This window comes from Rhododendron vialii, chromosome 12a, assembly GCF_030253575.1.
Source record: "Rhododendron vialii isolate Sample 1 chromosome 12a, ASM3025357v1".
Classification (NCBI taxonomy): domain Eukaryota; kingdom Viridiplantae; phylum Streptophyta; class Magnoliopsida; order Ericales; family Ericaceae; genus Rhododendron; species Rhododendron vialii.
In genome coordinates, this window is record NC_080568.1 from 25,761,467 (window position 1) to 25,818,768 (window position 57,302).

Genomic DNA, 57,302 nt, shown 5'->3' on the forward strand with positions numbered 1-57,302 from the left:
GAACTATATTAATCCAAATCACAAAACTCAAAACCAATACCATGTTGCATTCATAGAATCCAATTTGAACATGCATAAAAAATCTAAAATTTATATAGAGTCAAATCTGATACACTACGTAGGGGAAAAAAAAGGTGTTCAACATAGATCTTATTGTCTTGAAATTTGTCTCTCCATCTGCCTCCCAAGAGTTTTTGTACCAACGCATATCTACTTCATCCAAAAAGCACAATTAGAAACATGAATAACAGCCTAAAAAAATAATTAATGAGCAAGAATTTCTTCTTGTAAAAGTAAAATGATGACTAATAATAGTTACCTTAATTCTATATCTTGTTTATTCGTCTCTCCACACCATCATGGTACGATCATGGCCTTTGTAGATGTACTTGTGAATATACTTAACAGATTTTATTCCAGGACAAACTTCCACATTGATATGAGAATTATATTTTCTCGAAAGGTATGTATTGTATGACACCACATCCCTTTTATCAATTCGATGACCCCTTACAATACAGAGGGAGTAAAGTAATAATGGCATTGGTAGGCATACCTCATGCATAAAAATACGATTAACTTCTTACTCATCATGAATCACCACAATTACATTTTTTTCTTGAAGACACGTAACCTTTGTACTGAAAAAATAAAACAAAGCAAATATGAATCAAATATATAAAATCAGATTAAGCAATGCAATTGAGTAAACAGTTCTTACATTTTCTGCAAGTTACCGTCGAGCTGCATAAGAAAATGACGAATTCACCGAATGCATAGGAAACAATTAATTTGATTATTACGACCAAGGTATAAAATGAAACGGTTCAACTCACATGGCCATAGACGCTTAGATTGTCCATGATTAGTTAAGTCCCAAGAAGTTATCTGAAATTTGAAAGAGAGTAATAGTCAAAAGTTATCATGGGAATAACAACAGAAAGCATTTTAAAGATATATATAGACTCCCATAATATTAAATGATGGACAAAAAAAAAGGAACACAAAACTCTAGTTTGCGATGTGTTTGGTTAACATCATAATATTTTCATCGATGCATATATGATAATGTTTAAAAGAGTGTAAATAACAACACATGTTCTAATGAAACGAAGTTTAAAAAAATGAGAAAAAAGGTTTACAATTACTCCATTTGTTAATCTTGCAAAAAAATGTTGTTTTGACAACTATCAAGGGAAAAAAGAATAGCTTGTTGCCGTTCAAAAAAAAAAGAATAGGGCGTTAATTAGTTTTGCACTCTTTCTTTTCCTATGTCAAAAAAAAAAAAAAAAATGAAAGGTTTGAAGTAGCAAACATTTGATCTTACTGTTAAAAAAAAAACGTTTGAAAACCACTCTAATTTTTAGCATTAATTTCCTGAATCACAGGGATCCATTCTTACCCGGAAATGTGGCTGTAAGCATAATTTTTCAATTAATATGATAATCAATAGAAGTTTAAATGTCAATATTTGGTAAATATGGTAAAAAATTAAATCCCTGAATCACAGGGAATCAATCTCATGCATCCTTTTAAATGTGGTAAAAAATTAAATTCCTGAATCACAGAGAATCAATCTCAGGGATCTTTTTTTTTTTTTTTTTTGATTAGCCGGTTACCAAAATGTGATGATGATAACCCTTGAACAACCAACAGTCTAGATTTATAGAGGGGACATTTTGGTCCGTTGGTTGTATTTTGGATTCAAACCCAGTCCTCCCTTATCGATTTTGTAAAGAATGATGAAGGAGTCAGCATGCATGTTCCAAACGACAAATAAAATTGGCCATGAACCTAATTAAAGCGTTTATAAGTTTAACAACAAAATCATTGTGAGTGCTCTATATGAAAAAGGATAGCAATCCAAAAAAAATTTGCAGTACCTCGAATTTAAGCTCAACGCAAGAATTCTCTAAATATATTTATTGTGATCTTTCCTGTAGTAAAATAATAGAAAGTAAGAAGATGGTAGAATAAATAACAAAAGAAAGTAAGAAGATGGTAGAATAAACAACAAAGTTAGAATTAACGCAAAAGACCCATGCAAGGTTGTCAAAAAAAAAAAAATATCGCACACTCATATTTTTTCTTCCAATTTTCGACAAAAGAAACCCAATATGAAAATTGAACTTGCATGAGAAATGAAAAAAATCCTTTGATGTTTGAATCCCTTGCAATAAAACTAAAAAAAATTAGTCAAGAAACTCCTAATTTACGGCAAAAGAAACCCAATATGAGTAAAACTCGTCCTTGAAAAAAATCAAACTTGCATGAGAACTAAAAAAATCAAACTTATATCACTATCGGTAATGGTTGTTCAGGAAGTTGTTTTTGGCAAAAAAAACCCAATATGATTAAAAATCGTTCAAGAAAGAAATCGAATTTTAGTGAGTACTAAAAAAAATCGAACTTACCTCACTATAGGTAATGGTCGTTCAGAAGTTGGAGGACATGGAAAATCTATGCATGTGACAAACAAACCCAAAAAATGTGAACTTCTAAATAGAAGGTATCAGTTGCACACAGTAGGTTGGTCTTCTAAGAAACGGGGACTTCTAAAACGTAGTGATAAGTTTAAATCTTCTAAAATTTAAATCTTATGTGATAAGGAAATCACAGGGAACCAATCACTCACATATTCCTAAATAGAAGGTATATTCCTTTTAGGTCGTGGACTTCTTATATATTTTACCTAATGCCTAAATAGGAGGCAGAAATGACTCCTTATATACAGTTTTGTCTATATCCCAAGTGATATGTACGTAATTCTCCTTTTAAAAAGGCTAAATCAATTACCTATGGATTCCTTTTCAATTATCGATCTATGGATTTAAAATAGACTAAATCAATTCCATATATGTACGTATTCTCCTTTTTAGTTTATAATCGATCCCATAAATCATGGGATTTCAAATGTTTGGAGATACATACAAATTGAATTTTAATTAGAAGGGCCAAATGTTTTCTTTTTAATCGGAAGGAGTATTTTAGGTTTCATTTCATTAATTCTTTTCAAATATGTCGCTGGCTATACTACCCGTATATACGAATTCAAAAACTAATTACGTTTAAAAAATATGTACCAATCTAATGGTCCAAAATATACGGATTCAAGGGATGAAATATTTACCCACCAAATTAAAGATTTAATAACTAAAAGAATTCGTTGAAAGATTTAACAAAAATCTACTGTAATTAAGCAATTGTCTTGGCCAATTAGCTTTTGCCACTAATTAAGCAATTACGGTGGTGTTCCAACAAAACAAAAGGAAGGTTTTGGAAAAAGGAAGATAATTTCAAGCCAAAAAATTATCTGTATACGCAAATAATTTTTCTAACAATATGGATCTTGTTTGATAGATTTCATTGAGATCTTTTATACGGTGCAAGAAAAATCAAAAAATTATTTTTCATTTTCATTATATTTTAGTTTGAAAATTGAAGAAAAAGAAGTTTTAAAAAAGGAAGGTTATCTGGAACACCCCCATGTTTACTCTCCAATTCTCTTCCAAAATAGAAAATAGAAGGGGAATGTGTGATTAGAAAATGGTCAAAAAAAGTTATCAATTTACGGACATGCCATTTTGTAGAATGGAGGGTAGAGATTTATGCAGGAGGAAGAGATAAATCTGGAGCGTTGGTTATCTTTTGGATTCAAACACAGCTCTGTTTTATTATATAGATATATGAAGGATTGACTATCAAGTATCATCAGTATGCTGGTAATATTTATTTATTTTTATTCGTAAATCTTAATCTTTTTTTATCGAGACTTAGGGAAGAAATGAGTGCTTACGGGAATCGAACCATGTGCACGTGCATGAGAGTATAAGGGAGACACCAATTCCACTTCGCTCCACTTGCCATATGCTGGTATTAAGAGGGGCCGAACCTCATTTATTTTATTTAGAAAATCTAATCGTCTAAGATGTATCATCCAACAACAATATTTACTTTACTTTTAGGGCGGGATCCCATATTAGCGTGTAATAATAATGACACTTACGGGAGATGATCACTTTACAGCATTGATCACCTCTCCAATGCCATACACTACACATTGTTATCTTTTGCGTCTTGCAAATTAGAGACGTTGTATGGATGCATCACATGTATATTAATTCGAAAGATGTCGATCACAATGAAAAAGTAACTCAGATATCAACATCTCATACACACTTTCTATTAGGAAAATCCAAAAGTTTCATTTTTTTGGGACTCAGCAAATGACGTGCGCTATTAGCTAAATATTGTCATTTGTCCTTTTGAAAATTTGAGTTTAGTTATTCATTTTAAGGAGCATACTCTCAAGAAGACAAAAAAAAAAACCATGATCAAAATTTTATAAAAAAAATAACTAAAGTCAAAAGAAGTTCAAAAAATAATATCCTTAATTTGTCTTCTTTAATCTGTTTTTCTCCAAATTCGATTACTATAGGTACCTATTAACTTTCGGCGATAGGATGGTTACTCAAATATTTTACTAACAACAAAGTATACGCCAAAACACAATGGATAGTTAGTTTAAGATGAGTTCACATCATATATTTTTGTTTTCAAGTATACGCCAAAACACTTTGTTTCGTTTCCATCTCAGAAATGTTCTCTTCAAAATTTTGGACTATTTTGTCATTCATATTTTCCCGTTTATGGTAATTTTTTAATCAAATTTTCTACTTATTTTCTACTTTCCGGATGTATATAGCATATTCCTATTCAAAAATTCGTTAAAATTTTCAAGATATTGACTAAATATGAAAAAAAGAAATTTATAAAATATTTTCGTCTTAAAACTAACAACCAAACAAATGCGTAGGGTGCGTTTGGTAACTTTTGCAGGAAAACTTAAGTTTAGTGGTTCATTTGTCGAGAAAAGACCCTTATGAGAAACTTCTTTATTTTTCATGGCTAAAAGTAACTTTGAGAGCTAACACATACCCAAAAATTAGGGGTGGCAAATTGAACCCAGACCCATTAACAAACCCAGACCCATCAACTAGAAAATAAACCCAACCCAACCCATTTATTAGTTGGGTAAGAATGGGTTCAAACCCAGCTAACCCATTATTAGTTGGGTCATAATTGGGCATTAATTGGGTCAACTTAAATGACCCAATGGGTAATGAAAGTAACCTACCAAATTCCATCTCTTAATTGATCTCTTTTGCAATTAAGAAGTGGAAGAGTATGGCCTCCCTCTCTCTCTCCCACCCTCCCCACCCCAGGAGCTCTCTCTCCCCGCCCCCTCCCCCCCCCCCCCCCCCCCACTCTTCTCTATCTCTCTCTCTCCCCGCCCCCACCCCAATCTCCAGGAGCATGGCCTTCTCTCTCTTTTATTCAATTGTTTTGTGCTAAATTACACGCGTCCAAAAATATTTTGAATGGTCCGAATTAAAAATCAATTATGACCGGTAATAATTATTTTGACCAGTCAAAATTGAAAACACATCTCATCCATTAATTACGTGAATGGACCCGTGAAATTGTGCTTCGCCGTGAATAAATTTCTCTCATGGTAGTCCCGCAAAGGGTTTGGATTAAAAAATTGACTTATTTTTTTGTCCTTATTCAAATTTTTTTTTGCATTTTTTTTGTTTTGTGACTTATTAATTTGTTTTGATGAGAGGAATCGGAAAAGTAAAAAAATTTGATCGAAACTTATAATTTTCTGAATAAAGACAAAAAAAAATCAATAAGACAAAAAATTACTTATTCTCGTCTTTTTGAAAAAATTTATGAGTTTCGATCATAATTTTTTTTTACTTTTCTAATTTTTCGATCATAATTTTTAGTATATATGTAATTGGGTTAATGAGCGGGTCGGGTTTTTTTGATAAGTGCACAAAATTTTATTAGGCTCAAACCAAGAAACAAAGTATAAGGGATAGAATCCCCTTACAAGAAACAACAAAACAGGTAGCCATACTTAACAGCTCTAAACAAGAAAACAAAATCAAAGAACACCCTATAAAAAAAAAAAAAAAACTATACAGATTGCATGATCCTATGAGGCAAGCTCCATATCTCACAAATACTTCGATTTTGCAAGGATTGTTTTACATTCCTTCTGGAGCTAAGGAAAGCACGAATCCCATTGGCTATATCTGTTGCCACCTGAGTATGATCCTTCATTTTTGCACAGAAAATACGAGAGTTTCTTTCCTGCCAAAGACCATAAACAGTAGCTGCCAATGTACTCTTCAAACTAACAAATCTGAAAGTATCCCAAGATACATTGCCCTGCAACCAATCAAGGACATCTCCCATATTATTAGGAATGCCAGCCACTCTATTCTTTGACACAAAGTACTGCCAAACACGTGTAGAATATGAACAATCAAAGAACAAGTGATGATGTGATTCCTCCTCATCCTGGCAGAGGCAGCAAAGAGCATCCAAAGCCATACCCCAGTTTCTCAATCTGTCCTTAGTACTCAGTCTGTGAAGAGCTGCCAACCAAAGTATAAAAGACCATCTAGGGACATTATGACTACCCCAAATAACCTTGAATCGAGGCTGAATAGGAAATTTCTCCCGAATAGCTTCCCAAGCAGACTTAATAGTGAAAATACCACTAGGATGAGGCACCCAAATTACTGAATCCACCATCTCAGGGTGTGGAACCAAATTCTGAGGAGTGTGAGAGACGATGGTCTGAATAAGGTGGTTTCTTAATCTAGGCCATCTCCAAGCCCCATTTTCCACTATTGAAGCCACCTTAGCCCTTAAAGATCTGCCAACATTATGCACCACTCTATCCCCAAATCGATCATATAAGGGACCAAGAGGGTGCCAATTATCCCACCACAAGAAGGTCCTTTCTCCATTACCAATCTGATATTTAATGAGGGATTGACCCAACCTTCTAAGGCCAAGCAGCTTTCTCATAGTCCAAGAGGCATCACACGGAACCTCCATAGCCCAAAGACACTGATCTTTAATGATGTATGTGTGCACCCATTTGATCCATAAAGTGTCTGCCTTCATACACAGAGCCCAAAGATGTTTAAGCATGGCAGCCCTATTCCAAACTTTGATCCCCTTGAAACCTAACCCACCTTCCTCCGTAGGACAGCAAAGATGAGTCCATTTTACTTTAGCACCAGAGTGTTTGAGTTCAGGACCAGACCAAAGAAAGGCCATTAAGGTACATTCAATATCCTTAATCACTTTACCAGGAAGGATAAAAATGGTGCTCCAATAGACTTGAATACTAAACAAGACAGATTGAATAAGAAGGGCTCTACCTCCATAGGATAAGGTAGCGTTGGACCAACACACAATTCTATGAAGAATTTTCTCTTTCAAGATAGCACAATCTTCTGACCTTAGAGAAGTAGAAATTAAAGGGACACCAAGATATTTAACAGGGAATTTTCCCTCGGGAAAGGGAAGAATATTTTGCATTTGTATCTTCAACTGATCAGCAACATTCCCATAGAACACAACACTTTTATTGGAATTAGGCTTCAATCCAGAAAAGGAGTGGAAATCAACCAAAACAGAATTAATGAGGCTGATAGAATCATGATCCACACCACTAAGGATGAAGAGGTCATCAGCAAATGCAAGGTGACAAATGTTCAAAGCACTGCACTTAGGATGGAAAGTAAAGGCGCCCTGTTGAATTCTGAACTTAAGGATAGCTGCAAAAGCTTCCATGACAATCAAGAACAAGTAGGGGGAGATGGGGTCACCCTGTCTCAAACCCCTTTGTCCAGCAAAGTACCCCTCCATGCTCCCATTAATAACCACAGAATACTTAGCAGAAGATACACATTCTCTAATCCAAGCAACAAACAGAGGAGGAAAATCCATGCAAAGCATAGTATCAAACAGAAACCCCCAGTCCACAGAATCATAGGCTTTCATTAAGTCTATTTTAATGGCACATCTAGGGCTTCCATTAGATCTGTGATAACCTCTAACCAATTCTTGCATAAGGAGAACATTATCAACAATTGATCTCCCTTTGATAAAAGCAGATTGAGCTTGGTCAATGATGAAAGGAAGAACCACTTGCATTCTATTTGCTAAGACTTTGGTAATACATTTATAACTGACATTGCAACAGGAAATAGGTCGATAATCTCTGATAGAAGAAGGGGCACTGACCTTAGGAATCAGAGAAATAGCAGTAGCATTCCATTCCTTGAGAAGTCTACCAGTACCAAAGAAGGAAGCCACAGCACTCGTAAAATCACTACCTACAACAGCCCAGCATTTTTGGAAAAACATGGAATTAAAGCCATCAGGCCCAGGGGCCTTGTCCCCATTGATAGACATAAGGGCAGCTTTAATTTCAGCCCCAATAATTGAAGCAATCAACTGATCCTTGAGGTGAGAAGGAACCTTAGCATGGATAGCTTGATTGAGAGTGGGAACAGCATTAACTTTCCCCCCAAAGGCAGTCCCTAGTAACCCAGTATAATATCCCAAAATTTCATCCTTAATAGCCCCAGAATCAGTTAAAAGATTACCACTACTATCAGTAAGGCTAAGAATATTATTCCTAGCTCTATGGGAACAGAGCTTATGATGGAAGAATTTAGAATTGTGGTCACCAAGAGCAAGCCACGTAACTCTTGACTTCTGTTTCAAGAAAGATTCCTCAGCCATTCTTAACTCCACATATTTATTCAAAGCTACTTTCTCATTAGCACACATCTCAGGGTCATGAGGGAACTTAAAAAATTGGTCTTGAATCAGATCCAAATCATCTTTAGCAGCAGCTACCCTTTTACCAATTTCAGAGTAATCCTTCAGATTAAGGTTTCTAAGAACACCCTTTAATCTTTTCAGTTTAAAGGAGAGGATAAACATAGGTCTGCCATCCACATGCTCTCCCCAAGATTGACTTAACACCCTCATAAAGTCAGGATTTTGAAGCCAGAAATTAAAGAACTTAAAAGACCTCTTTTTCTGAAAATTAGGAAGAACAGTTACAACCATGGAACAGTGATCTGATACCCCTGGAGCCAAAAGAGAAGCTTCACAATTAGGAAAAGAGACAAGCCACTGATTGTTAGAAGTCACTCTATCAATCCTACTCTTATTGTCCCCAGCACCACCTTGTTTATTAGTCCAAGTAAACCAAAAACCCCTAGCAGGCATATCATCATGGGAAATATCTGACAGGCATTGATTGAACTCAGAAGAAGCAGCAACATCAAAACCTACAAGTCTTTCAGAAGTAGCCCTAACTGAGTTGAAATCCCCCATTTGGACCCAAGGCTTAGTACCAATAGACCCAGCAATAGACCTCATATCAGCCCACAACTTCCTTCTATCTATAGGATTATTATGCCCATAAACAATGGATAAAATGAACATAGTATTGCCATCCACAGATGAACATTCAGCCACAATTAACTGATCAGAGGAGAGCAACACAGAACAAGTGAAAGCAGAAGGATCCCAACCCAAAAAAATTCTAGCAACAGGGCCTAAAGAAAAATTATGAACACACTGCCAACGAGGAGGAAAACAACTCATTATAGTAGAAGGGATATTACACAATCTGACTTTAGTTTCAACCACACCCATGATAGTCAACTTATGAGAAAAAATAAGGGACTTAACCTCTTTTTGTTTAAGGGGATTATTAAGACCCCTTATGTTCCAAGCACCGACTTTGAATGTTTAAGAACGATTCTTACCACCCCTCCCCGGACCAGGACCACTAGAAACCTGACTATTATTCACAGGCTTCTTAACTCCTTTACTTCTCCCTCGACCTCTCTTTTTAGGAACAGGAGAAGTAACAATCACATCATGGGTTAGACCATCCACAAATTCCTCCTCAGTAGGCAAACTCTCAAGATCATCCCCAGAATCAACACCCTTTTGACTCACCCCATCCTCCGTTTGTTGGAGGACAGAAAACATATTGGCACCATCCTTAGTACCAGAAGGAGAACCAGCAACAGACTCAGCCCCTACAACTACAGATACACAAGGATCAGCTGAAACAACCTTATCCTTAGCAGAACTTAGGAGAGTAGGACAAACCCCATCCTTAGCAGAAGAAACCCCCATACAAGGAACCTCAATAGAATAAGGAAGGTCCGTCGCAGGAACAACAGAAGGAGCCCCAACAGCGCTAATGGAGGGTTTCACAACCCACACTTGCTGTTTTGGCCCTATATGATCAGTCTTGACCACACAATTCTTATGGCCAAAGACATTACAGGAATTACACTTGAGAGGTTTCCAAGGATACCAAACCCGAATTGTGAAAACAGCCCCAGATGGAAGAGTCAAATCAAATTGCTCAGGCAATGGAGAGGAAGCATCCACTTCCACACAAATTTTAGCAAAATTAATCCTCTTACATGACTCAGTAAGACGATCTGCATATAATGGTCTACCTATGGCACTAGCCACACGGCTTAGCCCTTCTTCAGTCCACAATTCAAGAGGGACATTATAAAAATGTGCCCAAAGAGGGATTTTAGTGAACTGTTCCTTCACAAGATTCATTTGAGGTTGCCACTGTTTAAGCATCAACAACTTACCCCCAAAGTGCCACGGCCCAGACTCAACAACCTGTCTATAAGCCCCAGATTTATCAAAACGAAAAAAGAAGAAACCCTCATCATTAGAAAGGACATCCTTAAGGCCAAATTTTTCCCAAATCCTAGATTTATCAATTCAAGCGGGTCGGGTTTGCTTTAAAATAAATGGGTCAGGTTGGGTATGGGTAATTAGACTCATAGTTAATGGGTCTAAATGGGTCAATGACCCATTAAAGACCCAACCCACTAACAATTTACCCAATTTGACCCAAACCCGCCCGTTTGCCACCCCTACCAAAAATGTATTTTATTTAGGGGAAAAAGCTGAAATAGTCTCTGTAGTTAAGTGTTTGTGTCAACTTAGTCCTTGTAGTTGTAATTTGCTCGATTTACACTCTATACTTTTCATTTTGTTTCAACTTGGTCCAATTACTAACCGCCGTTAGTTCGCCGTTAGTCCTTTTAACAACAAAATCAAAAGGCTCCCTTTTTAGGGGTTAAAATAGTAATTCTCTCATTCCCCTCTTGCCCTAATATTAGGGGTGTGCACGGTTCGGGTGGGTCGGGTTTGCTCCCGAACCCGATAAAATATGTCAGGTAACAAATATTTTGGGCCCGCAAACCGAATCGAAAAGGGGTAAGAACTGTCCGCGAGTCAGATTCTTTACGTCGGGTCGAGTCCGACCAAAAACTGAATTAATTTTTATGAATTGGTCCGGTCAGGTAAGAAACACACCAACCCGGACCCCGAACCAAAATCTGATTTTTAACAGAAAATACACCTGTACTCTTCCGAACCACATGTTCGACCCCACCTGAGACCCTTCGAGTCAAGTCGGGTCGGGTCCGCGGGTGAATGGATTTTTTGCACAGGCCTACCTAATATACCTTTGAACCAAAACACAACTCATTCTTTCATTCTCCATTGATAAGGAGGCACTTGAAAAGAAATTTGGTTATAGTTTTCTGCAAAAAGTTGCCCTCCAATTCCGCATTTTTATGATCAGCCATGAGGCAACATAACCACTGGTATTGTCTACCTGTTCAACTTGTGACTGAGATGTCTTATTTTGCTGCATAGTACTAAAAATACATATAGAACTGTGTCCAAAAGTCACAACAAGATATAAATCTAAAAGTCACAACATGATAAAGAACCATATCTAAAAGTCAGAATATTACATGAACTAATGGGTTGTTCGGCTAAATAAGTCAAGTGGCTTATTTTTTGTCCTTATTCAATTTTTTTTGCATTTGTTAATTTTTTTATCAATTTTCGGAGATTATTGCTTCGTCATGACGAGGGGAACCTAAAAAGTAAAAAATTACCATCGAAATCCATTTTTTAATAAAGACAAAAAAATTGACTTATTGGCTTATTTTTGTCTTTATTGGCTTATTTTTGTCTTTTTTTAAAAGAACTAACGGCGGACTAACGGCAGTTAGCAATTGGACCAAATTGGAACAAAATAGAAAGTACAGAGTGTAAATTGAGTCAATTATAACTACAGGGATCAAGTTGACACAAACACTTAACTACAAAGACTATTTCGGTCTTTTTCCCTTTTATTTAATTCAAAGCCTTAACATGAAGCTTAAAAAATGAAGCTTAAAAAATAAGTAGATGATAACTAAATAAACAAATTTTAAACAACTATGCTTGATTAGTTGCCAATTCAAAAACTTATTGATAAGCTGATGATTAGCAAGTATAAAACAAAACTGAAGACTAATGACAAGATAAATAAATACTTCCAAAAAAAATCAATTACTAATTTTTTCCACAACAATTATCTCAGAAAGCGCCACAGTAGTCGAAATTGTTGTTACTCACGTAAATCTCAAAGTGCCTTTTTAAGAATCTAATTCGTATTTTTTTGGTATTGGAGTCATTTGCTTTTTTTTCTTACCCGCCAATTATTTTGGCCCCATAATAGAGAAAATTTTCCCGCAAAATCCTATGCTTTTGGCTGGATCACTTTTGCAAGAAAGTAAATCTTGCAGGAAAACTTGAGAACATGTTTCCCACTACTTTCTTGGTAACTAAACACTGCAAAAGTTATGGGAAAATTGATTTTCCCATCATTTCCTGACAACTGAACGAGGCCAAAGTAGAAACATGTTTATGTTTTCATAAAAACAAAAACAAGTACTAACATGTTTGGTAATATTTGTGTTTCCAAAATTTTCTTTTTGGAAAAAACACCTTTTTGTTGTTTCCATAATTTACAAGAACTCTAAAAAAATGTATGAAAAACAAAAAAGTAGAAACCTCTTACCGAACAAGTTTTTTGATTAATTTTCAAAAAAATAAAAAAAACCAAAAACTGAAAATAAAAAATTAACAAAATGGAGTATCAAAAGTAACGTTCGGAGAATATCGTGAACTCACGTATATACCGGAACACTTGCGCATATACACTCACATATACATACAGGTATACAGAGAGAGAGAGAGAGAGAGAGAAGCGGAGGGAGAGCGGGCAATGCTGGGAGCGATCGGCTGCGATTCAACCGCCGATCGATTGGTAGCGATAGTTTAGGGCATCCGTGTGTATACGGCCTATGTGTATGTATGGGGAGTGGAGCATTTGTGGACGGTGTTCGTCGCTGGTTCCAACGTCGATCAACAACAACAACAATAACATCATCGTCGTCCTCCTCATCAACAACAACAGCAATATTTGACCATAATAGGGCGAGCGATGAATCTAATCTCCACAACAACGGCAACAATGATAACCGGTTACTAAATGCAAGCGAGGAACTCAAGGTTTTTGATATCTCTGTTTTGAAGCTAATCAAAGTCCCTAAGCGACTCAGCTACATCATGGATCCTCACAAAAAGGTCTCTTTCTCTCTCTAGATATATGTATGATATGTTTGTGTGTCTATGGATCGGGTTTTATTTGGGAATTTGATTTGATTTGATTGAAGTTTTCTAATTGTTTCTTTGCCTTTGATTGGCCGTGTGTGTCGCTTTTAACCGGGTTGAATGGTAAGCGGCAACCAATTGTTAAAGCCTGTCCATTGCCGTTTCCTTTTCTTTTTTTTTTTCCTCCCCTTTTTTTGGTAATCTTGTTGATTTTTGCAGTAGTTATGTTGATTATACATGACTCCAATTTGTACCCGAGCGAATGTTGTTGCGAAGTAGTAATGACCCGGTGGGTCCAGGGTCGCGCTTCAAGGTACCCGAGATCCTCTGTACCGAGAAATTTGGTGTACCTCTGAACTGAGATGTTTTGGGTTGTTAGATTATGTGAGTTTTTATTTTTTTTATTTTTTATGTTTTAAAATTTTTATGTGATCCAATGGTCGAAAATGCACCGGTACAGAGGTACAGAGAATTTCAGTACAGATGATTGATTCTGCTACAAGGATCGATAAATTGCAACTTGTAAACAAATCAAATTGATTGTTGAATTTGAGGAGAAGCAAGCTGCTGAAAATATATTGACAGATCACTAAGACGTTGGTGATCCGCACCCAACTTCACCCTTGTATCGACTTTGGTTAGTTGAATAACTCAATTGAAGAAAGCATGAAGGCTTCCTCAATCGTTGGATAAAACCTTGATGCAGTATTAGTATGCCTTCGGAAGTTCACTGCCAACTATTGATCTTGCGTTGATGAACTGGATGTTTATTCACAGGGAATGCCAAGCTTCAGATGGGGCTGAGTTGACAAATGAACAAGAAATTATGAAGAACAAATAACTTGCATAAATACTTAATGTTATCTATTGGGAGAAATCTTGGCAATGATAGTATTATGGAGCCATTGATTAATACAAAACATCCATTGGAGATTCACTCCTAGTCCAATATTCGATAAAATGGAAAATAGGGGGTAGCCAATTTTGGGTTGATTGGACTCGGGCTGATTTTTTGTGTATTCTCCACCTTCTGGCCCTCATGTTGAGTGGTAAATCATCATCTATATTTGCAATCATCACCACACTTAACCTTTGCATTCTTACAAAGAGGATTTCGATGTTAGATACACAATTAGTACTACATGGAGGAAATTAACAGTAAACAAATTGACTATAGTCTATAAATAAATATAAAGATAATCGTGCAATTCTAGGCTTCATCAACTAATATTTCTGTCTGGCTGCCAGGACAATCTATTGATCTGCTGTAATTCTTTGATAATTGTCTACTTTTTTTTTTTTTGACTTTTTCTTTCTATCCCATTGGGAGTTTGTCATCAATGCTAGCCATTCATCTGCTTACTCAGTTATTTGCTTTCTTAACAATGTTTATATTATTTACTAATCGCTCCTTGATATATGAAATATACTTGGGTCCATTTAGTTGTGTAATGGATGAGGTGGAGTATTAGAGTCTTGACATCCTAAGTGGAATATCATCAGCAAGTTAAACAGATGAGAGATAGATATCTACCTTTTCCTCTTACACTGCCCTCCCAAGTGTATTAAGTGATTTCTTACTCTTTGACGGTTATAAGTCATCTCGGGTGAATCCTTACATGTCATCGTCATGGTAGTTTCTGCTCTTGAGAACCTCTTTTTTTTGTCATTTTGGCCAGAGCATAGGTTCTCTAATGCATTATATGTTTATGATTTTGCATAGTCTTAACACAAGAATATAAGAAATCTTGCAATTTTCTGTACTCTTCTTTTTGGGAATTCTATTCACTCCGCTTGGTTCCCAACTTTGGAAGTAACTTTAACTCTCTTGGCACAGTTTTCAATAAATATCTCTCTATCTTTCTCCACTCATTACCACTCAACTCTCAAAAATAACTTTCTGAGATTTAAACCAAACAAAGTGATTAACTTCTAGTCTTCTACTTCGTCTGTGACATTGATGCTTCATGTCCTTTTTAAGAGTAAGCTAATGTGTCAATTTTACTCAGAGCTCTCTGGACAAAGAATTCTTCACAGAGTATGGGGAAGCAAGCAGATATCAAATTCAGGAAGTTGTTGGCAAAGGAAGTTATGGTGTTGTTGGTTCTGCCATTGATACACACAATGGGGAAAGGGTAGCAATCAAAAAAATCAATGATGTGTTTGAGCATGTCTCTGATGCCACAAGGATCCTCAGAGAAATCAAGCTCCTTCGACTGCTCCGTCATCCGGATGTAGTTGAAATAAAGCATGTCATGCTTCCTCCTTCTCGCAGAGAATTTAGAGACATATATGTTGTATTTGAGTTGATGGAATCTGATCTTCACCAAGTGATTAAAGCAAATGATGATCTTACACCTGAACATTATCAGTTTTTCTTGTATCAGCTTCTTCGTGGCCTAAAATATATACATACTGGTTTGTACTTTTCAGCATTATCATAGCCCCTGTAATCTTCTCCTTTTGCATTCTATGTCCTCTTTGTTTACTGCTATACCCTTTGATTTCTTTCAGCAAATGTGTTCCATCGAGATTTAAAACCAAAAAATATACTTGCTAATGCGGATTGCAAGTTGAAGATTTGTGATTTTGGGCTTGCTCGCGTATCCTTTAATGATGCCCCATCAGCTATTTTCTGGACGGTATGTTATAATACCCTATGGTATTCGCTACTTATGCTTTTTTCCTCTTTTTCCTTATTCTGTAGACTACTTATCTGAAACTTTGGAATTAACTTTTGTTTGCATCTTTTAAATTTGTCAAAGGACTATGTTGCTACCCGATGGTATCGTGCTCCCGAACTCTGTGGCTCTTTTTTCTCCAAAGTAAGCTTACTGTATCATTTAATACCACACGCAATATGTGCTGTTCTCTGAAATTTTATATCCCCATGATTGTAAATTGTAATACCCAATTGACAGCAATGCTATTAAGCCACAGTGCGTGGCACTATGCATACTATTGGAATGTGAGATAGTCTATGCAACTTTTTGTTCAACTTTTCTCCTTTTTTGTCATTTCCCTTCTGAGGGTTTTATTGTCAACTGCAGTTGATTGGTTATTTTTTGTGGAGTGTGTAGTGCTGCTTGTAGAATCTATTCAGTGGCCTCAGTAATCGTTGGATGATGTTAGTTCATTGGATTTTATTATTTATCCTATTTGGAGTTAGTAGAGCCATGTGTAAACATGTAGTTTATCTTTATCGCATGGATAACCATTTGATCTAACATCATCCAAACTCTTGACCACTCTTCTCTACAAGAAGGCATAAGGCGGTTTGATGAAACGCCATCAATAGCATTTTGGGTACGTTGAGGGTGGTGTGGAATGCTACACCCTTGGTTTCTCTAGAGAAAGACCGATGATGCACTGGGTTGCAAAAGCATACACACCAAGCCAGATGCCTTCGTGGGCTACAAGCCTAAAGTATTGCAGCCCTTGTAGCTTTTGCTATTGTCTCAGGTGATGCAGCGCCAGCTGTTGGCAGTTATAAAATAGGAGATATGCCTCTTCGTAATATGCGTCAAAATAATCTTTTAGAGGCCGCAACTCACTTCACGGAGAACCTTGCCGCGTTCCTCACTGTTGCTGTAGTCTCTTACTTCTAATGCTTTGCCCTCATTTTCAGCTTACCTTTCGGTAATGGCACCTTGTTGATGTGAAAACTTTTGTGCCAACCAACTTACAAGGTGACCCATGTAGTGTGATAGTTTAAGGAAGTCCTACCTCATAATACATGTGTATGTGGATTCCTTTGGTGCCAATGAGGTAGTAGCTTAGGTTGCTGCCTCTGTAAGCCCTACGGGAGGTCACTTTAGGTACTGATCTCCATGAGTGTAACTCATTAAGTGGATGGCAGTTTCTGTTTAGTGGATGGAAATATATTTTCCTTCTTAAGAAATCCTCTTCTGAAGAGACTGGGAGCATAATTTCAATGCTTGCTGTGTTTTTTAAATTTACGCATTGCTGCTGGAGAACGTTTAGGGCCATAGCTAGTTGTGTGTGTTTATGAGAAATTATTTTTGCAGATTTTGAGATTCTTACTTTTCAAAATAAGTTTGTATTATTTCCAAAAATTTTAGATAACAGATTTTCGGATTCTATAGATTTTGAAATGTTCAAAAAGGAATGAAATTTTGAAAATTCCAAAGCTGGGTCAGGTTTTAGATTCTGAGTTTTATAAAAGCTGTTTTTCAACTTTTTGCGGTAAACAATACCAGCTTTTATGACAGCTTAATTATAATTTCACTGTTATGGTAAACGAGTAAAATCTAGAATTTGAAGCTAAAATCTGATATCTGTATTCACATCTATCTCAAACACGCCCTTGGTGAGCTACCTTAAGGCCTTTATGAACACTTTCTTATCTAAGACACACCATCTACTCCATTGAATAACTAATGTGCTTTAGTCTTCAACTTGTCCCTTGATTGGTCTTAATCTAAGTCTGACAGCTTTATTTTTTCATGATGTCATAGAGGCCTTTACTTTGTGTTTTTTTTAATCACCAGTATCCTCCCCAGTGGACTGACTAACCCAGAAGACCAATCCCCCTGTCCACTTGCGGGGGCCCAATTGAAGCCTGGGTAAAGCCCCCATTGGACTGGCCCAACACATGAATAATAGCACGCAGGTGGGAGTCGAACCCCCAGACAAAAGGCTTCCTGAGGCTCCTCTTATTGCCAAGTGATTACCACTGCCTTTACTTTGTGGTCTGCTATTGGTGTTGCAATCATCATTCTTTGATGAGCTGCCACGAGAAGTCAACTGGATATTATGTGTCTTAGTTTTTAACTGACGAAAGACGATATATTGGTTGCTGGTGTTAAGAGTGCTTCTCCGGATTATTGATAGATGTTCCCTCATCAAGGTGGTTGGGCACCCCTACCTCCATGGAGGGTATCTGATGAGACACTATAATTTCAAATTTGCAGTATCACGTAAAGTAGGATTCACTCATGAATCCTGTTCCGTTGAGATTGCAGAGAACTTGATCCAAAAGACTTTTGGATAGTTCTGCAGTTTTTCCCCCTAATTATAGGACATTTTGTTTCCTCATTTTGGCTTCTGTTAGTGTATGGGTAAATATAATGCATGTCTATTTCACTTATGTACCTTTTCCGTGTGCTGCAGTAGTACAGCTATTCTTTTGGTTATCAATTCAGTCATCTTGGTGACTTAGAGCGGGCAGTATATCACTTCAGTATTTATGTTTATTGTCATTTGTCTTGTTCCACATGGGTAGTAGACTTTATTTTGCTTAGTAGTCAGTTGCTTATTGTTTTTATGTCTCCATTATTCAGCAATATACAGATTCTCTCTTTTGTAGCGTGATATCAGAGCCTTGGTTCTAAGAGGTCTCAGGTTCAAGTCTCTCCGTTTGCATTTGAGTCTCTCCGTTTGCATTTGTCCCCCATTTGTATCATGCTTCTCCCCTTTGCATATTTCGCTCTATGTTTGGATCTAGTGAAACTAGGTTGCACACAATGGAGGGTGTTGGATAGCTCGATATACATCATTCGCCCAATTTCCTGACAACTTGAGCCTTTGGGACATTTTTTAACTTGACAATTTTAATTTACATGTTATGTATATATCTCTTGATTTCTTGAAGTATGAAATGATGTCTCAGATATTCCTACTCTTGATTTCTTGAGGTATGAATTGATGTCCTGGATATTCCTACTCTTGCAGTATACACCCGCAATTGATATATGGAGCATTGGATGCATATTTGCTGAAATGCTTACAGGAAAACCATTGTTTCCCGGAAAAAATGTGGTGCACCAGTTAGATCTCATGACTGATTTGCTTGGCACTCCTCCTCCAGAATCCATAGCTAGGGTTAGTTGTGTATTGCTGTTTTATTCCATTATTTTGTAAAAAGTTTTGTTTTCCAATTCTTATACTTGGGTTGCAGAAACTGGCAGCTGTTGGATTGCATCGTGCATTGTAACATTTTGAGCTCTATATTGTCCAAAAACCGCTTTCATGAACTGAAAGCAACTATACTGTTGTACTATTACCTCGTTACATTGAATTGATGAGGCCAATAGTTTATTTAATTTTAGCCTTGTAACGAGGTATTTCATTGACAATTGCAGATTAGGAATGAAAAAGCAAGAAGATACCTGAGTAGCATGCGTAGAAAACCAGCAGTTCCATTTGTACAGAAGTTCCCCAATGTAGATCCACTAGCTCTTCGCCTTCTGGAACGCCTTCTAGCATTTGACCCCAAAGATCGACCATCTGCCGAAGAGGTGGCCTTTTTGCAAATCAAATATTTCACCACTTAAAAATTGATAACAAGTACTACCAAAAGAAAGAAATCTCTGTATCTTGTTCCTGATTGTTTGGTGCTTAAATTTGCAGGCATTATCCGATCCTTACTTCAGTGGTTTGGCAAATGTGGACCGTGAACCAGCCACACAACCCATATCAAAACTTGAGTTTGAGTTTGAGAGAAGAAAATTAGCAAAAGATGATGTTAGAGAGTTGATTTATCGAGAGGTATGGTCTTACAACATGATGCCTGTTGTTTTGGTAAAAGTGAGGCTTCTGTTCAATCACTAAACTTGTATTGGACCTTGTCTGGAGTGAACAGATTTTGGAATATCATCCCCAGATGCTCCAGGAGTATCTTCGTGGCGGAGATCAGACTAGCTTCATGTACCCGAGGTGAGGCACTTATTTTTGTTCTTCTAACGAAACCATTTTTTTGGGTAACATATGTCAAATTGCTTCTGATATTTACTGGCGCTTCAGAAAACAGGAACTATCCAATAGATTTGATTGGGCTATGGAACAAAATGATTCTTAGTCGTTAACGTTTGTTCTATTGTCATGTTTGTAAAACCTGATGTCTGGATCTGTCTATTGCGCTTCTGCTGACTTCATGGGTATCTTAGAGCAATGATGTCACACCGATGGTTGAGGAACTTCCCTCTCTCACTCTCTCACACACACAAGTGCGCGTGTAAAAGTTTGCCTTAGAGACTGGTGGGTGTTAGTAATTGCCTTAATTTGGTGGTATGAGCAGGAGTTGGAAGATACCGAGGATGAGAAGGAGGTCAGCTTTTGGTGATTTCATTGATTTACTTTCAGTCCCTTGTCCAACTAGGCATCCATTGAGGGATCAAATTTGTAGAGTGCAAAATAGAGCTAAGACAAGGGTGAAGTTTATCTAATTTTGGTTAAAGGTCATAATTTACACATTGCTATAACTTACAGTTCTCTCAGCCTTTCATGTTGCGCCTTCTGTGAAATTTGATTGTGGATTAAAACCACTGGTAAATTTTCAATCTATCCCCCTCATCCTCATGATGTTCTGTTAGTTTAACTTTGGACCACAGTTTCTTGAACTACACTGGAGCTTCCATTTCCTGAGAAATTCATATCCCTCTGTTCTTTCGTATCGAATGAACCATTGTATTAGTGCTTCAAATAATTAAGATGTATTCCTCGCAACAAATCTTCTATTATGGAACTCTTCCCTGCAACACACCTTTTTTGGTGGGGGGTAGTACTGCAATAGACCTTTTATTTACTGTGTTGGTGCTGACAGGAGGAAGGTTCCAAGGCTACAATGGCACAATTTTCATTTTGCAGTTTTGCTGCTTCCATTTGTTTTGCTTGTGTATAAATCAGTATGCCTGTTATTGCTTTGTTTATAGAAGGTGGCCCCCTTTATATTCTGAACACTTTTTTGGCTAAAATTTAGAGTTCTCACTTATGTTAGTTGTTTGTGTCCTTCCAGTGGTGTTGATCGATTCAAGCGACAGTTTGCCCATCTTGAGGAGCATTACGGTAAAGGTGAAAAGAGTTCTCCACTCCAAAGGCAGCATGCTTCATTGCCTAGGTAAGATGTTTAACTTTGATGTTTTAAATGTCTTGCTATTGTCATTGGTTGGCTATAAGAAGCCGGGACACAGACATGTGAACACGTAAGGCTTCGTAAAAGTAGGACACGGACATTGGGGGTATGTTGAAACTATTGTATCAATTGAAGGTAAGAATCAACGATAATGTCACAATTATGAAATATGTGAAAGCGAAGTCACTAAATGAGTTTTTATGAACTAAGCATCCATGAAAGTTTTGACCCTGACCCAAATATTTTTTTTGTATTCTAACCTCCTGATATGTCCCTAGCATGTCCTCATCATGTCCTAGAATGTTCAACTAAACATATTCCATAGAAAAGTGAGCATGTTATATGGCATGTCCTACATGTGTCCGGAGAGTAGAGTGTCGTGTCCTTGTTTGAAACCTGTTGTGTTTGGGGGCGAAATGTATATTGCCCATGGATACTTGATGCTGGTAGACGTGTCCATAATTCATATTGGTGGTTTGGTAGTCCATTGGTTCCATAAGTCCAAACATTTGCTCTCACTGCCTTTCCTTAATTCATGTATTGCCAGATTCTAGGTCTCTCTCTAGATTCTAAAATCATTCTTTCTCAACAAATTTATCGACTATTGTATGCTCCCCCATCTGGAAAATGTGGGTCATCAACCAAACTAGCGTGAGTGTCTGGAGTCGCCACTCAAGTTTGAAGCTATACCGAAGGAACCAAATGGAACACATAAGCAAAGACTACCAGTCCGTCATAACCAAATATTAGTTGGCTCGGGAGCTACGTTACGAGATATGAAGGTGTTAGGCACTCCATCCCGCCTAACCTCGGGATCGACTAATCACTCAAGGGATTTTATTTTCATTTTGGTATTACGTGTTAACTATACAACTAAGGGGGGGACATGCAAAGGGGTTTGAAAGCTATAAACAAGCTAAACATGCATTTCTACTAATGAGAAAACAAAACAGTAGAATAATGTATTAAACAGGGAAGTTAACAAAATATAGAGATTGTGTAGAATATACCTTGCCTTTGCAAGGTTCAATGTTGCATACACAAGGTTAGATAATGCGTGCGCATGTATCAATCAAGCATATGCAAAGTTAGTTCAAGACCGTTTTAGGTATTAGGATCCATTTACATCATCGGGGAGACATCCAACCATTGCTTAAAGATTCTTAGGGGGTCCAAATTGGGGTGTCTACAACAATACAAAATGTTTGTTTGTGTCTGCTGAAGCCGGTTTCTGCAATTTTGATAAGCTGTCTTTGTAAGTTGGGAAACATGTTTAGTTGACCTCTTATGCTTATGGTTTCATAGTTTCACTAGTTTGACGGCATGTTTATTTGCATTACAAATCTTCCTTTCTTCAGAGAACGGGTTAGTGCACCCAAGGGTGAAACTACTTCTGATGATAGTGATCAAACAGTGGCATCTGTTGCTACCACTCTTCAGAGTCCTCCCAAGCAATGCCAGGGATCAGACAATGCAAATACAAATCTGCAGCAGAATGGACTCAACAAGCCAAACTACAGTGCCCGTAGCCTATTAAAGAGTGCTAGTATTAGTGCTTCCAAGTGTATAGGCGTCCAAGCAAGAAAAGATCCAGAGGTAATCTGTTGCATAAATGTTTGCTAATGTTTGTTCATTTTGAGAACATCGTTCATTGGACTCGATGTTTGAATGCTAATAGATGGAACACACTCTCACCAATCAAATTGCTCAAGGGAAAAAACAAGAAATAGTGTACCATGTAGGAATTGACCTCCTTTTCTTAAAGGCGATGCTATGCTGCAATTAAATGGGGTATTAAGAGTAGATTTTTAAGCTTTTAGTTTCTTGGGTGAAAGAAAAGATTGAGCATTATTAGTGGTTGGTTGGAATTCATATAACATCTCCAATCCTTACCCATTTTTTCACCCAAATTTGGATAGAGATTTGGGTTTGAAGCTTGATTTGGGTAAGACATCTCCAATGCTAAACCCATATTTTTACCCAAATCTATTATTGAATGGCACACTTGTGATTAATGAGTGGCATGCGTGTAATTGGTGAAAGTGAAAAGAGGATTTGAAAAAAAAGGTATGGGTTTGAGTCTCCCCAAATTTGGGTGAGGAAATTGGAAGAACTCAAGATATTGGAGATGAGTTTTTTGGCTTTTTACTCAAATTTTGGGTAAGGGTAGTAAAATGGGTAAGGATTTGAGATGCTAAGAGCTTTTATTTGCTCCTGGTGTACTTGGGTGCTGCCTTCTTCCTGTCTATTTTCTTGTGGAACATTTATTTACTGGTGGAACGAGAACAAAGATGTACAACACCCTAAATAATGTTGCTCTATAGGCATCTAGGCACACCGCAGCTCACAACTTCATATTCTTTTGACACTTTTTTTTGAGAAAGAACAAAGGCAAATTATATTGATGAAACACCGATACAACTTACACCGCCCATGGGCAACGAAGATAGAAATCTAAATATCTAAAAAACCAAAAGAAAAAGAAAAATCTACTGATGTGACTATGTAATACTAGTACTATTAAAAGAGCTAAATGTCTTTTGTTTCAAGCACAACTTGATGCTTTCGTTTAACACTTGTTTCGTTATTGCTACTACTTTTGTTTTGACTACTAATTCCGGTTGTCTTAAAATGTCACAGGAAGAACCTATTGCTGAGCATGAGGAGGTTGATGGGTTGTCGCATAAGTTAGCAGCCCTGCATGCCTGATTTTAACACTATTCTCCAGTAACTCGACTAGAGTCAGATGGCTCCATTCACGCCAGTTAACTGTTTGCCAGTGGTTTCATGGTGACCTGAATCAAGTTTCTTTTCTTCGTTTCGTGTAGACGCTAACAGGACTCATATTGTTGTTGCAGTTTGTTTGTGTTGTAACAGCACTAGTGAGAAGAAATCCTCTGCAATGGTCTTATTTACGTTTTGGAGATGCGAAATCCTTGTATTTATTGGAGTGGATGAGCAGACATTGATATAGGAAGAGAATGACTGTATACCTTTGTTATATTATGTTTAAATGGATGATGAAGTACTGGCTACCTTTTCTGGTAGCGTATAGCCGTTAACTTTTGCAGAAAGATTTGTACTTCAGGATGGGCAATCCCTTGAAAATGGCTACTTGATTGGTCATTCTAACTTCACTAGTTCTAAAATGAGAAAACCCACTCACTCATTACCTGGGAGCCAGCACCCAAATGGTATGATCTTTTTTCCCCGACGAGCAAAACTTGGTAGGTGGGACAAATTTGAACAATTGGAATCGCATGAAATCTGGGAAACAAAATCCAAGTATTGCAACGATGGTGCAGTGTCATGTACTACTTGGGGAATGTCCTATGGATCCCAAAATACAAGTGATTTAGTTCAGTTTAGTTTTGGCAGTGGGTGGAGAAAAAAATAGAATAATGACTGAATAGAGGGGTAATGATTGGAGAGAGATAGAAAAAGAGAAGAAAATAATAATTAAAGAAATAGGGTAATGATTGAAAAACTTAAATTAAAACTAAACTAAAATGGTAACGGAACACTACCAATAATTGGTGTTTTCTTAAGCTACTATTGACTAAATGGTATCAATTTTTCTGTATTTAGTTCAAAATTACCCATTATTCAAGACAACTTTCCTAGACCTTGCAAATGAATTTGATAGGTCGTGCACCTCATTTTTCTTAACTAATATAAATGGAAAATGGTATTTTTTGGTTGTATTTATTAACCCGAGGTTTGGCCAAGTGGACATGAAAAAGTAACTAAAGGATTTGCAGTCGCAAGTTCGAATCCCAAAATGCCAAACATTTCAAACCTTAAGGCTACTGGAGGTTTGTCCGGCCATTAACTTCAGGGTTCTGGGATAAGTCGAGATGTGTGTAAATTCGCTTAGTAATAACAAAGTGCTACTTTTGGGGGAAATCAGTATTTACCCGTGGACCTCTGACCCCTGCTCGCGAGTTTAGACGGATTGAGCTTAACATTTCAAAGCTCGACTCGACTCGGTTGTACAGGCTAGGCTCAGCTCATTTACAATCAAATTCGAGCTCGAGTTTTAGAGCACGGCTCGGTTCGTATGCACGCTCGACTTCGGGGATGTGGACGTTATATAACTCTTGTTCGTGTTAACTGTATTACCGCCAAAAAAACCCAGCTTGCTCATGCAAATGCGCTTTGCACGACGCATCAAGTCGTTTCACAGCCGCTGCTTCCGCTCGCGGCAAATCGAACCCATCGCTAACATCTCCCCAACAAAAACTACCATCACCAAAAAGCCATCAACTCCATCTTCTTCTACCACAGACTCCACCATAGTGAAATGTAACATGGCCATAACGACCCACATGCGAAACGGGCAGTGCGACCTGGCTCTCGGCGTCTTCAAGGCCATGCCTCGTCGCACCCCCGTTTCGTGGAACGCCATGGTATCTGGGTACTTGTCCAACGAGAGGTTCAATCTCGCCCGAGAGGTGTTCGATAAAATGCCCGAACGAGACTTGGTTTCTTGGAACGTGATGATCAGTGGGTACGTACGGAATGGGAACCTCGGGGCTGCCCGGTCGTTGTTCGATCTAATGCCCGAAAGGGATGTTGTCTCGTGGAATGCGATGTTGTCGGGTTATGCGCAGAATGGGTATGTCGACGAGGCGAGGAGGGTTTTTGATGAGATGCCGGTTAAGAATACTATCTCATGGAACGGGATACTTGCTGCGTACGTGCAGAACGGGCGTATTGAAGAAGCCAGTTTGTTGTTTGAGTCGAAACCAGACTGGCATGTGGTTTCTTGGAATTGCTTGATGGGTGGATATGTGAGGAAGAGGAGGTTAGGTGATGCGAGGCGTATTTTCGATAGAATGCCCGTTAGAGATGAAGTTTCATGGAACACAATGATTTCAGGTTACGCCCAAGATGGGAAGTTGTCAGAGGCACGGATATTGTTTGAAGAGTCCCCGATACGAGATGTGTTTATGTGGACCGCAATGGTCTCTGGATACGTGCAAAATGGTAAAGTGGATGAAGCTCGGAGAGTTTTTGATGAAATGCCAGAAAAGAATTCTGTTTCGTGGAATGCGATGATTGCAGGATATTCACAATGCAAGAGAATTGACATGTCAAGAGAGCTCTTTGAGTCAATGCCTTGTAAGAATGTTAGTTCTTGGAATACAATGATTACTGCGTATGCTAATAATGGTGAAATTGCTCATGCGAGGAATTTCTTCGACAGAATGCCTCGACGTGATTGCATTTCTTGGGCAGCAATAATTGCAGGGTATGCTCAAACTGGTGACAGAGAAGAAGCTTTACGCCTATTTATAGAGATGAAGAGGGATGGGGGAAGGTTGAACAGATCAACGTTTACCTGTGTTTTGAGCACATGTGCTGATATTGCTGCTTTGGAGTTGGGGATGCAAACCCATGGGCAGCTTGTTAAGGCAGGTTATGAGAGTGGGTGCTTTGTGGGCAATGCACTTCTTGCCATGTATTGTAGATGTGGATGCATAGATGAAGCATACAATGTATTTGAAGACATTTCAGACAAGGACGTCGTCTCGTGGAACACAATGATTGCTGGTTACGCAAGGCATGGATTCGGTAAAGAGGCTCTTCAAGTTTTTGAGTCAATGAAGTCGGCGGGTATCAAACCTGATGATGTCACGATGGTAATTGATAAATATCTAGTTAAATAATTGGGTTTCATTTCTATATTACTTGGACAGTACAGTGCGACATAGGACTAACTACTTACCTCCTTGCCACTTTAAAATCTTTTGCTCAGAATGGCATATCCTGAACCTTTACTGCAGAGTATTCAAAATAGTATCCAATTGCATTTAGAAATAGACTCTTACTAGAAAGGTCGGAAAGAGTTGTCAGAGAGATGGCCTCTAGTGTGTTGGACAGACTATTTTGGTCTGGTACTTGATGGATGCCTCTTTTAGGAGATGACATAACCATTAAACTTTTAGGGCATTACCTACGCAATTGCTAGACAATAACCTTGCCTCAAGTGACCTGCTAAAGTTATCATGGCTTGATTCGGGTAGTAAGCAAGTAACCCAGCTTTTTACGTATTTGGGTCTGATTTTTTTTTTTTTTTTGCCATTATGTTCTCATATACTTGTATATTTGAATATTGTTACTTGACTTGTTAATTTGTGCTCGGATTTTTCTTCTCATGTGATTGGAGTTCCAGCCATTCCTTGGCTCCAACCCCCCCCCCCCCCCCCCCCCCCCCCCCCCCAATTCTAGGGAAGCAATTCCGTATGTTCAATTTATTGCAAGTGTTATGTTGGCGCTCTCACCTCGCTTAAGTTAGTCCTTTAGTTGGTTAGTACTAAGAATATAGTGCTCTAAGTTCTTGGCATTTGCAGTGGATTTCAACACCAAGGGTAATAAGACATACCCTCTGTGACATGTTTTCTTCTGTTATAGAAGAACATACAGAACTAGCTTGAGTAATCTTGCTGCTATCACCTCCCATAAGTTGAATTTTTTTTTTGGTTAGCACTAAGAATGTAGTGCAACAAGTTGGCACTTGACAGGGAATTTCAACACTAATATGATACCATACTGCACTTAGCCAGTATGTTTTCGTTGTTAATGTTTGAACTCCTGTGTACAAGGATTTGCTTTATGCCCTTCCTTTTTATTTATGCATTTGGAATGTGGTTTTGATATCTTTGTATGAGAATATCATAAAATGTGGTTAACATTTTTCTGTTTCGGATAGGAAACAGAAAAGCAGAAAAATGTTATTCGATATCTAAGTGTTTGTGAGTAAACATAGGCATAAAAAAACTCCCACATACATCCCCATCAGATTGGCTGAAAACCTGTCCGCTTCATGTTTAAACCCTCAACCTCAAAGTTGATAGTCCGAGCTTTAACCATTGGCTCTGGGTGGACTGTGGACTACACTCAGATCAGTCTCCATTAACTTATCTTGGGAGTGGTAGATTGGGTATAGGTTTGAGATTTTGCATTACATGCACTTCCCTCAAGTTCAGATCCATTATTCTTTCAAGTGAAAATATCTCGTTTCGAAGGAAAGGAAAAGGATTATCTTTTCTTCTTAATGCCGACAGTACCATGACAATGCTATGATATCTTTGTCACTGTATATTAGTTTTTGTCTTTCTCCTCAGCTGTATTCTAAGAAATCTAATCACAGGGTCCCTCCGTTCATCAATCTATTTTCTTGTGCCCCAAAGATTGGACGTCAATTCGCTTGTACAGTTCTGTGATTTCTTTTCCACATAAATAAAAATGGTAAATCCAAATTGTGATACTAACATAGGAAGAAGATCCAAAGAGTCTTGATGTTCCTCTCTCTCTCTCTCTCTCTCTCTCTCACACACACACACACACACACACACACTCTTGTGTGGCGATGAGAAGTAATTACTTTATCAGAAAATAATGAATGAGATATGTATGTGTGTGCTCCTCTGCTCTTTATGTGATTTTTACTTGAGTTCCACTTTCAAAATTTTCCCTTATTTTTTGCAGGTTGGTGTGTTATCCGCATGTAGTCATACCGGCTTAGTGGACAGAGGCACAGAATACTTTCACTCAATGAATCAGAATTATGGCATAACTGCAAACTCAAAGCACTATACTTGCATGATAGATCTACTTGGTCGAGCTGGGCGCCTAAACGATGCCCAAAACCTAATGAATAGCATGCCATTTGAACCGGATGCTGCAACATGGGGTGCTCTACTTGGTGCAAGCAGGATTCATGACAATACTGAATTAGCTGAAAAGGCTGCAGAGATGATTTTCGAGATGGAACCTGAAAATGCTGGAATGTATGTACTTCTCTCAAACTTATATGCAGCTTCCGGTAGATGGAGTGATGTTAGTAGGATGAGATTGAAAATGAGGGCTACGGGCGTAAGAAAAGTCCCTGGGTATAGTTGGGTTGAAGTGCAAAACAAAATTCACACATTTTCTGTTGGGGATTGTACTCACCAGGACACAGGTAGAATATATGCCTTCTTAGAAGAATTGGATTTGCGGATGAAGCGGGTTGGTTATGTTTGTCAAACAAAATTGGTTTTGCATGATGTGGATGAGGAGGAAAAAGAGCATATGCTCAAGTATCACAGCGAAAAATTAGCCGTTGCTTTTGGGATCTTGAATATTCCAGCTGGCCGACCAATCCGTGTGATGAAAAACTTGCGTGTGTGTGCTGACTGCCATACTGCAATCAAACATATATCCAATATTGTGAAAAGGGTGATAATCCTAAGAGATTCGAATCGCTTTCACCACTTTAATGGTGGAGTGTGTTCTTGTGGGGATTATTGGTGATAGCAAATGGATTTAAGGAGAAGAACTAAGATCTTTCTAGAAGTGGTTCACTCGTAAACTTCATACTTGTGCGGTGTTTTGGGTTGATATCTTTTTTCCACTCCAACTCCATATTTGGATCCTCAACAAAGGCTTCCTGGGGGAAGTGTAGTACAAAGAGCTACTAAAAAACTAGCAATCATCAGAGTTTAACTGGCATTGGCTGAGGGGTTATGCATACAAGTGAGATTGCTCTTTCACTAGTTATTTAACCTGTGTTTGGGGACGATTTGCTAAAGTTCATAATTCACCTGGAGGAACTTTGAGTGAATTGGACTTTGAGTGAATTGGTCGTGAAAAGGAGAAAGGACGAAAAAGGTCTACTGATTAAGAAACAGGTAGGGAGGTCTGGAAATCTGTTCTTTTCGCCTGCTGTATGATCACCATACAAGAAAAGACAAACCTCTCTTTGAGTTTGGTATCCATGCTCTGATTCAATGTTTTATGCGTTTTGCTCTAATGAGTTGAAGTGACATTGGTGAGTAGAACACATGAAAGGGAGACCCTCTCTAAATCCCGTTCCGAACAAGTGTTCATGCCAAACTCATCCTACTGAAAGAAGTATTTCGAACCTTATTTCCATCAAAAATTAGCTGTGGTTCGATATAGATACAAGCACAAAAGCCAGTCTTCTATCCATCAGTGAAAGTCAATTCTTCTGTTATTATTGTATAATTTGTATCTAACCCCTTTCTTGCCAAAAGTATCGGTATCCGGCCAACGGAGGAGGAATTTGAGGTAGGAACCAATTTGAAGTCTGATTAAAGCTTGGTTTTGGCAGAATGATAACAGGAAACAAAGATTTGAGCTTTGGTATGATGTGGATTATGGTTGGGACCACTTCGCAGAAGAAATTCTGTGCTCCTTTGAGAGCTGCAGTTGGAAGCACTATCAACTATTCCGGTGGCATTGGGCCTCCGCTAGTGGAGGATTTCATGGTCTACGGGTATTACTAGTTGAGGTGCGCGTAAGCTAGCCCGGGTATCTTGAGTTTCAAAAATAGAAAAAAGAGAACTCTACTGTGAGCAAGAGTCCTGGCTCTTGCATTCTTATTTTGTCATGTAGGATTTGATTTGGAAGACATTGCTTACTGTATTTCATTGTAAGTTATCCAAAATTGTTGCTTTCAAAATTCCTCTGCATTTTTTGTGGTAATTATTGATTAACCTGCACCTTCGTTCAATTTGCAGTATCCAATGAGGTGGTTTTGGGTACTTGGAGGAGACAAAGTCTTGAGTACTCGGCCCTTTTTCACACACGGAAGAATGCAATGTTTCAAGTTCCATTCACGTGGGCACTTCCATAACTACAATGGCCTAATGTGCTCAACCAGGTTCATCTCGAGTCATTATCCAGTGATAATGGGTGCTTTCACTGCCACGTTTGGGGCTGCAAACGAGCCGAGCCGAGCTTAATTTGTCGTGCTTGAGCTCGTTTCATTTACTAAACTAGCCAAAAACTTGACTTAATGAGCCGAGCTTACTCATTTACTAAACGAGCCTGTTTAATAGATCCGAGCCTCTCTTAACGAACTGAGCTCTGTCGAACGAGCCGAAAACTTGAGTTCGAGCTTGTCTCGTTTGCTGAACGAAAACAAGCTGAGTTGAGCCGAGCCGAGCCGCGCTCTCGGTTCATTTGCAGCCCTAGCCACGTGTAATTTCCCACACCTTTCGACATCACATATTCTTGCGAGTCCGTAAACCCAGTTGTAAACTTTACAAAAATAGTCCATCTCACAGTTCACATACCAAGTAGTAGTGCTGTTGCGATCTCTGGCACAAATAACTTCGCACTAAGTCATTAGCTGCTGTAATTCTGACCTAATTTTGCCCTTTTAACTCCATTATTGAAGATAGATTAATCGTCCATTTGTGCCACTAAAAACAGAGGACAAATGCACTACAGCATGGATCCCACCCCACCCCAGTGTCTTTACGTAGGCCCACATTTTTTCTCTTTGTCTTCTTCCCCAAAACAGATGGCTCCCTCCTCTATCCCTACCCTACTACCAAAGAAAACAAAAAACCAACGCCTTCCCATTCACAACCACTGTGCTTGGAGGCATTCAAATCTCTAAGTAACGGACGTGCCACAACAAAACAGCACGTTGGAGTATATCAATCCATATTTGGCCTATATGGTATCTTAACACCAAGCATTGGCCGGCTGATCAAGGTTTGGGACTTAGGATTTACTCTGTTACAATCCTAATGTCCCACATCGACTAAGCATGAGCTTGGCCATGTATGTATAAACTCTTGAGTACCCTCCCTTTGTAAATCGGTTTTCAAGAGTGAGTTCTACCTAAGGATTTGTATCATACTCTCTCCTGAAGTTTCAGCTAGCTAGGTTTGAAACTTTTCAGGTGCTATCTATGATCTTTTGGGGTGATTCCGTAATTGGGACTCCCTCAAATGGGCCTTGAGATTGGTCTCTCAAGATTAGTCAAGGTGCACGAAAGTGTGTAGTGAGAATTGAGATCGATGCTTCAACATTAGTGGATATGTAAGTAAGCTGATCTGGACACCTAAGTTACTAAAAAAAAGATTTGGAGGGAGAACTAGAGGTCACACGTGGAGCACACATCCCTCCCTCTGCTTTTTGATGGGCCAGTGCATGTTTTGCAGGTCACTAAGCAGAGCTTTTCTCAGTTTTTCTGATCTATATATATACATATACCGAAGCTAGCTATTTCTAACTTCTCAGCTCAAAACCCTCTCTCTCTCTCTCTCTGAAACTAGTTGAACGATGGGGACGTCAGTTGATCCATTGGTAGTAGGGAGGGTGATTGGGGATGTGGTGGACATGTTTGTGCCAAGTGTGACCATGAATGTCTACTTTGACACCAGGCATGTCACTAATGGGTGTGATATTAGGCCATCTCTTGCTACTAATCCTCCTAGGGTCACCATCTCTGGTTTTCCTCATAACCTCTACACTCTGGTAATCTCTCTCTCTCTCTCTCTCTCTCTCTCTCTCTCTCTCTCTCTCTCTCTCTCTCTCTCTCTCTCTCTCCGTTATACGTTTGCAAAATGCTATTTCCTATATATCTCTTTCTTGTTTTACCCTGGCGAAAGTCAATGCTTTTAGTTGTAGTCGTGAGTTTTGAACTCTATCAAATGCATGAGAATATATTGCACCCTGTTTTTTAACGGCAGAGTACATTGTGTTTATCACCGGGCTACCACTGCACTTGCAAATATCTTAACTACAACGATGATGCGTTAAAAGTATGAATATTTATCTTAATCAAAATGAATCTTTTATAATTGCATGTGATCACCATTTATTCCTTAGATACATACATACATACATATACGTATACGTATACGTATACATATATAATCTTAATTATTATAAAGGGTTGATGATGATGGAAAAAGCGCATGCATGCATGCAGGTGATGACTGATCCAGACGCACCAAGTCCGAGTGAACCTTCCATGCGTGAATGGGTGCATTGGTCAGTCTTTTCTTCGCTAGCTAGTTATGAATATATGCTTTTTATTTTTGCTACTCCTAGTTTATCTTTTTCCTTAATTATTAAATGCATGGTTTAATAAGTAGGTAGATGGGTTTAATTAATTTCTCATTTTTGTCTATGGTCGCTTTGTAATTAATCAGGATTGTGACGGATATTCCTGGTGGTACCGGTCCCACTGAAGGTAATCTTATTTATTTTCTCGGAAAAACAAAAAGAGATTTTCTCGGAAAAACAAAAAGAGAAAATTGCCCTTGTTAATTTCCTCTCTTTGCTTTTGACATGTACGTGTTTTTTCTTTTTTCTTTTGGTAAGGTAACATGTACATGTTATTGTGCATCGCTAGTTGCATGCTCTCTCTCTCTCTCTCTCTCTCTCTCTCTCTCTCTCTCTCGTTTTAGACTCAAAATGAAGATATGCCATTATGCCAATCCCAATCAAGTCCAAGAAGCCCCAAAAGCCAAACTTCAAAATACAATTTCTGACCGAAAATTCAACGTTGCGGCCTTAACGGCCTTAAGGTACGACTTGTGGCCAATTCCCTAAGATTTGCGGCCACCACATCAAAGAGATTGCGGCCACATTGTTGAAGCTTGCGGCCGCGACCCAAAACATTTGCGGCTCTAGTGTTTAAGTTCGTGCCAGCTTTTCTTCCAATCTGGTGACACTCTCCCGATTACAAAGGAGAAATTTACTCTCCCAAAACATGGCACAGGGAAATTACGAGTCTCAAGCCACACCTTTTTGCTTCTCTCGTCTTTTGCGGACTCGATAATCTTTTCGGGATGGAGTGAGCATTTGTGTGCCTAAAATGTATCGTGTGTGGTGTGTAGCCAATGGTCGTTCGATACATGTCAGTAGCCGGTTCGTGTCATTAGATGGTCAGGTGTCAAGCATAAAGCCAGTGCTTGTGTCGTCAGATGACACCTGGTTCATCATGCCACTGCAGGCCAAGTAGCATTAACAATAGTGTGCTTTGGACTTGGGTTGTATACGAGTCTGTTCCGTATCGCGACACCTGGTTTATCCTGACACTGCCAAGTATTATCAACATAGTGTCTTGGATTATGTTGTATACGTCATCAGCCTGTGTTTACACATGGCATCCTATTGCCGGCCCAAATTTTTCGGAGTCTAAAGCGAAGATTAGAGATGGGACCCTTTTTGTTCGGCTATTCATGAGAAGTATCAAAGTAGGGTCCCCTGAAATTTAAAATTTTCAAGAGCTTAAAACGGTCGCACCTTGAGCTTTAGCTCAGGTAGGCGCCCCACGTGGTTTGTCATAACATGCTTGATCTCCCATCATATCATACAATTAAAGTCCCTAAGTCTCATGTGGTGTGGTTGCAGTGTAACGGTATCATGGTTGCCGTATTTAGGTGCTAGGTGTAGGATATTATCTGATGAGTACCAAATATTTCATTTTTGCATGGTGCTCACTCGTCAGTCGTCACGTCTTTCATCTATAAGCCACTAACCACATGGTTAAGTGGTAATGACTAGGGAGTGTGCACAAGCGTAAGCTCGAGCATGAGCATGAAAATAAATTAATAAAATTTGCAGGAGCGAAGATTGAGAGTGAGAGCATGATGGCTCCACTTAAAAGATTATGTGACTTGAGAGTGGACTCGACCTGTCATGGTTTTTAAAATCACGACTCAGATTCTCAGTAGCACGCAATGCACCGTTCGAAACCCGACCACTGTGTTACTATGTATCATCTTTTTAAGGCCCTCGAGAATCTCATGGATCCCTTCTCGAGCTAGGGCAGAAACAGAGCTCCTTCACCTGCAATTCACATTACTAATACTTCATCGAAATGTTATCGAATTCCCTCTTTCGAAAACATGAATTACAATCATCTAATTATGGTCAGTGAGCTTAAACCTTTGTTGATTTGTATGATGGCACCCACATGTTATTTATCTTCTTTGGTTCACAACGGGCATAATCGCGTGTGACTTGGGCTCATTTTCATGATTTGAACAAGTGAGCTCTTGAGCAACTCACGCTTCCAAATAATAAATTCAATCACGGTAGTCGGTGAAAGTGAGCTAACCTCATAACCTTCTTTCTCATGACACCCAAGTGCACCCCTTGATGCCGTTGGACCAAAACCTCTTGGCTACTCCATGATGAGAGATTTCCATAAGAAGAAAAAGACTGTCTCCGCGAAGACTATCACATTTTTTCCCTCTTGTTTCTCATCATTTCCATTGTCCGGCCAGTTGCCATAACAATGTAAATCAATTACCAGTTGTCCAATGAATGAATGTGAGCAGGAAAAGAAGTGGTGCCATACATGGGGCCAAAGCCACCAGTGGGGATCCACAGGTACATATTTGTGCTTTTCCAGCAGAGGGCTGCCCTGGGAGGCGCTGGTGTAGGAATGGATCAGCAGCAGCCCGTCTCACACCGGGCCAATTTCAACACCCGGGCCTTTGCTCACCAGCTCGACTTGGGCTTCCCCGTTGCCACCGTCTATTTCAACGCCCACAAGGAGCCAGCTAACCGGAGGCGCTGAATTTTTTTATTTTCAATTATATGCTTGTAATAATGATATAATATTATAATTGATGGTGCTACTAGTAGTAGTTTACTGCTTTACTAGTACAAATATGTGTGGTTCTAACTTCTATATATGGGACTTTTTAGTGCCGGTTTAAATAAATTGAAGTTGGTTTTAGTCTTGTATTATGTTTATGAAATGATACAATGCTTTCACTCCTAAAGTCGCCATTGACCAAGCATGCTGCATGCACCGATAGTGCACAGATTGGCGCGTGAAATCACGTTAGGGTTCCACACAAATCATCGGTTTGGATTATTTGTGTGGGTCCGAGATGGGCCCCGCGCATCGATCCATGCACCATCGGTGCAAATGTGTCGGTTCTTAGATGTATACCGTCTAGGATAGAAAGAAGATGTATCTCGTCTCTACGAGGTTCTTCTCTCATTCCTCTTTATTCCACTTTAGTATTCGTTCCGTTCCAAATTGAATGACAATTTTTTATATTTGTGTCAATTTTAATTTTTTTTATATTTTAATATGAATCTTAAAAAATATGTAATATGGATCTTGTTTTATAGTTCTCAATTAGTTTTATTATAAAAAGTTTTCAAACTCGTAAAAAATATTATAGATTGAAATCTATAAGCAATAAAAAATGACACAAATTTTAAAAATTGTCATTTTTTTTAAAACGGTGGGAGTAACATTAATTTATTAGTACTTCGGTTGGTCCCAGGCCCAGTAGACTGCAGATTGAAGTACATGTATCATTTACACGGCCTAGACTGACGTTCAACCCCAACCATGCATTCTTCCAACAGTAAATAGTGTTTTCGGCAGTGAAAAAATTATAATTATTTATTTTTTCTTAAAAAATAAAAATCTATAATTTATGGTTGAGGAGTTGTTAGGTTTTTTCGGTTGTGAATAAAGTTGTTGAAAATGTCAAATTGTTTTCGGTAGTGAATAAGTTGTTTGATGGTTTGTGAGTAGAGTTATTATAGAAAAACAATTTTTTTATTAGTGAAAATGAGATGGTAAAATACTAAATTTTTTTTGTTAATTAGAATGAGATAGTAAAATGCGTTAAGTTTTTCGTGTTTTTTGTTAATGGATACGGGGCCTAATTCTACCCCGGCCCACCCGTCTGTTTTACCGCCCTCATTGCAGCGCTCTATCTCTCACCCTCCATCTCGGCATTAAATGGTCCAGATTTTAAAATAACTCTTTCAGAGAAGACTCTTCTCTAAAAGAGTTATTTTAAAAATCCGAACCGTCTAATTCACTTTTGAATGGTGAGATTGAGAGCAGTGAACGAAAGCGATGGGGTAAACTTTTTGTTCTTCCAAGCTCTCTCTTCCATGCAAGGGAGACTCCGAGGCTCCACTTGAAGGTTGCGTTTGTATCTCTTCTGCCTTAAAGAAGGTTTAAACTCGATCAGAGTGCTATGTACGTTTGTCACCCCGACTCAACTTTCTGGAGCCAGCGCGCCCTGCTTTTATGAGTCCCCCATCGTAATTTACATCAATAATTGTTCATCTTGCGTGTTCTGCAGAGGAGTGCGTTTTTAGTTTTTACCACAAAATTAGCATGATCGGATATCGGTGGAGTGCGTTTTTAGTTTTTACCACAAAATTAGCATGATCGGATATCGGTAGGTACGTGAAATCATGAATATATAGTTTGGGCGCAGTTAGTATATATTATATAGTTTTAAACTAATTAAGCCACTCATTTAATATTAACATACGCTTGTCCAATATTTATTGCGATAAGTAATTACGCTAGTTTGATAATTAAAGTTCGTACCACTTAGGGTCTGTTTGGTAAAGTTGTCAATTTTTTTTGTTTTTCGTTTATGAAAAACAAGAAATGAGTTTTTGTTTATTTATAAAAAAAACAATCAAACAGAAACATGTTTGGTGACCATAATTGTTTTTGTTTATTTATTTTTTGGGCTGCCGCGAAAGTGTTTTCAAAACAAATGAAAATGAAATCTGTGTTTCTAGAATTTTTGTAAACTAATGGAATTGATTATGTATGTTGTAAACAAAACCAGTAACACAAACATATTTATTGTGCCTGTTTTAAAAAATATCGAAAACTAAAATAAAAAACTAAAAATAAAAACTTTTCTAAACAGAGCCTTAAAAGTTTTAAATATTTTTAGATTATAGTGTAAAACTCAAGTAGCCACCACCCATTTTCACCGTCACCGCTACCATCTCTCTACCACGTCCTCTACTGAGATCATTTCACTTCCAACTTACCCACTGTTCCCAGTGGCGGACGTAGCATTTATATTCAGCTGGGGTTTGAATTACTTTTATTTTTACATTAATAAAAAATAGTCTATTATATAAATATTGCTACTTACTTAATATTTCATAGAAGAAGACGAGATTGTGTGCATGATATCCACAATCGTATTTAATTCTATCATCACGGCCAAAAAAACAGTTGATAACTTGAAATTTTAGGGGTCTTTTTTCACCCATATATACTCCCTCCATCCCAATTTAATTATCCCTCCTCGTTCTATTCTAACCGCTAAAAAACTAGTTATATCTTTAAAATTCGTAATGAATTTCATATCAACATGGATCTTGTTGAATAGATCTCAATTAGTTCTGTTCTATAATACAATATTTTTAAAATCACATAAAATATTATAAATGAAAAGATATAATCAATTGAAAAATGTTAAAAACTTCCAAATTAAAACGATAATTAAATTGAGACAGAGGGAGTAAAAACTTTATCAACTTTTTTTCACCAAGAGGCTTGCAGGGACCGATCGTATAGAACTTTTTCAAATTAACCTTAAAATATAGTATAGTTATTGGGATAATTGGGAGGTGTGCGGGGGACCCGGGCCCCTACTTGCACCCCCCTCGGTCCGCCAGGTCCGCCATTGACTGTTGCCATCACTCCACCATAGAAATATGATGTCATTCTATTTGTTCCGATCTTTGTAACAATTTCAAAGATTAATAAAAAAAAAATTGCCATTAAAAAAAAAAAAAAAAAACACCGCGCGCTTTAGCTACCACCATCTCACCAACTTCCACCGCTACAACTAGTACTCCATCTTTCAGCATCATAACGGTTACACCATTAATAGGATTACTTTTTTTTATCAAATAAAACTCAATTGTTGCCAATGGAACTTTGTCCAATGGCGGAACCAAGATTTTGATCCGGAAGGACTGGTTTAATGGACATATATTTTTTTTATCGGAACGTATACTTATTATTATCATATAATAAATTTTTTGTTTTCCAATCCATTATATTTGTACATTAAAATAATTCTAGCCTAATGCAATACTTAAAGTATATCAATCATTTTATTTTTTTTCTTTAGGTCACTTCAACAGTCACATGTTTATTTTTTATTTATGAAAGAAATTAAGAATGAGAATGTAAAATAATTAATTTTTTTATCAAGTCAAACCAAAATTATTAAGATTAATTATAAGTAGTTATACACGAATAATTATCAATAATATTCAAACTCAAAGGTCTCGGGCGTGCCGCCCCCGGGCCCCAAACATAGCTCCGTCTCTGCCTTTGCCCAACAACATCAAGGGTGCACCTAGGTGTCAGAAGAAAAGATGAGTTCAAGTCGCGGCCGGGAGCGTCATCTTGATCGAGGGAGAGATTGTTGGGTCTGGAGTGCCCCCATGGATTTGGTTACACAATGCCACCCCATGCGACCGCTCTAAAAATAGATTTACAGGTGCGATGTCGAATGTCATAAATTAAAGACCTAATTGAAGCCCTTCCTAACACCAATTAGTTTCAGGAGAGATGGTAGAAAAACGATCTGACGTAAATGACTAAAGCCATCTGAGTGCTCCAACAATACTGACTTTCATCGTTTAAAAAAAAAAAAAATCTATTGTTAATTTTTTATTTTTTGTCAAACATCTATCTCTCTATTAAAAAGTTTAGTATATTCTACTTAATTTGTACTTGTTTTTTAATTTTCAATGTTACAAAACAACACCAAGTTGGACGATTATATATATACAAAAAAAATATTACTTCCTCCCTAAATAAGTGTCCGGCGTGCAAAATTAGGCTTTACAAAACGTGCATATTTTTTATTTAAATTTTTTTTTTCACAATATAATAAAACTCATTGCTATCTATTGATTTGTGAAAAAAATTTGATTTTTTTAAAGCAACAAATGTTTCTTTTTGAAGGCCTAATTTTGCTCACCGAACACTTATTTAGGGACGGAGGGAGTACCAAAAGTCTCACGACAAAAAATCCTACTGGAGCACAAAATGTCATAATAACTAGTTTAGAATCCACTTTGTAGGTCACTATCGTGCATATATATATATACACTTTCCTGACTAACACCACAATGCATGAGCACTCGTGTAGAGCTAACCCCACAAACCCAGCTCACTGATCAATGGTATTGAATGGTAGATAGAGTTGTATGTGCTCCCCCACTCTCCTCTTCCCCCAACCATCAACTCTCTCTCTCTCTGTAGCTTTGGTTTTGTCTGGATAGCCTCGTGGGTAGTTGAAACATGGAAACCAGAATCACATGGGCAATGCAACTACTTTAACTTCAACCAACAGAAAAAACTGTAAGGGCTTATCCAAATATAGAAATATAAAAGAAGAAAAATGAAGAATGTTTACGTTCATACGCACGGCCCTTGGTTGGACGCGCACGATGCGCACCGGTTGAATCGTCTTGAATTCGTGACGGACGAGATTTTTCGCCGGTCCAACCCTATGGATGGACAGAATTATATGTATAAATAACACCGTGTTGGAAATTTTGGATGAATCAATCAACTTGGGAAATTCCGAGGGTCTTTCGAGGCAACCAAAAGCTCTCTGAACTGTGCATTTGTATCTAGACTGTACAGCGCAAGCGGTTTTGCTGGTTTGTTACCCCCATGATGGCAGAATTCATTCTTGAATTTATCTCCTGCAGTTTCAGAAATTTATCCCTGGTGTGTAGCTCTGGAGTCACTTAGTTGGCTATGTATTGGCATCCGGTTCTCAGAATTCCGCATAGCCACATTCTGATACCGTTTTCGTAGGCAGACAAAGTTGATCAGTTCGCCAATGTGGCCTTCGGAGGTGTTCCAATGCTTGTGGCTTACTTAGCCGTTTTATCATGCGATACAGACGCCGGTAAACATCCGACACCCATTGGTGAGCCGATGAATATGTTGTAAGGACTAAGGAGGCAAAAAATTATTTATGGAGTTTCGACATCTCCTGAAACCCCTGATTGTGTGGGACTGGATATAATTGTGTTCTTTTCTGATTCTGAGAAAAGAAAAAAAAAACTGGAATATTGGATTAGGTTTTCAGATGATGCCATCAGAGGATGGACTTACAGTTGGCCTACTACTGTCTAAAAAATATTCAATCCTCTTGGGAATTTGTTTGTCTAAGGCATTAGCTAGCTGTTATCAACATTGCTTACCCAAGAGGGGTATTTCTGCAAAGAGAATAAATTCTATATACTGCCGGTGTAAATATTTATTTTCTCCAAATCAATTGCATTGTGACACGTATCAAAACAGTGGTCCCAATTAATAAAACATGGTGACATGGCGCAATGCAATTGATTTGGAGGAAATAAATATTTACACCGGCGGTGTAAAGAATTTATTCTCTTCTGAAAAATTTTGAAAGATAAAATTTTATTCATTTCCATTAACTATATTTACAATAATCAGTTCGACATAAATTACTTTCCTCATTTTAAGTTGGTATAGTAGAATAGTTTTTAATGCCTAGAAATTAGCAGATCAATTTCCAGTATCTCATTGAATAAGATTAGGAAGTTCAAGAACATATATCTGGAAATTAAACTCGAAAATCCGTCCATGGAGAATTCAATAAAATTAAACAATTATTTGGGTCTGTAATTTTAGTATCGATGTTACAATCAGCTGTATCAGAAATTTTGGCTTTTATTTCTTATCTAGATGTTTATAAATCTGAATTCATTTATAATGCAATTGCTCTTTGTGATTAACTCTCAAATGTTACCAAAATCCCTTCTTTCTTTCTTTTTTTGGGGGGGAAAATTAAAAATCCCAATTTTTTTAATTAAAAAGCCTTCGTATATATAGTTCAGGCATTTGTATTTAAAAAAGTAATCAGAAAATATAAACAAAAGGACATTTAATTCCTTAGGGTGATTACCATTTTTCGTTCCCTCTCTCTCTCTTTTTTTTTTTTTTTGGCGATCGATGTACCATTTTTCCTTTAGTGTGTGTCGACTCTTATCGGATTCATGCATATCCCATATTATGATCCTTGCGATATAAAGAAAGAAAAACTAAATACAAAGATACTACATGTAACTTCATCTACTCCGCGCAGGGGGGAAAATACGGCGTATCGTACAGAAATGGATTGCAAAAATCATCACCCAAATATTTTTCTGCATAGTAATAATACAGAACAAATACCCGAAAAGAAAATCCAAATTCCAAACAGACATGCAATTCCATCCAAACATATTAGTAGCTAAAAGCATATATACTTTATTGGAACACCGACTGTCGCAACTGATACAAGCAGCCGGTGCTCGATCCAAACATCTTACCAGTTTACACTTTACATTACGTATGATCGAAAATCGATCTCAGTCGTACTCTTCTTCACTATATAAATCCGGGCCAGTTTGGATTCCGTACTAAAACATGAAATCCCCGGAAGTTAATTTTCTAGAAATTAATTAAGTCACACTACATACGAACAGTACCATTTTTTTTCTGTTCTGCATCGATCTTTAGTTATAGAGAGACAGTAAAAGTTAATAGTAAGTAGTAAAATCTCCAAATATATATATATATAGATATATATCGCGATTACGCACCAGCAATATTCGCGTCATATAGGCAAGCCAAGCCTCTGATCAAATAAAGAGGCGAAGCGTGGGAGATGGGTCGTCGGCCTCGATGCTTCCTTGGGCGGCGCCGTTGGATGTACCGAGGGTGAGATTCAAATCAGGTAACGTAGATGGTTGATGAGCATGGACGATGGACCGTCGTCGTCGAGCCACGCGATGTTTGTATGGATCAATCCCTTTGCTTATCAGCTTCTTCTTCAGATGAGAATTCCAGTAGTTTTTCACCTCATTGTCAGTGCGTCCTGGCAATCTTCCAGCTATCAGAGACCACCTGAATTGATTTATAAGCGCATCGTCATTTTTATGCATGTAATTGGATAAAAAAAAAATTATTGCCGTTTTATTTCAAAGTGTAGTTGGAGTATCCGAATTAATTCTTTTTTTTTTTTTTACATCGGCAACAAAAAATTTATTAATAGAACTCAACAAAGGGTATTTAATTATATATATTGTTAGGTTTATGAAAATAGAGAATTTGATAAATCATATCCTGTGGCATAAAGTGGTGATAGAAATATACTTATAGCAGCCCTCTTATATCAGAGCGAAGTGCATTATATTTGAAATCAGATACATAATTTTGATGTATACGTTATAAATGTAACTGTTCGGTTACTATTTTTAAAAGGAAAAAAAGAAAAGAAAAGAAAACACTTTAGGAAAATACTAGTAATTATTTTAATCTTATACTACGTGTTTATTATTTAGCAGAAATAATCCTCAAGAATAAATTAAGAAAATCTTTGTGAAAAGGTTAATTTCTTTCTTAAAATAACGCTAGAAAAGTTCGTGTTTTTTTTTTTTTTTACGAAATGGGTTGTTTCTCAGAACAATACTAGAAATAAATTTGTTAAAAAAAGAAGTAAATATATAAAAACGATTTCGGAACACTAATGAAGATGTCTTTTAATTTTTGTACGGGGTACAATTAATCGTATTCTTTTGACCGATAGAGAGAGAGAGAGAGGAGGAGGGGAAAGAAGAAAAAATTGTTTCGTTCCCGTGCGGATAATGAAATTATTATTTCCCAAACATGTAAAGAAATTGTAAAAACAGAAGAGAAGAACAACAACAAAGAAAGGACTTAATTGGGTCCTTTTTCCAATCCCTGAAAGGGAGTAGACGGTCCCGTTGGGCCCATTCGTGAAACTCTTTCTCGCCTTACTTTGATAATTCAAGCCGTTCCTATTTTTAGTTATCGTCAAGGACATCAATAGAGATTCACAAGAAGTTACGAACATCTCGGGTCATCGGAGTGGACCGAGAAAGGCCTCTCGCAAATGGGCGGGCGGACGACTAGTTCCTCTCGAGAATCCAAGTCCTAAAAAGAAGTACTACTACTGATGAGTCTACTGTATATATTATATTTACCGATTTCCCAAGAGATGATGGAGCTTGAAGATAAGGTCTTCTTCATCTTCACCAAAGTTGCCTCGTTTTAGGTCTGGTCTTAGATAGTTTATCCATCTCAGCCTACAACTTTTCCCGCACCGAAGCAACCCTAATCAACAATCAACAAAACCCCAGAAAAAATATTAAAATTCATCAAAGAAACCAACAAAAAGTACACAAAAAAAAGATAAACAAAGGGTTGGTGAAGAAAAGGCACCCCCCCCCCCCCCCCCCTCTCTCTCTCTCTCTCTCTCTCTCTCTCTCTCTCTCTCTGTGTACAAGTACGTACCTGCAGCCTTAGGGATGAAGCGCCAGTTGCCCTCGCCATGCTTTCGGATGTAGTCGATGAGCTTCTGGTCTTCTTGCTTGGACCAAGCTCCCTTGTTCGTATCATTTTTATCGCAGCATGGTTTCCTCATCGTTCAATCACCGGTAAAGATTATGCGTATATGCATACGTATATATATACAACAGACATTCACACGCTTGCGGGGAGAGAGAGAGACAGACAGAGAGAGAGAGAGAGAGAGAGAGAGAGAGAGAATGAAGGCAGTCAGAATACAAGAACCGATACTATCTATATAGGAGAGTAGTGAAGCCGGGCCCCTAAGAAAGATATTAGGGGGTTTGGCTTTTGACTTTAGACTGGTGGTTTAGTCCTTTTGGGTGGTGGGAGATAGGATTAGGAACTACCCCCTCACTGGGGATAAATTTTGGGTTGTGGAGCGGGTACCACGTGGCGGTACTTGTCGGCGATCTCAATCGTCCAAAAGTATTTTGGGCGGCTCAGATTTATTCTCTTTTTCTCCTTTTTTTCTCTCTAAAATCCAAACGATCCAAAACACGTTTAGACGTACGACTTAAATTTTCAACAGAGTACCACGTGTGTGGTATGGGCCGAACCCAAAAACTTCTCCTCATGACTTGAATATATAACAGGCCATTTTGTTGGAAGGTGGGGGCCCTTATTGTAAAGTGCATGGCATTAAGTGTATGCACGTTTGGGGAGGGAAACTCCTCATCATGGGAGAGGGGAACTTAATTTACTCACATTCGGTGAGCGATGAGCTATGTTGTGGGTCTTGATTTGAGGATTGAAACCGTTTATTTTGTATTAATTAATTTGTTAAGAGAACTTAACAAAAAAAATGTGTTCAATTTAATATTGATAAATGTTTAATCAAAAAATTATTGTTCTTGGTCGTAGACTTATAGCAAAATTGTTTTTTTTTTTTTTAATCAAGTAAGTACCGATATTGAACTGAAATTGTGTATGGTATCTTAATAAATTGATTCATACACAATGAGCAATTTTAATTACTCAAATGAAACCTGGAACATAGTTCATGGAATCTAGGTAAAATTACCGTCACGCGAGGGTGAACAAAATTACAGTCGTGTGTACATAATTAGTTATTGAAAGATATACTCCATTAGTATTCTTGTTTTTCAGTTTTTCATCAAAATACTATTTTGGATAATTAATTCTCCAATCAAATTTAAAAACAGAACAAAATATTACACTTGTATGAATTTAGGAGAAATCCACACAAATTTCTTGTTTGTTTTCTCTTAATTCTATAGGGCTGAATCAAATTTCGATTTAATAAAATCCGCTTTAGCGCTTAGGTACCAACATGGCAAAAGTGTCATAATTCCCTTCATAATGGGAAATTTTTCAGTGCCGAGCGGGTACCACGTGGTGCCCGCTCGCGCATCCAAGCCGTCCATTGCGTGTTTGAATAGCTCAGATTTGGAGAGAGAAAAAGGAGAGAGAAAGTGTTGGGGTAGAGGAGAGAGAGGATTTTAATCCGAGCTGTCCAAAAGTGTATTGGAAGGCTCAGATGCGCCGAGCGGGTACCACGTAGGATATACCCGCTCAGCACTGAAAAATCACTCCTCCATATTGAAGTTTCTTTTTCTAGTTTCAGTCAAATACAATAAGTTTTTTTTTTTTTTTCCAAGTGGAATAGAGTGTAGTTGTTATCTCCCTTATACTCACATGCACATGGGCAGGATTCGATTCCAGTAAGCACTCATCCCCCTCCTCAAGTCCTCTATAATAGAATAGATTATATTTAACGAATTACAAAATTAATAAATAAAAATACATTTAATTTTTCAGTTAATTTTCTGTCATTTTTTCAACAGCATTCAGGAAATTTGAAGTCTTTTTTATTGAAGCAAAATAAGAACCACTTTTGGCCTAGGGTGCAAGGCCACACTAGTTCGTTTTATTTGAAGCGAGATCGTCATCCAACTCCAACTCCAAACCCATCTCTCACTCTTTCTCCATTTCGGAGACTAAAAAAAAAAAATTAATTCGACAAGCAATTTTGGGAAATCAACAACTCCAACGTCAATTCTCAAAAAAATACATTTTACAGCCCGCTGATTTCTCATTTCCATCCCACCGTTCCAAGATGAGTTTACCAGAAAGCAATATGACACCATTTCTCAATTAGTTTTGTAGAAGAAGAAATGGAAGGGAAAAAGGAGATCCTGCTAAATTTGTGTAAGGGTTCGATTTGTCGGAACCTTGACCGCGATATGGGCTAGGCTCCTCCCTCCGTTGATCCGTGCTTCCGCTGCTTAATTGACCTGCAACAAGTCACTAGGGCTGGGAAAGCCTAGTGACCCTCCGACGATCAAGTTAGATCTCAGGGGAGAGTATAGATCTAGAGTTACGGAAGAATGACCTACCTCTTTAGGTTAGAGTCCCTTTGTATTTATAGATCTTGGTTTGCTTGACCTCCAAGCTAACACGTGGAGGTCACGCTCGAGTAACCGCCTCGGGTGACATTATAGATGACGCACCGGATAAGGCAGTTTTGGAGCACATGGCCAGGTCAGCCTTTCGCGAGAATTCTTCTCGATGCTGTGTCACATTAGGCGCATGAGGCTTGCTCGGGAGCCCTCGGTGCTGTGTTTCGGGGGTCGGTACGGAGCCCTCGATGGTATGTCTCCGGGGTCGGTACGGAGCCCTTGGTAATATGTCCTCGGGGTCGGTACGGAGCCCTCGATAATATGTCTTCGAGATCGGTACGGAGCCCTCGGTAATATATCTCTGGGGTCAGTACATAGCCCCATTTATCCGGGCCACTACAATTTGTATGCCTCCAAACAACGGCCACTATCTTAACCCATCATGCAAAATAAATGGAACAATAAGTGCGAAAAGTATTTGTTCCTGGGCATATGTTGTGATCAATCGTGGAGGGAAGAAGGGAGCTATCAGCTCTGGAATGATTACTTCTCGGTGAACCCCACCTTCGGGGTAGATACATTTTCCGTTCAGCTAAATAAGCCAATTTTTTTTTGTTCTTATTTAAATTTTTTTCATATTTATTTATTTTTGGTCAATTTTTTGAGAATTATTGCATTGTCATGACGAGAAGAATCTAAAAAGTAAAAATTTATGATCGAAATTCAATTTTTTTTGAATAAAGACGAAAAAAATTGACTTATTGGCTTATTTTTGTCTTTATTCAAAAAAATTAGGTTTCGATATTAATTTTTTACTTTTTAGATTCTTCTTATCATGATGATGTAATAATCTCTAAAAATTGATAAAAACTAACAAATACGAAAAAAAATTTGAATAAGGACAAAAAAATAAGCCAATCGGCTTATCTACTTGAACGGGGAAGGATAGTGTAAATGAGAGAAAAGAAGAAGAAGAAGAAGTAATTATGAGTTCAAATAATTAGAATTTGCATTTGATTTTATTTTAAAGGTACTATTAATATCTTTTCAATGATACCAAATTTCTAGAAATAGGATGCATAATGTAAAAAATACTCCATATGCAATTAATGAAATTCTTACAAAAAAGTAAATAGGACATAGTTGGTATCATAATTTGTTATCAATAGATCAAAAGGTTAAAATGGTAATTTTAAGAAAACGGAGAGAAATGAAGATGAGTCTCCATTTAGGAGGAGACCCTCCAAATATGGAGAGTGAGAATTGAATCTCCATTTTGAAGACCCCAAACGGAGATGAATTAGAGGGCATGGATTCTTGAAAATGAAGTGTGTGCTCAAATGGAGATGGGTTGGAGTTGCTCTAAGAGAGACCGTTATTCGCAAAACTCTACCTAGTGCCGGCACCAATATTTGGATTGTCCAAATCTGATTCTAAGCTTAGCTGCCTACTTTCTATTACTAAGTTATAGTAAAAAATAAAGAGACATACAAGTCAAAATTTTCTTGTTGAGAATACAATTTTTTGTTGTTGCCCCACAATGAGAGGTTGCCCAAGCCCAAGGTTTTGTGGGACTTACTCCGGGGCTAGCTCTGAGTCTCTAACTAGCTAGCAAGATCACGTCATTCAACCAAGAAGTTTTTCAGTGCTGGGTGGGGCACGAGCCACGTGGTGCCGAGCACAATATCTGTCGTCCAAACATGTTTTAGACGATTCAGATCTATTTGGGTAATTTTTTAGTATAAAATTACCAAAGTACTCCCTCAAGCCCTAACAGATCTAAGCCGTCCAAAATACATTTGGACGATTGAGATGCGTGCTCGACTCCACATGGCCCGTGTCCACCGGCACTGAAAAATTTCTCCATTCAACCCGATCAAAAAACAAGATGATGTCATTCAATAGTCACGTGTGCAGCTCCCCCTAACTGTTGGCAGGTAAGCTCTATTCGTCTGTTCTATGCCATCACCCTTTGTGAAATTTTTTTTCACGGAGCTTTGAGTGAATAATTGTTTATAGAAGAAAATCTCAAGCGTTCAAAGTATTTTGAAAGGTTCGGATTTTAATGAATTTTTTTCGGAAAAGAGACACTTACCCAGAAAAAGTTTTATTTGAATTCGCACTATCTAAAGCCGAAACAAACGGTCAAAATCACGCGGCTCCTTGAACAACATGTTTACATCAGCTTTGTGAATAAATCTATCTCTTACCCCCCAAACAGACTCGACTATCTTTTGCTCCATCTTGGGTCAGAAGAGAATATCCAAATCGTTTATCTTATAGGTCTCACACTCACAAATATGTGTACGAAAAATTAACTTTTAAAAAAATCCTTTAAAGTGGACAATAAATATGATTTTAAGTATAAGTTGCCCACTTTTAAAGATTTATTCGTATATATAACTATCCATATCTGATCAAGTTGATTTTTGATACACGTCTTTTGAATTGTGAGACCTCAGAGATGAACAATTTGGATAATTTGTTCGAGCTCGGGATGGAGCCGAAAAAATTAAGTTTGGTGAGGTATATGAAGGCTCCCACTGCGGCTGATGTATAACGTGTGGAAAAAAAAAAAGTTGGCAACCATGTCTACACGTGCAACTAAAATTAATCCGCAAGAGCAAATGTGTCAAGAGAAGACATGTGATTGTTGACGAATCACGTGCTTTTTAAGGTTGAGAGTTGACTGGTGGATTCATATATACGCTTCTCTTCTAGTCTTCTTCTTCTTCTTCTTTTCTGTTTTTTTCTTAAAAAAAAAAGAGGGTTGAACGAGAGCTCCCGTAACAACCCTCCTCGGGGCATCATCATAATGCCCAGAAGAGGCCAAAAATCCATACGTGCGCACGGCCCCACCCAAGGTGGAAGAAGGCAATAGCTGGATCATGAGATTTAAACGGGTGCGAGAGGATGCCAATTAACACGTACGTCTCGAACCCGTGACCACGTGAAAGCCGAACCCGATGGGAACAAACCAGTTGCCATCTTGGCTACCACTCCGGGTGGTATAGATCCATAAGTTTCTTTTCTTTAATTAGGAATGCTATATCTCACTTAATTTTTTCTGATGTCTCAATTGGAGCTCTATTTAGTTGATAGTATCTCGACTAATCTTTGGAAGATCAATTATATACTATTCAGCACTAGTATAGGGATGTTCATCGATTTAGAATGACTTGTCAAATCAATTTGATATTGACAAATGTTTAGGTGGACGATGTTTGTCTAAAGGAAAAATTAATCAATGTCTCTGCTCGTCCATGTATTTCTTATGACATATTCGCATTGTTCAAATAGAAATGCTACTGGTACAGCAAGCGCTGTACAGACAGCGCGTACAGCGCATTTTTTGCCTCGTCACGAGTTCAACAAAGATAATCGGAGCCGTTCATTTTGTTCAAATATTTTTTTGAGGGTCTCGGTTAAAAATCAGCTCCATCCGATATCATTATGGGTGTTTACGAAAAGTCCAATTTCGCTTCAAAATTTAGGCTAGCAATTTAGCAAATATGGACATTTCATAAACGCCCTTCACGATATTGGATGGAGCTGATGTTTTCCAAGGACCTTAAAAAAAATATTTTGAACAAAATAAGCGGTTCCGATTATTTTTGTTGAACCCAAGACGGGCCCAAAAGCCTGCTATACACGCTGTCTGTACAGCTCTTGCTGTACCAGTAGCACGGTTCTTGTTCAAATGGATGAATAGAAATGTTCGACTGATTTATTTTTTTTCATAGATGACAAATACTATACATTGGGACCTATAAAATGAACGGCTTGAATTGTGATATATTTTATTTCACATCACATGAGGAACTACAGGAGAAATTATCACATGAAACTAGGAAATTATCTTGATTGATGGTGACTTGTTTTCTTAAAATCTTCATATTATGTGAAGGGAGATTTAATGACAGATCCACTGTAGACATTTCATAAACTCACAAGTCCACCTAATAGTTTTGTAAAGTCACAAGTCCATACAACCTAAACCCCAGGATATTCTATAAAAGTGCCTAAACCACTAAAATCCTATAATAAGAAAAATCATTCTAAAACCGTATAAAAGTGCCTAAACTCTAGGGTATCCTATTCTATAATAAAAAAATGTATTATAAAATCTTATGAAAATACCTAAATCCTAGAATACCTACCCTACTCTAGGGTATCCTAAAATGGACTTAAGACCTTACAAAATTAATAGGTAGATTTATGTGAATTTATAAAGTTCAAATAATGGGCCTGAGATTCTATTATGGGAATTTGGTTAGTTATTTGTCAAGTATTTTTAGCTCATTTAGTCCTCTCGATTAGAATATTAAAAAAGGTACAACAAACGTAGAAAAGAAATCAAACTTGAAAAGAGTTCGGAAATGCCTGATGGGATGTTATTAATAGGTAAAACGTTAACTTCAGCCCTAAGAAGGATGTAATAGGTAAAAGACGCAATAATATCAGAAAAAATGTATTTATACATATAAAAATATATTAATATTCATAAAATATGTATTAAAATCTAAACTTGTTTGAAATTATTTCCATATTATCCATCACCTGTCAGGCGAAGGTCACTAAGATCCATTTTCTAAAAGGTTATTCGTCATAATTTTTGTATTTAAACTTCTGTCTTCGAGATTAATGAATAAATTAACCAAAAAAATATTGGGGTCGTTGTCACATAGTCTCTGATCAGCAGGTACGAAAAATTATTCCATCAAATAAAAAAAAAGAAAAGAAGGAAGAGTAAGAGTAAGAAAAATTATGGATCAGAAATGAATTCAAGGCCCAGTGGGTCCGGCCCCAAGAAACATGGATACACCGACTAAAAAGGTCTAGTCTTTAGCATTTCTCACGAGAATGTTGAAGATGTTTTTTTTTTGTCGGTTAAATGTCTAGCCTACTCCTAAAGACATCTGAGATAGGGGTATCATTAAACGGTAAACGGGTTTAGCAAGTCAATGGGCATCAACTACCGTTTCAAGCACTCACACTTTTGACAATAATCAAACCCTCACCTTCTATGTGGAAGAGATGAGAAAATATCATTGAACTAGAAGCTCTTTAGCAAGATAGTTGAAGTTCAACAAAATGTCTAAATTGAGAATGAGATTGTCTTATTTCTGGTTGTTGTTTATGGCATCAATCAATTACAGTCGTCCAAAAGTGTTTTAGACGGTTCGAATTTTAATGAAACTTTTTCGAAAAAACATTCAAAAATATTTTGAACAATCTGAATATAAATGGAAAAGTTCTATTAATATTCAGACGATTTAAAACACTTTTGAATGGTCAGTCCTTTTACAGAACAGCGGAAAACAAGTTTTTCTTCATTTGTTTACATAAAAGTCAACAAAAGTTAACTCAAATTGTTGACTGTTGTTTTCGTCAAATAGAAAAACACAAATTATAAAAAACTCAAGAAAAGATGGAAAACTCGGAAGTGTTGTGTAGACAGTGTAGTACTCCACCTTTTCCTTCTTCTTTTTTACGGTCAAACTATTTGGGTCAGTATATGCGCATCTCAATTAATTTTTTTCTTATTCGGCCAGAGGCAAGCTATTCATGCTGGGACTAAAAAAATCAAAAAAAATTAAAAATAAAGTTCTGCGATCAAATTCCAAGAATCGAACCTAATCAGTTGTATCGGAAGCATATCCACCAATTAACCGGACTACCCGTTGAGGCTCGTTGCGGAGCTGTACCTACTTTACACTTGTCCGGGCGAAATCAAACGTTGAAAAGAGCAACGAGCTAAGAGTGATGACCATTAATGGGCCGTGGTCCCCCATAGGGAGAAATTATTTTTCGCTGTCGAGTGGATATATTCCATGTGGTGCTCGCTCGGCATATTTAAGCAATTTAATACATTTTTGGATGATTTGGATTGAAACTCTCTTTCATTTCACCCCAACGCTTTCTCCCTTATTTTTCTCCCTCCAAATCTGGACCATCCAAAAATATAATGGACGGCTCGGATATTACACCCCCCTAAGGGCCCGTTTGGATGCGGGATAAAGATTGAGGGTATTAGTTACGAATGGGAGATAAAATTGTAGGAGGTATTATGTAAGAAGGGTGGACTCACATTGATGTGATAAGGGGATTAAATAGTACATGATTTGGATGAAGAATAAAATGGAGGGATAATATTGTTTTGTAGTTGAAATGAAAGAAAGAGGAGATATTATCCAGAGGTATTATGTAATAAAATTTCAGAACCTCTCCATAAATAATAGTACCTCCTCTGGAGGTATTAGGCGGTACAATAAAATCCGAAACTTAATTAATACCCTCTCCATTTTATTTTCCAAACGAGATCTTAAGGCTGGGTCCACGGACTAAAAAGAGGATATCACCATCCCCTTCACAATATCCATCCAACTATTTCCATGAGGTCATCAGCTACCTATCGTGGGTCTCTTTGTTTTGTCTTTTTTTATAAACGAAAAGGTGGGAGGGGGCAACTAGCGTAGTAACTTCTCATTGGGCCTGACCATAGGAGCTTCCTACTCACTAATGAAATGTTTGGTTCGAGCCATAGCTACCGTCCGAGAGAACGGGCCGTCACCACGACACCACTTGGTGCACAGTGGCGAGAAATCTCACTCTTCGATCCACATACGGGTTCGAAAATAAAGCTTATTAATGGCACCACTGGATACCAGCACAAATATGCCTCCTGGGGCTCGAACCGGCGCAGGTGTTAAAGAGAGGTGTTAACTCCCACCAACTGGACTACAACCTAGATGGTTTCTTTGCTTATTTTTTACCAGCCTTTTTTTGGAACGTTCTTTTTACTATTATTTTTTTCTAATTTTTACATCATATTTTCTCTTGACGAGAGCAATCGAAAACATATCAAATTATAGATCAAAGTTGAAAAACATTACTAATATAAAACCGCAAAAAAGACCCAACAAGTGATTCTTCAAGTCGTTTTAGTTTTTTCTTCGTCAAATATAAACTTTTTTATTCTTTGGACGAATACGTAGAATGGTTTTAATTGTGCTAGGCTGCTTAAGCATCAAATTCTCATGGTAAATCTTTCTTCTTCTTTTTCTTCATTTGCACGGGGGGTTTATCAGTTACCTTATCAGTTGAGGGTTAGATTTAGTTTTCCTTAAAGAGTCAACTTGGCTCAACTTTTGCACTTTTAGACGAGTTGTTTTCGATATTTGGACTTCTAATTAATTTATATGAGAAAAATAATCTATCTCAAAATTTATCTATTTTTTGTGTGGGATTCAGCCCTTTTAATCCATCTAGACAATAAGAAAAACCCAGCCTTATATTTGTGTTTGTGTGGCAAAAGACCAGCTGTAAGAGATTGGAGACAACATAGTACTAGATCACTTTCAAAACTTGTCTAAATCCAGTGCATCTCTATCATGGACGTTGGGGGGCTGCTGTCTCCGAATTCGGGCCCACTCCGGTCTTGCTCCGATGATCGGAAGCGTTCATTTCATAGAGCTCGTCGAGTAGAACAACTATGCAAAAAATCAACTTAATTGGATATCATTAAGTGCCTGATCGAAACCCATATAACTCTCGGTCCATGGGTTACAGTGGATTTGATCCAGTGTTTCGGATCCATTCTTTTCAAGATAACGATCAGGCAGTTAATAATATCCAATTAAGCTGATTTTTTGCATAGTTGTTCTACTCGACGAGCTCTACGAAGTGAACGTTTCCGATCATCGAATCGAGACCGGAGTGGGCCCCGAATTCGGGGACAGCAGCCCCCAGTGTCCCTCTATCATCACAAGAGAATTGCGAGAACTGCTGAAAGAGATCCTTTTCAGGGCAAAACAGTAACCCGTGGTCCCGTGCCTTCAACCCGAAGGAGTTGGTCTGGTGGTTAACGTTCTGAGACTAGAAGTTTGTTCCTTCGTAAGGTCTCATGTTCGGAATCATTCAGATGTTATCAACGTTCTTTGGGGGCACTTCATATAGAATTTTGCTTTAACTTTAAATTGTGTCCCCTCTGGTGGATGGTGGTTTTGGTATCCGAAAAATCGAGGTGCTCGTATACTGACTCGGACACCGGTTATCAACACAATAAACTCTCTGCCTGTTAGTTGTGTTTCCTGGACACCCTTTTTGGCCTCTAAAAGGTCAGGAAAGTTGTGTCCCCACCCCATTCATTTCCATTTGCTGATCAAGTGTGGATTTAAAAATCAGATAGACCCCAAAAGGAAATTTTTACACACCAGAAATTCGCGTTCCTGAACATAAATATATGGTTGTCCAGACCCACCTAGGTTCATTGCAAAAAATTTGAGGCTATTGTTGATGGTTATTATGATTTGGAAGAAGGTGCTTCCATTTCTGTGGAGTTTTGATGTCGTTTTTTTTTGTTCCTTTTTAGTTAATTTCTGTTTGTTGGTCCTGTTGCTCTCTCTGTTATTGGTTGGCTATTTTGTTTTTGGTGTTTTGGGTTCTATGCTGCAGTTGTTGGGATGATTTTTCGACTGTTTTTCTCGCTATCTATGGTCTTTTAGGTTGTTTTTGGCTTTGTTGGTCATGGGTCATTTGCTATTTGCTAATGTTTCGTTGGCCGAGGGTGACTTGCTGTTTGTTGTTGCTGGTGTCTGATTTTGTCGGTCTTGGTGGCCGGTTTTTTGATGGAGTGACAGTTTTTGTATGGTCTTGTCTTTTTCTTGTTGGTTTCTTGCCAACGTTTTGGGTTTCGGGTTGTTTTTGCTTGTCCTTGTCCCTTTAATCTTTGTATTCCTTTCAAAGATTAATAAATTTCTTTTGCCGAGAAAAAAAAAAAAAACTTATCCCAAAAATACCTCCAAAAAAGAATAAATTTGAACTATTGATTTCTCTTTTCGGGGTATTATCAGATTAAGTTGTCGGGGTACGTAGCATTGCTCAAAAAATTGTCGTAAGAAATAATTATTAGTTAAATTTTTTGTTGCTGAAATAGGTATTAATTACAATTTACAATTCACAATTAACACCAAAACAAGCACAACAGAACATCGAAAGGAAGAGAAGGATGACAGAAATATAGGAAAATACTATTGAAAAAAGACATCTTCATCTTAGGAAAAGCCACTAAACTTTAATATTTTCGAAATATCCACGTGTAATTCATCCACTTTACAACTATAACTTCCCAAAATGAATGTCTAGCTTACTGTTCTTTTCCAACCATTTATAAGCACCAAAGCCAGTGATGGAGGTGGAGCCAGGAAATGAAATCAGAGGGGGCCGATTATAAAGGAAATTTTTGTTCGGTGATTTTTCAAGACTAATTCAGTCATTCAAATTTTACAAACAGTTTTGATAAATTGAAGAATTAATTTCGAGTATTGCTGCTATCATATTAGTCGACAACATGCAATGTCATTGTCGCACGATCTCATTTACATAAGTGTGCTCAAAATAAAAAGCAATTGGGCTCTATGGACTACAATTTATTAATTCTTATAGCTATCGTATAACTGCTATGAAAGAATGAAGTTTAAACATTAGTCAAAGTTTATGATTCCTGAATGCAAAAGTTGGTATTCAAAATTTTTAAGTAGTTGATCAATATAATGTTGATTTTCAAAGTTTACTCAATAATTAATTGATATACATGAAATATACGGAGTAAAACTTATGTGAATAAGAAATAGTATTAGTCCAAAAAGACAATAGGTAAATATGAATTTGGGATCAAGCTGTAAAAGGGGAATTTTTTGCGATTCCCTAGTCCCGTCGTGGATGGTCTACCTTCGAGGTGCTTATAAGCTGGCCCGGACAACTCTTACAACAAAAATATATAATAAGGGAGAATGATTTTTGAATCTTATCTCTCTATAAATCCTAACAATTTATATATATATATATATACGGAACGGTTCAATGGACACCCTAAAAAAACACCCAAAAAAACACCCATAATCTCATTCTCATAGTTTCCGATCAAATTTTTATGATCCGAACCGTTCAATGTGTGCAGAATGTGATTTTAAGGGTGCCCGCGAGAAATTAGCAAAAAAAATGACCGGGAAAGGTTTGATTTAAGCAGTTTTTATTTGAACCGTTCAATAAAAAATCGTTCGAAACTGTTCGGATCAAGCCCTTCCCGGTCATTTTTTTTGCTGATTTCTCACGGGTACCCTTAAAATCACGTTCTGATCACATTGAACGGCTCGGATCATCAAAATTTGATCGGGAGCTATGGGGTGTTTTTTTAGGTGTCCCCGGAACCACCCCGACATATATATATATATATATATATATATATATATATATTATAAAATAGAAGGGTGTGGGGACAAGTTGTTGGAACGGCTTAGATTCATTTGATCCAAAGGCTGTAGTGCATCCTTCCACTTCCCGGTTAAGTACCCATGATTTTCACCTAAATCACATAACTGTCATCCCCTTCCAATCGGGATGAGTAGTGCCGTAGGCACGGATTAGCACTAATGTATATATATCCCTCAAGGTGTGTGGCCCATTTACCAATGAGCAACGTTGTCACCGCCTGCTTGGAACGGGACTGGCCAGGGCCGTGTGTGGGCTTTGGCCCATTTACTAAAGAGCAACGTCGTCACCGCCTGCTTGGAACGGGACTGGCCAGGGCCGTGTGCCCGTGGTCTGGACTTGGGCTTCATGCGTTAATCTTTTTATTCGGGATTGGGCTTATACAAATTGGGCTGGTTGTGATCTATATGATGGGCTTTTAAGCCCG

General features: G+C 37.8%; 5 protein-coding genes across 6 annotated transcripts; 3 read left to right on the plus strand and 2 right to left on the minus strand.

The window, feature by feature from the left end:
- Window positions 1-9,642: 9,642 nt before the first annotated feature.
- LOC131309598 (uncharacterized) lies at window positions 9,643-12,951 on the minus strand. Its single transcript, XM_058336208.1, has 5 exons — window positions 12,944-12,951; window positions 12,724-12,754; window positions 12,550-12,613; window positions 11,558-11,649; window positions 9,643-10,548 (listed from the first exon to the last, which is right to left on the minus strand). The coding sequence occupies exons 1-5, from the start codon at window positions 12,949-12,951 to the stop codon at window positions 9,643-9,645; spliced, it is 1,101 nt and encodes a 366-aa protein (XP_058192191.1).
- LOC131310159 (mitogen-activated protein kinase 9) lies at window positions 12,932-24,339 on the plus strand. The gene is made up of 11 exons (XM_058337021.1): window positions 12,932-13,365; window positions 15,402-15,810; window positions 15,907-16,034; window positions 16,158-16,217; window positions 19,087-19,236; window positions 19,497-19,652; window positions 19,765-19,902; window positions 19,997-20,070; window positions 21,149-21,250; window positions 22,624-22,861; window positions 23,906-24,339. The coding sequence occupies exons 1-11, from the start codon at window positions 13,093-13,095 to the stop codon at window positions 23,972-23,974; spliced, it is 1,797 nt and encodes a 598-aa protein (XP_058193004.1). The 5' UTR covers window positions 12,932-13,092; the 3' UTR covers window positions 23,975-24,339.
- An 820-nt stretch (window positions 24,340-25,159) lies between these two features.
- On the plus strand, window positions 25,160-30,737 carry LOC131310158 (pentatricopeptide repeat-containing protein At4g02750). Of its 2 annotated transcripts, XR_009195136.1 has the most exons (3): window positions 25,241-26,910; window positions 28,760-29,808; window positions 29,889-30,737. XR_009195136.1 is itself a non-coding variant. In XM_058337020.1 (2 exons), the coding sequence occupies exons 1-2, from the start codon at window positions 25,411-25,413 to the stop codon at window positions 29,564-29,566; spliced, it is 2,307 nt and encodes a 768-aa protein (XP_058193003.1). In that variant the 5' UTR covers window positions 25,160-25,410; the 3' UTR covers window positions 29,567-30,737. The 2 variants fall into 2 exon arrangements, 1 of the variants encoding a protein (XP_058193003.1); XM_058337020.1 differs by having other exon boundaries at window positions 25,160-26,910; window positions 28,760-30,737.
- Window positions 30,738-30,955: 218 nt separating this feature from the next.
- On the plus strand, window positions 30,956-35,670 carry LOC131310160 (protein MOTHER of FT and TFL1). Its single transcript, XM_058337023.1, has 4 exons — window positions 30,956-32,548; window positions 33,006-33,067; window positions 33,229-33,269; window positions 35,368-35,670. Exons 1-4 carry the CDS (start codon window positions 32,354-32,356, stop codon window positions 35,607-35,609), a joined length of 540 nt encoding a protein of 179 aa, XP_058193006.1. The 5' UTR covers window positions 30,956-32,353; the 3' UTR covers window positions 35,610-35,670.
- A 6,443-nt stretch (window positions 35,671-42,113) lies between these two features.
- LOC131311561 (transcription repressor MYB6-like) lies at window positions 42,114-44,486 on the minus strand. The gene is made up of 3 exons (XM_058339055.1): window positions 44,187-44,486; window positions 43,877-44,006; window positions 42,114-42,776 (listed from the first exon to the last, which is right to left on the minus strand). Exons 1-3 carry the CDS (start codon window positions 44,314-44,316, stop codon window positions 42,512-42,514), a joined length of 525 nt encoding a protein of 174 aa, XP_058195038.1. The 5' UTR covers window positions 44,317-44,486; the 3' UTR covers window positions 42,114-42,511.
- Between the last annotated feature and the right edge of the window lie 12,816 nt (window positions 44,487-57,302).

What these genes read in the sequence shown, in the direction of transcription:
- LOC131309598 (XM_058336208.1), bottom strand. An exon ending in ATTATGGAAACAACAAAAAG is followed by an intron (nt 12,614 to 12,723) that starts GTGTTTTTTCCA and finishes GGCCTCGTTCAG; the next exon opens with TTGTCAGGAAATGATGGGAA. An exon ending in AGTGTTTAGTTACCAAGAAA is followed by an intron (nt 11,650 to 12,549) that starts GTAGTGGGAAAC and finishes TGTGACTTTTAG; the next exon opens with ATTTATATCTTGTTGTGACT.
- LOC131310158 (XM_058337020.1), top strand. Translation starts at nt 25,411, where the DNA reads ATGCAAATGCGCTTTGCACGACGCATCAAGTCGTTTCACAGCCGCTGC. An exon ending in AACCTGATGATGTCACGATG is followed by an intron (nt 26,911 to 28,759) that starts GTAATTGATAAA and finishes TATTTTTTGCAG; the next exon opens with GTTGGTGTGTTATCCGCATG.
- LOC131310160 (XM_058337023.1), top strand. Translation starts at nt 32,354, where the DNA reads ATGGGGACGTCAGTTGATCCATTGGTAGTAGGGAGGGTGATTGGGGAT. An exon ending in CTCATAACCTCTACACTCTG is followed by an intron (nt 32,549 to 33,005) that starts GTAATCTCTCTC and finishes GCATGCATGCAG; the next exon opens with GTGATGACTGATCCAGACGC. An exon ending in TGGTACCGGTCCCACTGAAG is followed by an intron (nt 33,270 to 35,367) that starts GTAATCTTATTT and finishes GAATGTGAGCAG; the next exon opens with GAAAAGAAGTGGTGCCATAC.
- LOC131311561 (XM_058339055.1), bottom strand. Translation starts at nt 44,316, where the DNA reads ATGAGGAAACCATGCTGCGATAAAAATGATACGAACAAGGGAGCTTGG. An exon ending in CTTCATCCCTAAGGCTGCAG is followed by an intron (nt 44,007 to 44,186) that starts GTACGTACTTGT and finishes ATTGTTGATTAG; the next exon opens with GGTTGCTTCGGTGCGGGAAA. An exon ending in CATCATCTCTTGGGAAATCG is followed by an intron (nt 42,777 to 43,876) that starts GTAAATATAATA and finishes AAATCAATTCAG; the next exon opens with GTGGTCTCTGATAGCTGGAA.
- LOC131310159 (XM_058337021.1), top strand. Translation starts at nt 13,093, where the DNA reads ATGGGGAGTGGAGCATTTGTGGACGGTGTTCGTCGCTGGTTCCAACGT. An exon ending in TCATGGATCCTCACAAAAAG is followed by an intron (nt 13,366 to 15,401) that starts GTCTCTTTCTCT and finishes AATTTTACTCAG; the next exon opens with AGCTCTCTGGACAAAGAATT. An exon ending in ACTAGCTTCATGTACCCGAG is followed by an intron (nt 20,071 to 21,148) that starts GTGAGGCACTTA and finishes GTGTCCTTCCAG; the next exon opens with TGGTGTTGATCGATTCAAGC.